The sequence below is a fragment of the Notamacropus eugenii genome, chromosome 2 (genome assembly GCF_028372415.1).
Source record: "Notamacropus eugenii isolate mMacEug1 chromosome 2, mMacEug1.pri_v2, whole genome shotgun sequence".
Classification (NCBI taxonomy): domain Eukaryota; kingdom Metazoa; phylum Chordata; class Mammalia; order Diprotodontia; family Macropodidae; genus Notamacropus; species Notamacropus eugenii.
Window position 1 is genome coordinate 380762066 of NC_092873.1, and position 68660 is coordinate 380830725.

Sequence of the window (68660 nt, forward strand, 5' to 3'; positions counted from 1 at the left end):
AAATAAGGCACAGATAGTCCCTCCTTACTCACTGCTCTTGTCAGACCATATCTGGCATATTACGTTCAAGTCTGAACTCTGGCTAGAGAGCTTTCAGAGGAGGGCATCAGGACGATGAAAGAACCTTGAGTCAATGTCATGTAAGGATTGATTGAAGAGATTGGGGATATTTGACTTGACCCCCCAGGAGGGTCTTTTTGACTATAATTGAATCTTCAATGCTTAGCACAATGCCTGGCCCATAGTAAATATTTAATAAATGCTTCTTGATTTGACTAGGGAAGGGAAGAGGTGGGGGAGTGGGGAGTAACTTGATAACTGTATCCAAGTATTTGAAATGCTATTATGTGAATAAGGGATCAGACTTGTTCTATTTGGTCCCAGAAGTTAGAAATAGGAATAGACAAAAGGCAAATTTAGATTTAACATCAGGAAATTTTTCCTAACAATTAGAGCTCTTCAAAATTGGAATGGGCTGCCTCAGGAAGTAGAGTTTCTTCTCAGGAAATCTTCAAATAAAAACTGAATGTCCATTTGTCCAATATATTATAGTGAGGATTCCTTCTGGGTTGGACTAGATAGTGGTAGTGATGCTTTCTAATGCTAAAATTCTGTGACTCTTTGATTTTTGTAGAACAGAATGGGTTTCTTCCTACTGGATTCTGCCAATCCTGTCCTAGTGAGAATCTTCAGACTTCCTAGAGTCCAAAGCGTACAGAGAATGAAAAGGCTGAAGAGATCCAGGGAGAAAGGAGGGAGCGCATTATGTGAAGCTAAAAGACATGGGATTGTTTAAGCCCGATAAGAAAAGACTGAGAGATTACTTGTCTATTTCTTATGCTACAGAAGATGGGGCTCCACTGTTCTTGCCTTTACACTGAGGACAGAACAAAGGAAATGGGTTCAAATTGAGCAGGATGTCCTTATTTATAGCAACACTTTTGTGGTAGCTCACTTACATGAACTGAGGGCAAAGTGAAGTAAGCAGAGCCAAGAAGATGACATACATTACTACATCTATGTAAATGGAAAGAAAAACAACCACAATCGGAAAATGAATGTTGTAGAACTACAAAGAGCAAGCCTGGTCTCAAAGAAGAGATGTGAGAAGACAACACTCCCCCCACCTCATGCCTTTGCAGAGGTGGGAGGTCCTGAGGCATGGGAACATTGCATATACTTTCAGATTTTGTAGATATTTGATTGATTCTTCTTTAAAAATATGATTTATTATATAGAATGGTCCTCTGGGGGAGGGAGGAGGAATTCTGTGAGAAATTTAGTGGATATAAAAATGAAAGAATCAATAAAAATTTTATTTTAAAAATAGTAGGATACTGAAATTAGCAAATACTGAAATTAGACCAGGATGAGCTTCCCAATGGCAAATTGAGTGATTTATCACACAGGAAAATTCCTTCTCTATAGAAATTTCAACTCAGAAGATGTAATTATAATTTAGGGCTAGAGAAAGTGGGGTAGAGAAATGAATGAACAAATGACTCCTTCAGAAGGTTTCCCCAAGGCTCAGCTCCCTAGTTCAGTGTCCCTTAGACATGCATCTTTGTTGTTTAACTTCAGTCTCTTCTGTTGTAGTGGTAGCTTCATTCAGTCTCTGTGGAGGTGGGCCCAGTGCCCACTATTTTGTTGTTGTTCAGTCATTTCAGTAGTACCCAACTCTTCAGGAGCCCATTTGGGGTTTTCTTGGCACAGATAGTGGAATGTTTTGTCATTTCCTTCTAGCTCATTCTACAGATGAGGAACGGAGGCAAACGGGATTAAGTGACTGGCCCAGGGTCACACTTAGTAAGTATCTGAGGCCAGATTTGAACTAAGAAAGATGAGTCTTCCTGACCCAAGGCCTGGCACTCTATCCACTGTGCCACCTAGGTGCCCATTATCCCTTCTTCCCCCCTCCTAAAAGAAAATTAGGAAATTGGGATATTGTCCCATTCAACCTTCTCTTCTCTAGACCCTTGAGGGTCCAGAGGACCTTGAGGTCCTTGAGGACCTCTATTTCCCCTCTCTGAATCCCTGGCCATTTTTTCCGGTGGCCTGTGCCAGCCAGCCCTGCATCCCACATCCCCAGCTGTTGACATTTCGTTGACATTCCCCACCAGATAAAGAAAGGGCATCTGTTATACAACAATAGGGAGAAAGGCAAAGACAATGGGAAATTGTGCTTCTGATGGGGTGGGGACAAGGAAGTAAAGGACAAACAGACAGATGGGGGTTGGGCAGAAGAGGTCAGGGTTTTGAAGCTGTTGGATGTCTGGGTCTCACCCCAAGAATCTCTTCTCCCAAGCGATGCTCAGATCGGGGCCAGGACCAGGACACAGTGTGCAAAGGTGAGAGAGTTTCTGGTTGGGAGGTCTATAAGTGAGTATGGAGATAGCAGGAACATGTTAGGTAGTTATACCCATTTGTAGTTTGTAGACAACCTTCCCTTCTCTCTCACTAATGTAAATATCATAGTGAGGCAACCTAGCTCATCTTCCTCTAGCACAGTCCAATGGGCATTCTAGAAATCTTCAGGAAAAGAGCCCCCAACTTGCCTACTCCTCAATATCAACTATCAGGATATCCTGCATCCATTTTGTCCTCCAACTGACTTGCAATCAGCCTAACAAGTGTTTACCAAGTGCCCATTATAGGCCAACAAGTCTCTCGGGTCCCCATTTCACCACCCCTCCCATCCAGGACTGGCATCTTCTCTTTGTTCCTATGGCAATATGTTCTAGCAGATGGAGTGCCAGACTGGGAAGCTGGACATCTGAGTCCCATGGCTGGCCTAGACTTATGAAATAACCTAGGATGAGTCTTGTCTGTCTCTTCAAGCCTTGGGAATGAACAAGTGTCTTTGGAGGGAGTTGGAGGGAAGATGGTAGAAATTAGCTCTGTAAGGTGCTAAGAGATCTTTGTGCTATAAAGTAGCTGGAGATCCTGGAAATGGGAGCAACTTTCGACAGGATTCTCTTTTTCTCCAACAGGACAAGAGGTTACTAATTATTGCCTTACTCTTTTTACCGTGGAGGTAGCTTCTTCTTGGTAAGGAAGCAGACCCCTGTTCCCACCCTCCTCTATGCTTAGAGATATTCAGACAAAATAATGTATGTGGGTATGCTTTGAAAAATATAAAGCACCATACTACCTATCTCTTTCATTACGCCTGGGCCAGTTTCTTTTCACCTCCAGATCCAGTTTCAGTGTTTCTTTTCACCTCCCATATCCCAGATAATGGTTTCTCTCTGTCCCCAAGATGTCTGGGGGGGTGGGGGGGGGAGGTCACTTTCCTTTCTTACTTTCCAGTTCTTATTTCTTCCCCTTCTTTCCAGCAGGAACTGTAGCCTTTCCAACAGGCTGTAGTTTTACTTCTGTAGCATGTTTGTCTCTTGTTCTTTCTTTCTGGGGAGACAGAACACAGTCAGGCCTTTTCCTTACCTCCTTAACTCCCTTCCACTGTCTCCCTGCTGTAATCTCACCTGTGAGCCTTCCTGCTACCAAATTCAGTCCCTATGGCTGTGCCCCATGGAACCCGGGTGGGCACCTCTGTCCAGAGAATGCCTGCTCAGACCTCACTATGACATACCCTCCCCCATGCCTTCTGTTTTCTAGGCTCACCCCATGATGTTTCTTTTTCATTTCCTGAAAGGATGATTGCCCTGTTATGACTTATTACAGATCACCTTCTAGCAGAGTTCCTGTCATGCCTAATCAACTGCTTCTCTCTGTTCTCTGGAGTCTCCTCTTTCGTCTAGGTGTTGCCATCTATCACAAAGGCACAGGGAACCCAGGTAAGATGACCCCAGCCTATGGAACAGGAGTGACTGGCTGGGAAGACCCTAGGTAGTGAGGCAGGGACTGAGAGAGAGATATTGGAAGGATGGAAGGCTGGGACTGATGAGATAGTGAGAGGAAGGGGTAAAGATCTGAGGGACACCTAGAGGGTGGGAATAGGAATGGGGTGGGGAGGGGGACACTGGTAGGGAGTTGGGTAGGGGCTGGGAAGGGTCATAGAAGACAGTTTGGGGCCAGGGTGTCCCTGTCAATCTGGCCCCCTTTGCCAGCACCCCACCCTGGTCCCCACTACCTCCTGCCCCCCATCCACGAGGTCATTCACTCTCGCCGCGGTGCCACGGTCACCCTACCCTGCGTTCTGGGCACCCCACCCCCCAGCTACAAGGTGCGCTGGAGCAAAGTGGAGCCTGGGGAACTACGGGAAACACTGATCCTGATTACTAACGGGCACCATACCCGGGGCTACGGGCCCCTGGGAGACCGTGCCAAGATGAGAAGGGGGCACAGGTTGGATGCCTCCTTGGTGATCACGAGTGTGGCTCTGGAGGATGAGGGGAGATACCGCTGCGAGCTCATCAATGGACTGGAAGATGAGAGTTTGGCATTGACCCTCAGGCTGGAGGGTAAGGAAGTCAGGTGTCTCTCTCTTTCTCTGACCCTTCAGCACCTCACCTCCAGGATCCCGTCAGCCCCTGTCTCTTCACCTCCAGGTGTAGTTTTCCCATACCAGCCCAGTCAGGGCCGATACCAGTTTAATTACTATGAAGCTAAGCAGGCATGTGCGGAGCAGGACGGGCGGCTGGCCACGTACCCTCAGCTCTATCAGGGTGAGCAGACTTCGGGTTACAGCCCCAAGCGGGCGGGGTCCTCTCCCTGGCTCTCCCTCTCCCGGGCCCTGAGTCACCCTGGAAGCCGCGAGAATAGATGTGGGTGTGAGGAAGGGGATGGTTGGCAAGGAGGGAAATGAGAGAAGGGGGATGGCAAAGATGCGGGGAGGGGAGTGACAATCTCTCCTTTCCTGGTCCTTCCTATAGCATGGACGGAGGGCCTGGACTGGTGTAACGCGGGTTGGCTCCTGGAGGGCTCAGTGCGTTACCCGGTGCTGACAGCTCGAGCACCCTGTGGGGGTCGGGGCCGGCCAGGGATCCGCAGCTATGGGCCCAGAGACAAGCAGCGCGATCGCTACGACGCCTTCTGTTTCACCTCCGCTCTGCAGGGTACGGGGAGCTGGGGAGAGGGGTGGAGGCGATAAAGAGGAGAGAGAGGACTGAGGCTCCTGGGGGAGGCAGAAGATAATAGGAGAGGTTTGGGCTGAGAGCAGGGCTGGAGGAAAGGAGGGACCAAGTCAATGGGGCGGGGATAAAAGAACAGGGGCGGGGTTAGAGAAAGAGGAGGGGCTTGGGATGGGGTAGCAAAGAGGGGAAGGAGACGCCAAACAGATGGGGCGGGGCTAGAGACTAGGAGGGGCCATTGGAATAGGGTGGGATTAGAAAAAAAGTGGAGCCTGAAACTAGAAAAAAGGTGGGGCCTGGGACGGGGCTAAATTAGAGACGGTGGGGCAGACAAATAAGAAGGGGCTCGCCGGTTTGGACCTATGAAAAGAAGCGGGGATGGAGCTAGAGGAAACGAGGGACCATCGAAATGGGGCGGGATTAGAGAATGAGGTGGGTTCTGGAATTATAAAAAAAGAGGGGTCTAGGATGGGGTGAGGGCTAGAGAAGAAGATGAGGAGGGGTGGCTAAAAGAGATGAGTTTAGGAGAATAAGGGCGGGATTAGAGGAAGAGGCAAGGCCTGGTCTGGGGCTGAACTAGAAAAGAGGGGGAGGGGCCAAACTACAAAAAGGAGAGAAATGGATACATGTTAACCGGGCTGGATAGGGGCATGGCCAGAACTGAGGGTAAAAGAAGGGCCTCGTAGGATTAGAGAGAGAAAGAGCAGGTGAAATTAGGGTTAGAAAACAGATGCGGGACCTGGGTAATGTGGAATGGGCTAAAGAAATGTTGGAAACGGGGAAAAGGGCATGAGACTTGGTTAGGAAGGTGACGGAAAAAGTGGCGGGCTGACGAAAGGGAGAACAAGGTGGGGGTTGGGAGTATGGGAAAAGGGCAGTTTTAAAAGGCGGGTCCATGGAGTTTTCATCCAGCGAAAGTCAGCCTCACACCCCTTACTCCCCGCCTTCTGGGCGAGGCCTGGTCTTATCTTCACCCCCTTATTCCTCCCAGGCCACGTGTTCTTCGTGCCTGGACGTCTGACGCTAGCAGAGGCTAGAGGAGCCTGCGCGAGGCGTGGGGCTGTGCTAGCCAAGGTTGGCCACCTCTATGCAGCCTGGAAATTCTCGGGCCTGGACCGCTGCGATGGAGGCTGGCTGGCGGACGGCAGTGTGCGCTTTCCCATCACCACCCCGCGGCCTCGCTGCGGGGGCCTTCCGGATCCTGGAGTCCGCAGCTTCGGTTTTCCCAGCCCGGACCAGCCGGCTTATGGGACCTACTGCTTTGCCGAGACCTAGGGGGACATCCCCTCAAAAGCCCCAGTCCAGATTGCAACCTTTCTTCCCATTGTTGGATCTCAATCCAAATGGGAAAGAGATTGAGAGTCGAGTTGGGGATGGGGTGTGTCTGCACTGTCTCTCTCCTTTCCCAGCTTCTTCTTGCTAAACCGACTGGGAGATACGAGGAAGGATTTACTGACGCACTGCAGATAGCTGTGCCAAAGTCCAGGCGGGGCCGGGGCGGGAGGCATTGTAGATGATCCAGGGCCCCTGCCCTTCCTGGATGTAGTTTGGCTAGAGGAGACCTTTGGGGTGACTGGGTGCACCTTTCCTGAGGGCTAACAGTATTTGAATGGTACTTCTCCCTGAAGAGAATGAGTCCGGCGTGAGAGAACTGAAAGAAGTCTGGTGTCCAAATATTAACTGATCTTTGTAGATTAATAAAATAACCGCGGAGACGTTCGCTTTCCAGAGAAGTTAAAAGCATTTAACTACGTCGGTTCCCATTTCTTCATCACCCTCACTCAGACGTCAGGAAAGGACCATCCCGAGGCATGTAGTGGGAGGGAGGCTGTAGTGAAAGGGGAGCAATCTGCAAAAGGGTCTGTGTGTAGGTGGATTAGATAATGCCTAACGTAGTCTTCCTGTCCTAAATCATCTGGGTTGAGCCCCAGGAAATAGAAGGAAGAAGAAAACCTGGGTGTCCTGACACTCAACTTGAGAGCTGGGCGGGGGGGGGAGGGGAGGATGAGGAAGGTCTTGCTTCTGAAATTGGGGTCAAATTGAGGGGAGAGATTTTGAGAAGGAGGAGAGACAACTGGAATTAGGAAGAACAGGGAAATACAAAGACCAAAAAAGGAGAGAGATGAGATGGACCACTGCCGGATCTGGAAGACTCAGAGAAACCAGCACCACTGCAGAGTGTGGAAGTCAGGAAAGAGCGTCTCCTTCCTTTACCAGGGAGCATGTAGGGTCCAAGACATCTGCGCCGAACCCCCTCCCCCCTTCATTTCCCCCCCACTTCTCTAGGTCTGAGGCCAGGCTTCCTTCCCCCAGACTCATTCCCCTCCCCCTCCTCCGCTGGAGCCGAGGACCCAGGCATTTTACCCCTCTATTCAGTTTCTCTCAAAGCCTCAATTCTCCCCGCGCAGCTGCTGGGTAATTGCGTGCCGGCGGCTTCCGCTTCGCACCCTCTCCGCTGCCAGCTCCCTTCCTGCTCCGTTCCCCCAGAGGTGGCGGCTGGCACAGAGTTGGCAAAGGCCCCAGGTGTCCGTGCCACGTGCAGAGCCGGGGCGAGGGAGGGGCATTGGTGTGCAGTGGCCTCGGTTTCTCCTTGGACCTTTGAGGTGAGGGGAGGTAACAGACTGGGAGTTAAGTGCCATCCTAGGGGCGGGGACGGGATCTACAATCATCCTATCCAATGCTCTTTTAATACAATTCATTTAAACTTTTATTTCCAATTCTGAATTCTTTCCCTCCCTCCAGCCCCTCGCTCACCCATTGAAAAGTCAAGAAATATGATACCCATTATACACATAAAGCCATTTAAATGGAACTGAAAAAGTGCGCACGCCCCTCTGACTAGGCAATTCTGTCTAAAGTCTAACTTTTTATCCTTCCCAGTACAATTTCATCAACCAGTCACTAAGGAGGACTGTGGGTTTTTAAAAAACCGAAGGAGAGATAGTCACTAGAAAGTCTGGCTTCCAGTCCTCCTCGGAGCGAGATGGAGATCCGTGGAGCTTAAGTGATTGGCATTCTTCAAAGCCTTGAAAGCAAGAGACTTTAGTCTAAGGAAGCTTGTTGAAAAGTCAATGGCAATAAATAATTTAAAAAGTAACCGAGAGGGAGCAAGGTAGGGCTTCAGGAAAGACTGCTGCTTTTGGAAGTCGGTTTTGTGCAACCACTTGCCGAGGAATCTAATCCCCTTCCCTGGAAAGTGCAGATATTTAGGGAATTGATTTTGCCCCTCCCTCTCTCTTAGGTAGGGCTGAGGCGGGGTGCTGTGAAAGGGGGTGCTGCATGCTAGTGGTGGAGTTGTAAGGATATGTTGATTTCTCTGTCCTTAGTGGTCAGAAATTCCCCAATGTGGTGGTAGTATGGTGGGGGTAGTTGAAGGGGAAGCCTCTGAGTGACACTAATGAGGCTAAAATAGTAACGATGCCAATCATATCACAGAAGATCTCACCTCAGAAAAGTTAGTTACCTTGCGATGCCACTGGCCAGCTGATACTATGAATGAATTCAGAATGGACCCGGGGGTAGTTACTCGGACAGCCCTGGTATTCAGGATTGTTATATCTGCCTTAGCCTCTACACCATGGCAGTGTAGATGACTTTGAGCCCCTGACCAAGAAACAGTGCGGCTCCCCCTGTTCAAATCCCAAGAAACATGGGCCAGTGGTTAAATATAAGCCGATTGTGCGATTGAATTTCACTCCCTTGGCTGCTGTTTGGCAAGGTCTAAACTGGGCCAGAGACTGGAGGTTGACCCAGCACAGAAGGGAATGAGTCCCGCTCCCCCCCCCCCCCCTTCTTCCAACCCTTCTCCTACCCAGATTTTTTTTATTTCTAGAGATCATCGTACCATTTCTCCTGCATCCACTCCAACATTCAAGTCCCAACATTTTTTTTTCTTTCCTATCATCCTGGGAGATGGCAGTTTTCTGTTCCCCTTTTTTACATCACTATTGGGAGTCTATCTAATCCTACTATCTAATCCTAATTTCTTCCACCGCTAGCCTTTCTCTGCCCTCCCTTGGGATGGATTCAGGATTAACTTTGTATGCCCCTCCTTTTTTCCTCTTCATTGACACGGTGATAATGTAGGGCTATTCTTTGCTGAATATTCCAAAGTACTTTTGAGCGAAACCTCCCGTGTCACAAAGGGAAGAAACAAAAGGGGTGAGCAGACAGTAACTGAGCAGCCCCTGGAAGAATCTAGGCGTCCATCTGTCCAGTCTTCTATCCCTGCCAGTGATCATGTCTGGTCTCCCTGGTGCTGTAAAGAAAGTCTGGGAAAGACCCAGGCTGAGGTCCTGACGGAGAAGGGAAGCAAAGATCCTGGGTCCTGGGGGATGGTAAGGGGAAAATGGTTAGTATTCTGGGCACCGCAGCATTCTGTTCCGGCCAGTGTTTCTGATCCACCCCCTGGCACCAAGGTGCCTGCCACATTCATTTATGGGAGCAGCTTGACCTAGGAGGCTTCCTCCACACTCAGTAACTGTATATAGCTTTGCTTGTTATCTATACGAGCTAGTTCACCCGATCTCCCTCAAATCATTCCCTCACGGTCCATTAGACCCTTGGGCTCCCTTTTCTGCCCGAAGAGTGCTACCCTAGATACTGCTCCTCTTCCATCTCGGAGTACTCTAAAGGTTTCATTACTTTCTTTGCTTGTCCAATCCACCTACAGTCTAACTCCCAGCCCAGCTACTGCATTGTCAGCTCCACCCTATCTCCCTACTCTTCAGGGTGAGAGAACTCAGGAATACAGAATAACCCAAACTACAGAAAGTAGGTGAAGCAGAGGTATTCGTTTCATCTCCGTGTATGATGATGTTCAGTCATTTTCAGTTGTGTTTGACTTTTTGTGACCCCATTTGGGGTTTTCTTGGCAAAGATGCTGGAGCGGTTTGCCATTTCCTTCTCCATTTTATGGATGAAGAAACTGAGGCAAACAGGGTTAAGTGACATGCTCAGAATCATACAGCTAGAGGGTGTCCGAGGTCGAATTTGAACTCAGGCCCCACTGACTCAAAGGGGCAGCTCTTTATCCACTGCGTTTTTCTCCCTCCCCTCCCACCCCCAACCATGTGCGATGGGTGGGGGTTGGGGGTGGGGATGGAACGAAAAACGGAGAGGTCTGCTTTCCAGGGATATGTTGCTCTTCCCTTGCTCCCCTTAGCCATCCTTTCCATCCTTTCGTGAATCTACGGGAAGCCCTTTCTGCAATCTAACCTCCATCCCTTCTGCTGTAGTAGCAGCCTTTTACTTCGCCTTACCCTAAGGAGCCCGCCCCTCCCCCTTTCCTCCGCCTCTCTCTCGGCCGGTCTTCTGTTCCTTGTCCCCAGAATAATGTCCTACTTCGCTTGTCCTTTCTGTCTCGCTTCTCTGGTGCTACTGGGGCCAGACTCTGAGAAAGAGCCATAACCCGTGATCTCCAAGCCCCCTAGCTGGGGCGACAGAGGCTGTTCTTGGCCGGAGCCGGCCTTGTCAGAGGGGCGGGGGGCGAGAGGAGAAGAGAGGGAGGAGGGGAGAGGAGGGAAGCCGGGGCGCCCGGGGGGAAGAAAGGGGGTTTTGTGCGGTGCTCTGGGGCCCGTCTCCGCGCCCTCTTTATAGCATCCTTTCCCTGCACTCGCCCTCCCTCTAGCTCTCACTCTTCCTCTCGCTCCGCAGTTTCCTCTGCAATCTTCTTCCTGCTGCAGGACCAGCCCCCAGGGGCGCCAAAGTTTGCGGGCTCCGCGCCCCAAGCCTCAGCGCCTCCCTGACTCCCCTCGTTCTTCTCATGAGAGGTGAGTGAGAGATCCCTTGGATGGCCGTGCCTTCTGCCTTCACCCCACGCACACAGTTTATGCTATGTTCCCTGCGTGGTCCCGGTTCGGTTCAGCTCTCTCTCCATCCCGCAATCCCCAACCAGCTAAAGCTGAGCAATGGCTACCTTTCATCTCCCTCCCCCATCCCAGTTGAGGGGAGATGCCTGGTAAAAGAAGTCCACAGCCGTGCCCCAGCAGCCCCTGCAGGAGAGACGGTACTGGGAATGGGAAAAGGGGTGGGGGTGGGGAGAGGGATTTCCAGGGGGTCCCTGTGTCCCAGGACACAGTATCCTTGATCCACCGGTAGTTTTCTGCCAGCTACTGCCCGTTCATACCGGTGTCACTGCTTGCTGGGCTCCCCTGGGTTATAGAGCATCAATTGCAGGGGTGAGTGGAAGAAGCCCTACTTATAGTATGACTAACTAACGTTACTGACAGCATAACTATCGAACAGTTACAGTCTGGGTATGAGTACCGCGGGAAGCTCTCCTAGCATTGCTATGACCGACGTGGTTCTTAGAAGTATAACCCATAGCGTTGCTGCAGGTTCTGTTAACAGTTGTTAACAAGGTGATCAAGTGTGCTACCAATGTTATTTGTAGTGCTGATACTAGTTACCAATCGTATCGACAATAATTGCATGAAGTCTAGTCCCAGTCCCAGTCCAATGTCAATTGCCAATGGCATTGCTCATAATAGGGTTGTTACCAATACATCACTGCTACTAATACCATTAATAGTGCTTTTATTAGCACTGCTAATGTACTGATAACAGAATTACTTGTACTAGTTATTAGCACCTAACAGTAAGTAGTACTTACCTAATCCTAGTTACCATGAATATGATCACTAATAATATTGGTGGCTCAGAGCTTTGGACTTGGATTCAAGACCTGTGTTCAAATCCAGCCTCAGACACTTACTGATTGTGTGACCTTGGGCAAGTGATTTAACCTCCTCCTCAAGTTTTCTCATCTGTAAGATGAAGACCTACCTCTCAGATTGTTGTAAGGACCAAATGAGATAATATCTACAAAGCACTTTGTAAACTTAGAAGTGCTATATAAATGCTAGCTATTATTATTATAAAGTTGGTCATATTTCTACTAATGATGTTACTAACAAGATTACCAATAGTGCTATGACTATTACCAATAGTATTTTTGCCTGATGTATTCATATCAGCATTGGTAAGCTAGCATTATCACTAAAAGTGGTGTCAGCAGCATTGCTCACAATACTGCCAATAACATCATATATGTGGTTATTAACAATATTAATTACCATTATGGCCAGTTGCATTAAAAGCACCAAGGCTAATGATGACATCGTTACACACAATATTGCCAACAGTGTGGCTCATTTTACTGAGATTATGATGAGTACAGTCAATTATGCTGCTAATATTAAAAGAAGTATTGTGTAGTAGTGGATAAAGAGCCAACCTTGGGGCCAGGATGACCTGGGTTCAGGGTCCATTTCTGACACTTACTGGTTAAATCTCTTAGCTTCTCAGTAGTCTAGGCAACTCTCTTAAGGTTCTAAGTTGCCAAGAAAGTGTTGACCTGCATTAGTAGATGGAGTTCCCTTATCAGGGTGTTCCCTATACCAGTGAAACCTCATCTAGTCCTTATTCTATTAATAGTATCGCTAGAACTGTGGCACAGCAGACAGAAGGTCTGCCTACCTTTGAGTCAGAAAGACCTAGGTTAAAAGTTCCACCTTCGATACAAGCCAACTGTTTGGCCATGTTTGACCATGACCATGACCATATTTAACTTCTCAGTATCCCCAAACAACTCTCTAAGACTAAGTTAGATGAGTTGCTTTAGTAAAGAGTTTCTATATTGGGAGTTCTTCACAAAGGTGAAATTACAGGTCTCACCCAATGGGAAAAAAATTACTTGCATTTCATTGGATCAGAGTATGTTCACTATTATTGCTAATCTTATTGGCATCATTATTAATGATCATATTCATACTCATGTGATCATTAATGGTATTATGAAGCATATTACCAATATTATTGCTCCTAGAATGACTGACATTACAGGCAGAGTTGACAGGAACATAATTAATTCTGGATTTATTAGCTGAAATGTAAGGGGGCTAGATGTGCATGCTGCAGTTCAGGGGAGAGCCAGGGTCCTCTGGACAGAGAGAACTGCTGAAAGTGAGATCTTAGAGGGATATTGATGACTGTGGGCAGGATGTTTAACAAGCTATGTGAATGATGTAATAGTAATGAAGATTCTTGAAACGCTGGGAGTGTCCCAGACAAGGGCATGTATAGGGGTGGGTAGGAGGGGTAGGAAAAGGGGGGAGGAAGGGAGAAGGAGAAGAGGAGGAACAAGAGAGAGGTATGGGAAGACTTCAGGGGTAATACTATTTTTTTCCCTTCTGAGATATCTAATGGAAAGGCTGAGCAGGTGGTTATGCAGGGAGGGGTCAGAGAGAAGGCTCATCACTTCACTAACTCAATGCTGAGCCTGGTTTGCTTAGGCAGAGAGGGTAGGGGCAGTTGGGATTTCTGAATGATGCAATCTTTAATTGGGAAGAGCAGTGCTGAGACTCCAATCTGAGCTTGGGGAACAGGTCATCAAATGGAGACTCCCACTTGGAGGAGCTCCCTAAGCAATTTAGGGAAATTTTGGACTCAGGAGGCATAGGGTTAGGGGAAAGATGCCGCTTGAGTGCAAAGGCTTACCCCAGTCCAGTTCTGGAAAGGGAGAGGTACCTCTCAATCTCTCTGTCAGGGTTTCTGGTCATGAGATGGGGAATCTGAGGCTGTGCCTCCTTAAGAGTGGGAAAGGGGAAATATTCCCCCACCTAGATCTTCTATCCATATATACTCAACCTCTGCTTTCCTTCAGTTCCAACATCCATTTCCCATTGACCGTCCAGGAAAGTGAAGTAGGAATAATTGGAATAGGAGTAGGGAGAGTCCAGATATATATACACCAAGAGATACACATGTGTATGGATGTATTCAGAAACATACACAGGAACAGACAGACATAGGAGCACACTCACAGATACAGAAAAACAAATAAGCATTTGCCAGCATATCCTATGGTGCTTAAAGGTTTGTAATGCACTTTCCTCACAAGTAGTTGATGTATATAGTACAAATATTGTTATCCCCATTTTATAGATAAGGAAACAGGCTCAGAGAATTAAAATGTATTTTCTTTGAGTGTACACATACCAAGTGGTAGGTCCGGAATTTGAACTCATGTCTGACTCCAAATCAAGTGACAGACATAAACATCCATACAAACACAGAAACAGACACACACTATACCCATTCTTAGGTTCTCAGCCATATAGAGACTCCTCTGTTCCCTTCATTCCAGTCATAGTTTGTGGCATGAGAATTGTGGATGTACTTGCAGCTGAGGATTGCAACGGTGTCTCGTTATGAGAGTATGTTCAAAAACCAGGAATACATTAAGTAATAAGAGGAACTGGGACAACTCTGGGGTTCTGAACAACCTCAGAGCAGCCTTCAAGGCCTTCAGTCTCCCCGGATGTTCCTCATCCAATAACATGATAGAAGACTAGTCTGCAAAACATTTTGAAATAGGGAAAAGGCTGGAGGCAGTAGTAATAGAGGAGTCTTTTTGGATTCAGCATCAAGATTGGATGAGTTGAGACAATTCCTTCCAGAAGTTGGGAGCAGAGGAGGAATCTATAAGCAGAGATGAGGCTTGGGAGTGTCTGACGCTGTAACTATAGATGAGAGACTAAGGTGCGGAGATGGCAAAGAGAATGTGATGGTGAGATCAGATCAGCTAAGTGCTTTGAAATTTCCAAACCTAAAAACGAAGGATTGTTAAAACTAGGGGAAAGGAAGGCACAGGTGCCTAAGTTCTTGTCCCTTACTTTTTCCTTCTACTGCCTTATCCTCTGCGGCAGGATATGGGCCCTACTGACTCTCACCAGTCTGGGGGACATAGAAGGGAAAGCGATGCCAGGAATGGGGGTTCCTGTGCTCCCTGGCAGTGAAAACCAGATATAGGGAGCTTTGCCAATCCCAGAGAGAAGAAGGGGACATCAGGAAAATGAAACTGGGGTGAGACTTAGTGCACAGCCAAGGGGAGGGGGGATACCCAGGCCTGGCACACTTTCCTGGCATAACTCCAAGGGGAAGAAGAAGAACTCTCCAGAGCATTCAGCTTAGGGAAAAGTGTGGAAGACAGCCTTTATCAATTTCCCTCCCCTCGCCAACCTGAAAGATTGTATGAGTTTGGGAGTATATTCAGATATCCTTGAGCCCTCATTGACTGAGAGACTCCTGTCCTCCAAGGTTAACAAGAAGCCCTAGGCTTCCAGTTTTCCTGGCCGTGTTAAACCCCAGAGGTTTCTAGGAAAATTCGTTTTGATTCAATTTGGGGGCAGTGGTAGAGGTGGGGGTAAAGATAGGGAATGAATGGGGTAGAGAGTGATGTCACTTCATCTATTAGTTCTCTGTTCTCCTGCCTCAGCCTTCCTGTACCTCCATCTTTCCAGATGATGCACTGTCCTGTTTCTATGGCAGGCTGTCCCCCACTCTTCCCTAAGCTGAGACCAAATCCTGGAGGCAGCAGCGGGATCTAGATGGTGTCTATCTCTGCCTCTCTGGAAGATGAGATCTACTAAATGTTTAAATAATCTCAGCTCCAGGGCTTGATGACATGACCACTATGAAAATCAAGGGCAAGGGGTACTTGATTACCTGGGTCCTCTTCCCCTGCCTTTCCTTCTACTCTTAGTGTATCCCTAGCTTCTTGCCCTCTCTGGAAACTAGTGTCCTTTTTGAGCTTCTGTTCTGGCCCATGAGGAGAGCCGGTTTGATTCATTCTTATACTGGCTTTGAGATCAGTAGAAGAAGGTGGTAGGCTATCTATCATGGCCACTAATCTGGGCAATAGAACATCCTAGCGTCTCTTTTTTATTTCTTAATATCTCTTTAGCAGCCCAGCCCCCTCCCTGGGGAGGGAGAATAGCCCTTTACAAAAGGTACAGCCTGGAAGAGGGGAAGTACTGGAAGGGGGCCAGGAAACCAGAGAGAGGGGCTTTGTCCCAGGCTGGTTCCTGAGCTGGGGAGATCTGGTGAGAAAGCCAGTGCCAGGGGAAAAGGAGAGGTTGTCAGAGAGGGGGAGGGGGTCAGGGATGGGGTGTTGGGAGGAAAGAGGATGGGCCATGGATTCCCCTGGAGAGAAAGAGGAGAATTCATCTTGTAAGGGGTAGGGGGAGGGAATGTTAAGAGGGAGTTTTAGGGAAATTGGCTTTGATTCAATCCCAGGGCCCTTCTTGGAGTCGGCAGCCTTGGTTACCCACATTAGGAATGAAAGGGTAAGAAAGGGCTGGGGGAGGAGAGTCCTTGGAAAGGGAGCTCAGAGGGCTGAGAGTGCAGCCTGGAGAAAGCAAAGTCAGAGGAGAAGATGGGAACAAGGAGACACAAGAGGGTGCTCATAGGATCATATGATCTCATTCTGGAAGGGACCTTCCAGTTTGGCTAGTTCAACTTTCTAATTTTATAGATAAAGCTGATGCCTTCAGAAGTGATGTGACTTACCCAAGGTCATTGGGGTAAGTAGTAGAATTGGGATTTAAATCCAAGTCTTCTGCCTCAAAATCTTGTGCTCTTTGCCTTATGATACTTTGACAATGGAGTGGAGGTATTCTTAGGAGGACGAATGAGCCAGGGGAAAAGTGATATCCAGGGTCTCTCCATCAAGGAAAATGTTGGCTCTCAAGTTAGACTTCAGGTTAGACCAGCATCCCACCTGCTTCTCCTGCCTTCCAATAGCAGCCCTGGGCATGGCACAGATGCTTCTGCTGCTCCTGACTGCCTTGGTCCAAGTCCTAACTTCCTCATCTGTGGCCTTCACAGGTGACAGCTCAGGTAACAATCGGGAAGTGTTTAGGAGACTCGGGGGTGAGGGGTTGAGAATGGGGGCGGGGATATTAGAGAAAAACTAAGGGGACTGAGTGTTACTGGTGGGGACAGGAGGAGTGTGGGGAACACTGTGGCGGGGGGAGACCAGTTATAACTTGAAAGGAATCCATCCTCTTCCTTTTCTTCCCTTCCTCCTACAGAGGATCAGGCATTCAAAGTATCCATTGGGGGTGACTCCCCACTTCGAGGGGTCCTCGGGGGCTCCATTACTATACCCTGCCACATCTCCTACCTCAGGCCACCACCCCCAACCCCTCCCCCAGGCCGAAGGGCTGTCCTGGGCTCTCCCAGAGTCAAATGGACTTTCCTGTCTGGGGGTCGGGAGGCTGAGGTGTTGGTGGCCCGTGGACTTAAGGTCAAGGTCAGTGAGGGCTACAGGTACCGGGTGGCTCTACCTGGATATCCAGCCTCAACCACTGATGTTTCACTGGTGCTGAGTGAACTGAGGTCCAATGACTCTGGCTTGTATCGTTGTGAAGTCCAGCATGGAATTGATGATGGCAGTGATGCAGTTGAGGTCAAAGTTAAAGGTGAGGAATTTGGAAGTCAAAGAGAGAGAACACCTTTCTCCCCCACTCCCATTATCCTGACTGCCTTTGTGAGTAGGTGCCTGCAAGTTGAGTAGGGGCTGAGGGGTGGGGTGGGGGCAGTGTAAGAAGAAGACATAGTCACTGCCCTCAGGAAGCTCCAAGTCTTTGGAAGAAGAGGTGGGACAAAAGACCAGGGACCGAGAAACAAAGGTAGATAAATTTTTGTCTCTAGTCCTTTCTTTAATGGAAAGGAATTTCTGTGCAAGGCTTATCCTAAATCCTTTTTGTTGTAAGATAACCTGAGTTTGGTCTTTAGTTTTTGTCTCCCAGAAGTAATGAATAATGGGGAGAAGAGGGTGGGAACAAGCATTGATTAAGCACCTACTATGTGCCAAGTGCTGTATAAAGTTTTATATGTATTATCTCATTTGATTCTTAAGTAGGGTGGGGTAGGTGGGCAGGTGATGGAGGGGTGGGCTGAACATTTGGATTGGGGGGGCCTCTCTGTCCTTTAGGGGTCGTCTTTTTGTACCGAGAGGGGTCTGCCCGCTATGCTTTCTCATTCTCCCGTGCCAAAGAGGCTTGTGCCCGTATTGGGGCTCGGATTGCTAGCCCTGAGCAGCTCTATGCTGCTTACCTGGGGGGATATGAGCAGTGTGATGCAGGATGGCTATCAGACCAGACTGTAAGGTAAGAGGATATGAGACTGGAAAGACTTGGGATAAGGGGAACCTAAGAGAAGTTGGAAGACATTGGAGTGGGGAGGAGCTTTAGAGAAACTGGGAAGTAATGGTACTCCTTTCTCTCCAGGTATCCCATCCAGACGCCCCGAGAGGCCTGTTACGGGGACATGGATGGATTCCCTGGAGTTCGTAACTATGGCATGGTGGATCCAGAGGACCTCTATGATGTTTACTGCTATGCTGAAGATCTAAATGGTGATTAGGGGTTTGTGGGTAAGGGAAAGATCCCCTTTTCAGAATCCCCAGGAAATAAGATGACTCATGCCCAGTGGAAAATTGCCATGTTAGCGCTGTATGAGGTTTTTGGGACCTATCTCGTCCCTGTCTGGACTCCAATTTCCTCATCCATAAAATAAAGGGGTTAGAAATAATGATCTTTAAGACCCCTTCTACCTATAACTATATCTTTTAACCAACTCTAGAAAGCAGGGAGATAGTCCTCAATTCCCTTCTAGCTCTAAATTCATTGATCCCATGTCACTGATGGAAAAACTGAGACCTAAGTAAGAATGATTTGCTGAGGGTTACGCATTGAGTTAAATCTCTAATGAGGACAGTCCAAAAACTGGATTTCCACCTGGAATTGGTGTCAATGGGTTCAAATCCCAACTAACTCCCTGAATCATCTCAGATGAGTCACTATACCTCTGTGAGCCTCAGTTTCGCCATCTATGAAATTACCAGAGGAAAACTGGTTGATTTTTTAAACCCCTTCTAGCTTGAAATCCTGACTTCCCTGCCCAGGCTGCTTAGTAACCTTATCTTTCCCTGTGCTTCGTAGGGGAGCTGTTTCTGGGCTCTACCCCAGACAAGCTGACCTTGGAAGAAGCACGGGCTTATTGCTGGGAACGGGGAGCAGAGATTGCCACAACGGGACAGCTTTATGCAGCTTGGGATGAAGGCCTGGACCGGTGTAGCCCTGGGTGGCTAGCAGATGGCAGTGTGCGCTACCCCATCGTCACACCCCGACAGCGCTGCGGGGGAGGCCTCCCTGGCGTCAAAACACTCTTCCTCTTCCCTAATCAGACTGGGTTTCCTAATGCGCACAGCCGGTTCAATGTCTACTGCTTCAGAGGTGAGTCTTACCTAAGTCTTGTATCTTCTGGGGGGTTGAGAGAAAGGGCTAGAGACACAGAGGCAAAGGGCCCAAGAGATCTAAGGAAGCTCACACACAAAGAAACAGAGGTACAAGAGAAAAGAAAGACTTAGAAAGGAAATATATGTATATATATAATGTGTGTATGTGTGTGTGTATCGTGAAAGAGATACAGGGAGAGACTGAGGGAAAAAAACAACAAAAAATAGGAGACAGAGGCAGAGAGAAATACAGGACAGAGATAGAATGATACAAAGAGTAAGGAGGCAAAGACAGAAAATCAGATAGAAGAACTAAAGACGGTCAGACTGACACATACCACCAACACACAAAGAAATAAAAGCAAAAAGAGGACAGAGACACATGGAGAGACACAGAGACAGAGAAACAGAATAAGAGAGCTGGAGATAGAGATAGAAATAAAAGTGGAAACACAGAGGAACACAGAGGAGGGTAGAGATGGAAATACAGATAGAGGAAGAGGAATAGGGAGGCAGACAAAAACAGGTAGAGATTAAAAGTCAGAGATAGAAAGAGAGAGAGGAGCCCACTGAGGTATTTGGAAGAGACAAGGAAAGGGTTTTTTGTTTTGGGGTGTGTGTGTGTGTGTGTGTGTGTATGTGTCTGTGTGTGTGTGTGTGTCTGTGTAACACTGAAACATACTGGTCATGTCATAAGAATGCAGCTTAGACAGAAGTACAGACTTCCAGACAATTGGAGATTTAAGACCTCAGGCAGAAGAGTGTCATTATAAACTGTTCCCCACTTTTCCTCTCCCAGATTCCAACGGCTCCAATTCCACCTGCCTCTCCTGGAGCTACTCTGGTTCCATTGCCATCACTACACACTGATTCCCTTGCCTGTTCTTCCAGAACAACTGACAAAAAATTCTTTCTCTTTCAGTTTTGCTGAGACAAGGTTGGAATCTTTCCAAAGGAATTTTCACTGGGAAATTCAAGAGAAACAAAGTACACCAACTTAAAAAAAGAATGTGTTTGCTGAATGCAGAGTGCTGTTCCTATCCTAGTCTGACGTGGCTGTCCTAGTCCTCAGCTCTCTTCTCTCTTTTCAGCCTTCTGAGCTTGATGGCATACTGTTGCTAAACAGTTACCCAGGCCCACAGCCATAGGCAGCTTTAGGCTGGCACTGTTTCTAGGGCTTGTTGGATGGAATCCTTACTGCCTCCCAGAACCTGCCCCTACCTCATTCCATCGGCCTCTGAGCAGGACTGCACTGAACACCTGCTCTGCAGCTGCATTGAACCCTTTAGGTCTTCCCTGGTCCCTGGCCTCCAGGTGAAGAAGGCCCTTCTTCATCTGGCCTCAAAGATCCCTCCATAAGGGATGAGGTTTATCTGCCCTACACCAATCTTTGTCCATCTTAGAAGTCTTCATGGCTCTTACTTCTGGAACTTCTACCTTCTTTTTGACCATTTTCCTAAATTAATAGTTTATTAGAAGTAGGAGAGTTCTTAGAATTGTTTTTTATTTTTAAAATTGTTTTCATTGTGAACTTAGTAATCATTTATTTGATATAATTTAACAAGCATTTAGTATCAGCTTACAAAGAAACGGAGGCACAAAAGAATGGAAAAGCAGAAAAAAACACATAGAGTGGAAGATACAGGGAGAGACTGAGGGAAAAAAACACAACAAAAAAAGTAAGAATACACTCTGGTGCTAAGGATACACTTGCTAGGTGCTAGGGACAAAAAGACAGAAAAGAAACAATATATACCTTCAAAAAACCTAAGTTCCAGGTCATCTAGACCATTTAAGATCTCTAATTTTATGAAGGAGGAAACTGAGGCACAGAGAGTTTGAATGACTCGCTCAAAGTCACAAAGTAGTAAGTAGCAGATTAGATTAGATAAGATTAGAGCTCATCTCTGGATGTCTAGAACATTGTCCTTTCTACTATACCAGATACCTTCTCTCTGACCTGTTAGGTTTTCCTGAAACATCCTTATTAGTTGGTTGATAAGCTGGACCCACCCTTTGATGAAGCTTGTCTTCATTTCCTATTGTTCTAGTCTCCCATTAGACCAAGTCTTCATGATGGTCTCTGTGGAAACCCTAGTTTTTCCCTATATGAAATTGGCCCCCTCTAAAAGTATATGCAGACTCTCAATTTCTTCCTATTTCCAAGTACCTGCCCTGTTTTGGACAATCCCAAAAGTTTCCTGCCTGAGGGGAGAAGCTTATGGGTCTCAGATCATTTGTAAGAGTAGAAATGACTAATATACTGTGAGTCCAAAAAGGAATACTGTATTTGATAGTCCCGATTCCCAGTCCTGCCCATTCTTCCATTCTCTTTTATTACTTATAACTTAAGTGCCCTTAGGATTATTCAGATGTCTTCCAGAATCCAGATATTTTTTTTCAAAGAGTCATGTCATTTTAGAGTTGAGGGTAGAGGCTAGAGATTCTCCAATGACTGAGTCTTTTTTTATAACATCTTTTACAAGTAATCTTCCAGCCTCCATCTGAGCACTTTTAAAGAATAGTTTATTCCCATTTTGGGAAGTCCTTTCCATTGTTAGGTAGCCTTGATTGCTAGAAGGTTCTTCCTGTTAAAGCAAAATCTGCCACAATCTGGAGACATAAAGAATCAGTGTAATCCTTCTTCTTGAGAGTTCTTAAAATATTTAAAGACTGAAATAATGGTTTCCTTAAAGCTTCACTTCCTCCAGATAAAAATTGCTGTTTTCTTTACCAATCTCTTATATGATTGCCCATCACCAGCTTAGTCAGCCTTCTCTGGACTTGCTCAGGTTGTCAGCGTCCTTCCTAAAATATGGTGCCTGGAATGGGAAAGCAACAGGAATTATGAAAAACTGTGAAAATGATGGAGGTGAAAGAGTTAAGGACCCCTGTCATACTGGATTTGAGGAGTTTAGTGTGTAGGTAGGAGGCAAGTCTCTGACCTCTGGATAAAATGTCTGAAGTATTCCAACCAGAGAATAGATCCAATATGACCAAAGTCAAAGAGAAGGAAGTGTAATAGTCCCAGGGTAAAGAGTTCTGTGGGGAAGCAGTAATGAAAATTCTCTTAGTTTCCTTCTGGCCTGTCTATAGTCTAGATCTGGGCAAAGGAGAATTAGAGGAAACCATAGGGGTCACCTTCTCCATCTTCCATCTGATGAAGGAAAATGCACCTGCCCTTATGGAATCCTCAGTTGTAATAATGGAAAGTCTCTGTCTTCAAGGGCTACTGGGTTTAAAAGGGGAGGCATATTTCTTGTTCTTGCTGGGCCTTCAACCTGATACTTCAGCCTGTACCCTTAGGACCCAGACATAAACCCAGGGACAGAAATGAGGGCAGATGATTCTATACTGGAAGGATGGGGGAGAATTTTCAGGAGTGGAGTCTTGATTGAGAGGGATCAATTAAAGAAATATCCTTTGAGGAAGATGAGCATGGAGCAGAGTTGAGGAGGGGAGGGATGGATGGTTTGGGCAAGGAGGGGAGAAAGTTGTCACAAGGTTGAAGGAACAACTATGTGAAGGTGAAATGCAGGGAGGGGAAAGAACAAGACCTAGATGAAGCTGGCAGGGGAGGGAGATACCAAGTTTGGAGTGAAGCTATAAGCAGGTGGTGCGGAGACATGCTGTTCCTGTCTCGCCTGGCTGGACAGAGAAATGGCCTAAGAGTCGGGATGAGGGCAAGGCAGGGATGATGAAGTCTTTCTTTTCTTAGCTTTTTTTTTTTTTTTCCAATTTCACTTCATTGGTTTTCTCCTTCCCTCTGTTCCCTACTGAGTCTGAAATGCCTCATATCCAACCCCTTTTTCCAACGAGGGGAGTCCTGAAGAACAGTAGGGGCAGGTATGTTATCATTCAACTCCCAGAATCACTATATCCTCTCCACTTCCTCTATACCCAACTGTACTCACTCTCTTCTCCTCAGCCCATTCCATGGGGGAGGAAAAATTTTGCTTTTCCAGATCCTTAAGAAAGTCTGTTTCTACCTTCCTTCCCCAACTCTGAGATTGCCTCTAGTTCTGACTTTTGGAAAGTCCATTCTATGATCTTACCACCATCTTTTCTGCTGTAATGACAGCCTATTTTGTCTCAATAAATTCTTTCTGTAGATATGGATTAGTATTATTATTAGTATTATCTTCCTTCATTTGAGAGGAGAGGACATGACTTGTCCAAGATGATACAGTCATGATTTGAATCTAAGTTCTCTAATTCCTAATTGAGGACCCTCTCCACTTCATCAAAGCTGTCTGATTTACTAACTCATGTGTTCACTTCACATACAGTACAGTAGGATTACATCAGAGAAAATAACCTTTGGGCACTGCCTTGTTTCAACTCAATTCAATATTCATATTTGATATTCATTAAGTGTCTTATCTGGGCAAGTCACTAGCTGTGCCCTGGGGATACCAGGGGCCCAGGATAGCTAAGGATGGAGAAAATCCCTATCTAGCCCCACCCATTCAAACCCAGATGTGCCATATGATGATCTTCCTCACTCTCCTTTCAACTACAGACCCTGCTCAATCCTCTGTCTCCCCGAGGAATCCCTATCCAGCCTCAGATGGGCTGGAGACCATTGTCACAGTGACAGAGACCCTTCAGGAACTTCAGCTACTTCAGGAGGCCACACAAAGTGAGTCTCGAGGAGCCATCTACTCTGTCCCCATTTCAGAGGACAGCAGGGGAATTAGCTCCACCCCAGAGGACCCTGAAGAGGCCCCCAAGATATTCCTAGGTAAATCTTTCTTTATGCCCTGCAAGTTGCAGTGGGATGAAAGGGTAAAGGTGGTGTAGAGACTAGAGCTTTCATCAATAGGGTGCTCTTGAGGTACACCCATCCCTACCACTCCATCTGTGCCATGCAAGCCCTCCTTTGGTCAAGTCTAAGACTGGATGACATCTCTTCTGTTTCCCAACTCAGAAATGAGAGGAAATTTACTTTTCCAGCATCTCTACCTGCCCTCCTCAGCCTCTATCCCTCCTGCTGATAAGATGTTATTCTTGGGCAGAGACAAAGAGCTTATATGAGTCCAGTTTGGAAGGGCCTGAGGATTCTTAACCTAAGAAGATATTGTCTGAGAAAGAGGGGATTCCCTTCTTTGGCACCTTTTCCTTCTCCCACTCCCCTACCCTAGAAAGTGCTGAATTGAAAAAAGGAAGAGAAAGTCATATTTACTCATGTACCAGTTGCCTCCTCATCACCTCACCTCAACTTCAAGGTTCCCCAACCCTCTTTAATCTTCTTCAGTGTCTCCCAGCTCCTCCCCTCTCCTCCAGGGTCCAACAGTTCCCTCCACTCTATTGTCCACCCCACCCTCCCCATTCTTCCCCTCTCCCCAGAGACCCTTCAGTTTCCTGATTCTTCTCAGGTGCTGCCCCACCTAGTGTCTCCAAAGCCCCTCTCCCCTGGTGATCCACAATTCTCTCTTCCCTAATCCACACAGCTCTCCCTGGATACCTGAGAATTCCTTGGGTCTCGCTTTCCTTTTTAGTCAGTGGGCCCTAGAATGCTGTCCATGGTCCTGATATTACTTTTATTTGTTCAGAGGATGGAGACCAATCTGTTACCCCGCCCATGCAGTCTTCTGAGGAGGAGGAGCAGGAGGAAGATGAGAAGGTAATAGAAGAAGAGGATGAGGAGGGGCAAGAGGAGGGAGAAAAGGAGAAGGAAGTGGAAGATGAAGCTCCTTCTCCGGTACAAAGTGAGATCCGGGAAGTAGCCATAGAGAATGGCTCACACTCCACTGAGCCTCCCCATGAGGAAAAGCTGTCTGAGGCTCCTCTGGTGGCCCAGGTATCTGTGCATGATAGTGCTATGCCCTCTCCTGGGGAGGAGCCAGAGGGGCCCAGGCATCCACGAGTCAGGGAGCAGTCCATTGAGACCTTACCCACCCTTGGGATTGTGACTCAAGGGGAAGGGAGCCAAGCATCTCCTCCACCCACTACACCTGTCAGTACTGAGGAAGAAGATGAGGAAGAGGTTGGGGCACCGGAGCTGTCTGGGGGCACTCCTCCCTGGGTCCCTCATGGAGAAAGTGATGAAGTGGGGAGCTCTGAAGAGGCACCTGGTCTGTCTCCAGCAACTGGGACACTTCCAGGAGTGGAGGGGAAGGAGGGGGCAGGAGACAGGGTGGCCCCCCCTGAAGAATCTCCGGGAAGGACAGCACCTGTGGAGACCTCCGTCAGGGCCCAGCCAGCGCTACCCACTGAGAGCGCAGGCCTGGGAGCTGTGGGGGCTGCAGCCCCTTCACCAGGTAATCCAACCCACTACTCTGCCTCCCTCCTCCTTCTGCTGCTCTGGACTGCTGTCTTCTAACCTGCCCCTTGTCCCATCCCATCTCCACTCTCCCAGACAGTACTAAGCTCTTCTGTGACTATTTCCACCACCACCACTCATTCTCCAGTCTCCCTCTGTAATCCCCCTTCCATTACCATTGCCATGGTCTCCTGTGATCCCTTCCACCTGCCCCTGGACCTATGACTCCTCTTCTATCCCCACCCTTCCTCTCTGACATCCTTATCTTATCCCAAGAGCACCATGCCTCTTTTCCATGCCTCCCCATGTAATTCTCCTCTTCCCCACTCCAGGCTTGGTGCACTTCCTTCTACTCCCTTTGTGGCTCCCTCCTGTCTCCCTCTGAGACTGTGTCATTTCTCGAGGTCCCCAATAGCTTACCCCCTCTGACTTCCTCCGCATTTCCCCTCTGGAATCCTCCTCTTGCCCAGCACCTCATTCTGTAATTGTAACCACCCCTCCTAGTCTGTAACTTCTATTCCTGCCCCTCAGCCATCCCCTGAATTTAGTATCCTTTCTCCTCCAGTCTCCCAGGTTTTTGCCTTTACTCCTGTCTTTCATTTCTCACTCTCTGTGTCCTCCCACTCCCTTTCTTTCAATCACATGTCCCATTCTGGATGATATCAGGGAAGCCTTTGGATTGGAGCCCCTTCTCTCAGTCCCAGGGAACAAACCCCTTCCCCAGGAGCCTTAATTGACACTACTTCTGTGAAGTATTTTTATGACTGTTTCATGGAAAACAAGCCTCGGAAATAAATATCAATTAAAATCAATTTATAACCAAACTCCGGGTCCCTCTGTCTCCATTTCCCCCAGTCTGCCTCTCCTCTTTCTCTGAAGAATTATTTCTATCTTGTCTCTGTCTATCTTTTTGCCTGTCACTTTTTGTCTGTCTTTGACTCTGTCTCTGTCTGTCCCACTATCTTCTATCTCTCCCTTTGTACCCTTTGTCTGCTTCTCTGTTTCTGTCTTTTCCTTTATTCTCTGCCTTTTTCTGTCTGTCACTCTACCTCTGTCTCTCTCCATTTCTGCTTTTTTGTCCCCTCTGCTCTGTGAAGTATTTTATTTTTCTGTCTTCTTTTTTGGCTCTGGTTCCATTTATCTCAGTGGCTGACTTTGATTCCCTATTTTCTCTGTGTTTCTCCTTTTATCTCATCAGCCTCTTTGCCTTTGCCCCCAGTTCATGCTGTGCTCTCATTTTCTTCACCAGAATTCCATTCCTAGCTCACCCCAGGCCATGTCTACACTAACTGTCTCTCACTTGGTGCTCTGAAGTCCCAATTCTGACCTTTTCCATTTTCCAAGAGTATTTATTACCAGTCTGGGAATGTGTGGTGAGGGGAAAGAAGCAAAGGAACATACTCCTTCCCTCCCAGTTGGGAGAAATCAATAAAGATTGGCAGATGACATGGGAGTGGGGGGTAGGGAGATTTCTATTTCCCAATGACTTAAGTCATTCCAGTGTAGATATAAACATGAACTAGAGAGTTCTTTCCCTTTGAAGGGATAATTTTACAGGAGAGACCTTCTCCTGGGCCACTGGAGAGAGTCAACATTAGCATGCTAACCATAGCAGGGCCTCCCATTTTCTCCTTAGTATCAGTGTTGTATCTTAGCCGTATTATGGTATCCATAATCAGCATTTCATTCCCCTCCTGGATTTCCTATCTATACTACCTCAGTTTCCATTACTAATAACCTTCCTCTCACAATTTGGTGAATTTATGCCCTCTTTATAGCCCATAACAAACTCAAAGCACTCATTTGGCTTATGTAGGTACAAGGTGTATGTGGAGAGCCCTTGAGGGAGAGAGAACTGAAGCTGTTGGAGGAGGAGAGATTTGGGGAATTGGAAAGAAAGGAAAGGGAGAACATACCCTACCACCCAAATACACAGGATGTCAGAAATTCAGGATGAAAGCTCATTATGTCAGTTATCCTGCTTCCTGGTCTCTTCAAAAGTACAGGGGTGGAGTTGGGGTGGGAATGGATTGGCATGCCTTTCCTATTTTAGATCCGGGAATTCATCCCAATTCTAGGCTTTCTCCCCATTTCTCTTCATGAGTATCATCATTTTTTGGGAGGGAAGAGGACATAGAAATGTCCCCTTGAACTTTTCCTATTCTCCCTGTCCATGTTGTGTGAAAGAGTTGCTACTATTGCTGCAAGAGAGATGATAATTAAGTAGCCAGGAGCATTCCTCTACTCTCAGGAATTTGGATTGCCAGGAAGAGGGGAGTAGGAAAGATGGAAAAGAGATGTTTTTCGTCTTTCTGCTGGACAAGGGACAGAATAAAAGGGGAGGAAGAAGATGATGTGGGACCAGATCACTTGGGAGATGAAGAATGTTCTCCTAGAAATGGGGGTGGAGAACAGACTGAGTCATCTGAAAGTTCTTTGTAGGAAAGGATGCTATGTTGGAGTATTGCTATAGTAAGCAAGGGTCCTCTCTTCACAACCTTGCCTGATGTGATGTTTAAGGAGTTCATATAAAAAATGACCGTCCCCTCCAGGGGGCAGCACAGATGATATTGGGAGAAACCAATATGGTTGCATTAATAGAGGGGGAATAGAGAGGTATAAGTCTGAATCAGCTGACTCTTTCTTCCAAAATTAGCCTTGTCATTCCAGGAAAGTTATTTGAACCAATTCTGCCCTCTCTTCTTCCCCAGCCACTTTGTAATCCTGCTATAGAACTAATTAATGCATTAGGGGACATTTTCTCTATATACACACTCACCATGGAGATGGTAGGGTCCTGCTGATCCTTAACTCTGTGAACTGGAATTCCCTTGTAGAGGATATTATAGTTCCACTTTGCAATGTAGACTTGGAACTTTAAGAAGTGACTGAGACTGCAACAGGTGAGATGGATGATGTTTAAAAGATCATAAATTTAGAACTAGCATGGATAAGAGAGATTATCTAGGACAACCCTTCTATTTACAGTTGAGGAAAGTGAGGCTCAAAGAGGGAAAGAATTTGCCCAAGGTCACACATTCTCCAGTGGTCTAGAGAGATGATCTGACGCAATGGAAAGATTTCTGTATAGGAGATTGGGTTCTAACCCCAACTCAGATCCACTAGCAACGTGCCCTTGAGAATGTCTCTTGGTATCTCACATATTTATAACACTTCAGAATTTTAAAAAAAACCACACTTTCTTCATAATAGCTGACATAGATAGGGATTTTCACCATTTTACAAATGAGGAAACAGGCTCAGAGATGATCTGAATCTTGCCCAAGGTCACACTGCTAGAATGTGCCAAAGCTGGAACTTAAATCTTTTCTTTAAGTTTAGGACCCCAGCTTCCTCTTTCGCAAAATGGTTTTAAGGATAATTATAATACCTTCCTCACTGGGTTACAAATACTTTGTAAACCTCTATTCATTCTAGAAAATGTGAACTAGATATCATCGATATCATTTTTACTGAGCTTCCCTGCAGGCAGGCAGCCAGCCAGGGGGGACAAGTCTACCTGAGCACAGATCCCTGAACCACTGGACAGTAGGAATCACCTTTTGCCTATCTCTATGACCAGGAACCACTTGCTCTACCTGTCTGCCACATCCTTGCCTTGGTTATCCTATTCATCATCTTTGATTACTCCCTGGTTTCTCACACATCTTTTGTGAACAAAGGTGCTTTGAGACCTTCCAAAAAATAAGCTCTGTTCACTTGTGTTTTGGTCATTCAGTCCTTCTCACCTTGTATTTCTGTCTTGAGAACCTTTTATTAGTAGATAACTGGCATAGAGTTTGGTGAGGGGGAGGCAAAGGGTGGGAAAGATCCAGAAGAAGGAAGAGGACTGGCTTTTGCCCTTAAGAAGTCAACAGTTTGATGAGGAAGAAAGTTCCCAGTCTCTGGGAAAAGCCAGAATCTCTATCCTCTGGAAGCTCCTACTTTGATGGGGGAGCCGGAATCCTCTGCCACTTTACACCAGGTACAGAGATTAGAACAGATGGTTACGTCAGTAAGCATTCTAGATATCTCCTTGAGGGAGAGATGGAGCTGGAAGGGGATGGTAATGATGGTTGGGAAGGCTTGGAATAGTGTTGGGAAGGTGGGGAACTAAAAGAAAAGGAAGAAATACAGAATCTTATGTAACAGAAGACTTAGAGAAAGAGCTGTGATGTGGAACGAGATCAAGGGCAAGTTCATCCAGCAGGAGTGAATAATATGAGGAGTCCTGGAAAACAAAGGGTCAACAATATTGAGCAGGGAAGGGATGGAATGGAAATTATGTCTGAGAATTCCTGGATTTGAATTCCTGCTTCCAGTGGCCTCCAGAACAGTCTGTAAGCAGATAAAGGGGGAATTCAGATTTCTCTTCTGAAGCTTTGACTGCTGCCTTCTTCCTGCCTTCAGTCACCTGGCATTTACCACATGGAACTCGAGGCTTGGTGGGATTTGTGAATTGTAATATCTGGGAACCAAACTTGGATGACCAGGGGAATCTGCAGGGCTTTCTATCTGGCCACTTCTAGAAAGTTAGTATGTTGGGAGGAGTACATGCCCTCTTCCTGTGACTTCTGTTCATTGCCTGGTCCTTTTCTCAGTGGGAATGGGAGGACAGACTTGGGGTCTGGGTTGGAATGAACCCTATCCAAGCCTAGTATTGGTTGAGGGATTGGGATCTGGGAGGTGGTGAGACAGGGAGAAAGATGAGAGCTCTGAACAGGGAGAAGGTTTGGCTATGGTTAAGACCCTACTCTGGAATGGATCTCACATGTGTTTTGAGATCTCCCACAGATGCCTGAACTCCTAGGCCACAATTGCCATGTCTCATGCCTCTGCCCCCTTGCAGGTGATTGTGTCCCCAGCCCCTGTCACAATGGGGGGACATGCTACGAGGAGGGTGATGGCGTCCACTGCCTATGTCTGCCCGGCTATGGGGGGAACTTGTGCGAGATTGGTGAGTGGAGATGGGAGGGGACAAGAGAAATAAGGGCTCAGGCAATTCAACTACTGAGGGTCTACTGAGGACCAAATCCACATCCCCCTCTCTCAGCCTGCATTCTAAGTTTCTAGAAGGATAAGGCATAGGAGGATAAATCCTGAGATCCCTAAGATCCAGAGTTTTTATTCCTACTGATCCAGACCTCAAATTCCTACAATATAAGAACAGAGAGGCTTGTCCCGTCTTGGAAGTTAGGGGAAGATAAGTCAAGGAACAAGGCTAGAAAGAGAAAGGACCTGGGAGCCTCAAAGTGCATCCTGTACCCCCTTTCCTCTCTGGTACCTCTGACCCCTGCCTTCCTAGTCCTTGGGCTCTGTAACTTTGTCACTGCCTCAATTTTCATCACTTCACCAAATATCTGTACCCCTAACACAGGGGTGGAGAACCTCAAGCCTTGAAGCCACATGTGGCCTTCTGGGTCCTTGGGAGCAGGCTTTTGACTGAATCCAAGTTTTATAGAACAAATACTTTTATTAAGGGGATTTGTTCTGTGAAGTTTGGATTCAGTCAAAGGGCCACACTTGAGGACCTAGAGGGCCACATATGGCTTTAAGATTGTAGGTTCCCCATTCCTGCCCTAACCCCTACTACAGTGCTTAAGTAAGCACTTAATAAATGCTGTTGTCTTCAGTTATATTAAATTGGTTAATTGGCTATGTGCCCTATGGCCCAAGCAGCTAGGCACTGAGGATACAAAAGTGAAAAACAAAATGCTCCCTGCTGTTAGGGAGCTTATGGTACATTAGTATATACACATAAGTATAATACAAGGTACAGTGTGATGAATATCAGTCAGTAAACATTTACAATGCATCTGCTATGTACCAGGCACATTGCTAAGCAGTAGGTATACAAAAGGAAGCAAAAGACAGTTCCTGGCCTCAAGGAGTTTACAATCTAATTGGATTAAAAAATAAAGAGAAATCCAGAAAAAAAAGTGCTCTAAGAAAATTTTAGGAGGGAAAACCTGTTAAGCAGCCTTACCTACTTCTCTATCTCTCTCACCGTTCCTGCTGAGAAAGGGAAAGAGCTTGAGTTTTGAGAATGCTTTTATACCTCCCCAGAAAATAAGGGAAAGATTTTGTGGAGGAGATGGTTGCTAAAGTGAGCCTTCCTGGCCAGCAGCAATAACCTCCCAGTAGAGTCAAGGTGCCTCTCCACCCCCTTCCCTTCCATCTGACCTCACTCCCCTTTCTGCCTCAGGACTCCGATCCTGCAGCTCTGGCTGGGATGCCTTCCAGGGCTCTTGCTACAAGCATTTTTCAACTCGAAGGAGTTGGGAAGAAGCTGAAACCCAATGCCGGCTTCATGGAGCCCATTTAACCAGCATCAGCACACCTGAGGAGCAGAATTTCATCAATAGTAAACTGGGCCCCTGTGGGCAGGGATGAAGGGGATCTGGGTGGACTTTGGGGAGCCACTGGTGATATTAATGCATTAAACAAATGCTCCTGTGGCTGATGTGGTGCAAGACCCTTGTGCTTTCCAAGGTGCTGAAAATGGAAATATGGTCCTTCCTGAACCCCCATTGACCAGGTTGGACCAGGACTGCTGTACCCTTATATACACTGAGTCTGGCCACAATATTGTGCCATAGCGCCAGGGGTCAGTCCTGACTTACAGCTATTTATCATGTTGAAACAAACCAAAAATACACCTATTCCTGATGGCCAAAATTTTGATAGCAAAAAAACTCCTGACATTTACAGTGTTTTCAGTGTGTTGCCTGTGGACACACAACCTGTAATATGTATATGAGTTGTGATTTGCACCTAATGTTCTCCTGTTTCACATTGTGATAGTGAAAATATACCAATATTGGAATATAGAAGTAATAGCCATATTAGTAGGGTGGAAAATGCTCAGAATTTAGTCACAGGACATGATTTCATTTCTATCTCTGCTACTTAGAACTTGATTGTCCTACATCCATATTTTGAGTAACTGACCATGTTTTTCTGGTTACCTCATTGAATCACTCCCTAGTGGTCTTCCAGTTCCTCTCCTCCTCCCCCATTCTCTTTCCCCAAGTGAACCAGAAACTCTCTATTTTTTTATCATTCTGCATATTTGTACTTCTTCCCCTCCTCCCTGTGTTTTGGTTGTCAGAGTTTGCTTCCTGGTCTCTAAACCTTGTTCCCTCTAAGGCCACATTCTAGAAGAGAAAAAGTCCATATCCAGGATACCTATGCTATTGCCAAGTTCTTCATCCCTCACTAGAACAATATTTCCATTTTTTTTCTCTTGGAGAACAGGCTACCAGGATGAGAAATTAGGTGTTTTCAGGTTATGATATGGTGTTACATGAAGTGGAAAGAAAACTGAATTTTGAGTCTGAAAACTTAGTTCAAACCCAAGTTCTGCCATCTACTACCAGCACATCGGGTCAAGTTACAACCTCTCAGTGCCTCATTTTACCAGTCTGTAAAATGGAGAGGTTGACTCTCTAATGCCTTCTATCCTCAAAACCTATGATTATATGAACAGCTTTCCTACAGCTTAGAAGATGTACAGGAAAGGAAAAAGATACTCTGTCTTCTAAGCCACAGGAAAGCAGCTCATAACATAATAGATCTCGACCTGGGAAAAGGACCTTCTATATTCAGTCCCCAGAGTTTATTGAATGCAGCAATTTTGGCCTCTTCTGTTATCTAGTCTTCCTTGTCTTACTCTTATGTTCCAGTTTGTCCTGCAGAACTCCTGATTTTGTTTAAAAATTTCCTTTTTTTCTAGGGTCAATTCCCTACCTCCTTCTCTTTCATGCTCTGGATAGTTTTATAACCTCATTTCTGCATCCCTGATTGCCAAACTTCAAGCACTATCATTTCCTCATTTGCCTTTGGCTGGGTCCCACTCCCACAAAGGGAAGAATGAGAAAAGGGTAGCAGGGGGGATTGAGAATAGATTTCAGAAAGAACTTCCATAATGGTAAAGGTAGTATGTTATTCTAACAGGGAAAGGGTGCCCTCTGCTGGTCTAGAACCCCATCGCAGGCTTCATTCTTAACATCTCTATCCCTGTCTCCTCTTCTCCAGACCGATACAGAGAATACCAATGGATTGGGTTGAATGACAGAACCATTGAGGGAGATTTCCTGTGGTCAGATGGAGTTCCCTTGGTGAGAGGAGACTCAAGTCCTCACGTACACATATGGGTTTCTTCTCAGCCTTTTCTTCCCTTAGTGTCTCCCTCAGGCTTCTACCCTTCTCCTTTGTCCTCCAGTCCCTAGCTCTCTCCTTCTATGCTACCCCCAAAGCCCCTGGTCCTCTCTCCTAGTGTCTTCCCAGATACCACTTCCTCCCCCAGTGCCCCTAAGCCCTGTTCTTTTCTCTCAGTGTCCCCCCAGCTCTTCTCGCTACCATGTTCCCAGCTCCTGCCCTCTCCCAGGGCTCCCAAACTCTTACCTTTATTCCAAAGGTCCCTCAGCTCCCACCCTCTTACCTCAGCTCTTACCCTTCTTCAGTGTCCCACAGATGTCTTCCTTCCTTCTTCCCTTCCTTAGCTTTATGAGAACTGGAACCCAGGGCAGCCAGACAGCTACTTCCTATCTGGAGAAAATTGTGTGGTCATGGTCTGGCATGACCAGGGACAGTGGAGTGATGTTCCCTGCAACTACCACCTATCCTACACCTGCAAGATGGGGCTGGGTGAGGAGAGACCAGGAGGGGAATGCGGAGAGGGGGGAGAAACCATGGGCAAGAGGGTCAAGGGGTTAGGAGGCACCAGAGGAGAAGGGCAGGGAGGTGGGAGACCCTGGGGAAGAGAAGTAGAGGGTTGAAAGATACTGAGGGAGAGATGAAGGGAGATGAGACAGACTGGAGTGGGGTAGGGGCTTGAAGATACTGGGGTGAGGGCCTGGAGCTGGGGACAGTGGGATGATTGATTGCCAAGTAGGTAGCTGTAAAATAGGCACCATGGTACTTACAGATGCTGTACTAACCTTGTGGTTGGGGCACTGGTTATACTGAACTGGCAATGCTGACACAGGAAGGGAAAATCAAAAGGTTATCATTCAGTGTGATTTGGGTTCCACTTGGAGCCAAAAGGCCTGGAGTATGTGTCTGGATGATATTACTGCTGTCCTTGTTGTGGCTGTGGGAGCTACCACTAATCCCAGCTAGGACTCCTCCTCCCTGACTGCCTCTCACAATCTCCTCCTCCTAGTGTCCTGTGGACCACCCCCAGAGCTACCCTTGGCCCTGGTCTTTGGCCGGCCAAGGTCCCGATATGAAGTGGATGATGTGCTTCGTTATCACTGCCGGGAAGGGCTGGCCCAGCGCAACTCTCCCATGATCCGGTGCCTTGAGGATGGCCAGTGGGAGCCCCCTCAGATTTCCTGTGTGTCTAAACGACCTGTTAGTGCTTGAATCTAGAGGGGTTTGGGAGGAAATAGGGTATCTAGCTGGGCCAGAACAACCAAGTGGAGGTTATATATAGGGGCCAGAGATCACAAAACAATCAACTGGGGCTGTTTAGCTTCAATAAGGGGAGACTGATGGAGAATGTCATGGTCATTTCCAAGTATGTAAAGAGCTCCTGAAGAACAATAGTAAAAACAAAGCTAGTAGATTCCTCATTACTTAAGGCCTCGTATGACCACTTGTCATGATGTGGCAGAAGAGATTCATGGGCAGGTACATGGGACAATAACTTAGAGAGCTTCTGAGGTCCCTTCTAGTTCTAGGAATCTGGGTATCTCTGAGCTTCAGTCAGGCTGGGAGGACCAAAGGTGGGGAGGAAAGATCCCCACAAAAAGGTGCTTCTCCCCCTCAGGCTCGAGCTCAGCTCCGGAGGATGGCCCTGAAGGAGCGACATTCGGCTAGGAGAGCTGGAGGCTGCCGGGCAACAGGTGGACACTGCTAACCTCTGCACCAGACCCCAGGACACCCAGGCCCCTCCTCTCTTCTTCTCTTTCTCTCTCCCTCCCTTTCTCTTGTCAGGGCAGGACCTCGAACGTGGGCTCATTGACTTACCTCCCCCCAACTCAACACTTCCACCTTTATAAACAGCCCCTTGGCTGGTGCTTTTCTTAGTACTCCCCCTTGGGGTCACAGGATGCGACATTGTAATGGGGGTGGCCTTGGTGCAGGGAGTAACATAAAGAATAGGGACCAGCAAGACTTGACCAGAAGTCCTGGGGGACCAGAAACAGCCTCATTGCCCCTGTCAGGCTGCTTAGGGAAAGGTGCCCATCTTGGGTCCTTCCTGATGCAAGGCCACTGGGATTTCCCTGCTCCTGCTGGGGCTCAGCTTCCCTAGTTACAGCTACTTTCCAAGTGCCTCTGTCAGCTCCCCTCCCTGGCCCTTCCTCTCCACTTTCATAGGGAATGCTGTGCCTGTGAGGGCCTGGTCCTCCTTTACTCTTAAAGGACAAGACCTGGCTATGTATAAAGTGGGATCCACGGGGATGGATCGGCTTCTGGCATGGTGGTCCAATGTCTAAGTGCCATCAAGAGGAAAAGAGTTAATAAAACTATTTGACATTGAGATTGATATCAGGGCATGTGTTTAGGGGTGAGGATGAAACAGAAAAGGGAGTTTCTAATAACTGATTAATAATAACAATAGCCAGTCTTAATATAGCACGTCAAAGTTTGCATAAGATATTTCACCTCATGTGACCTTACAATCCTGAGGCAGATGCCATTATTACTCCCATTCCACAGATGAGAAAACTGAGCTACAAAGAGGTTTAGTGACTTGTGTCTAAGTCAAGACTTGAACTCAGGTCTCCCTGACTCCCATTCTCACAGTCTGCGCATTCTGTCACCTAGCAGTTGACACTTAGGGAAAAAAATTGACTTTTGTTTTTAAAGTGGCAGAGGATGGAGCAGGCCCCAGGTTGTCAAAGAATGACAAAGGCCAAGCCTGGTGGTGACTGTTGTAGAATAAGAGTAATTAACTGATGATGATGATGATGATGATATTTTCATGGATTCTTCATCTCACTAAAGTGGGTACTTTTTCCTCAGATCTCTTCTCATCTAATTGTTATCCCCGTTGTCCCATAAATTCTTCATAGAGTACCTACTGTATGTGCCAGAGGCCTTCCTCTACTCCTTGGAGCAATCTGTGGGTACCAGGACTGCATCTGAGCTATCTACCCCTTACCCTGGTTACCTCACCCTTGATAGTTTCCTTTAAAATCATAATTGGTAACATGATGTGACCTGTTTCTAGCCCCCATGAGCCTCTCCATTGCCCTTTCCATCATCCACCATTCTGGTTCTTTAGAGATGATACTGTTCTATGATTCATAGCTCAAGAGAAGACAGAATATCAGTGCAGAAAAAAATGGGTTTTTGTGTCAGGGAACAGCTTGAAATCATTACAAACACATCCCAGTTTTCCAAACTGTAATGGAATTTCCCATTCTGCTCTCCTCTTTGCCCTCAATTCTGGGCCCAGGCCATTGTCAATCTACAGTGCCTGTCCATCAAAATACAGGTATCATTGGATTGACTCAGTGGGTTACCTATCCAGTTTCATGCCATAATCTGGGCATTCTTCATCTATTTAGTTTTGTCCTGTGTGATTGCTAGACTGACCTCTTTGGTGTAACTGTGGATCCAGGCTTGGCACAATCAGCATGATACTATCCTCAAACCAGAAGCGTCTGAGAGATCTCACCATCTATAGGGAATCCTTCTTTTATTTGGGCTATGTTCTAGACATCCTCCAGGATAGTGACCAAAACTTTCAGTGAACTTACATCTTCCCATTGTATACCTCAGTTGATACTAAGAATGAGAGGATTGTTGAACAAAGTTCTCGCTGTTATTGCCTCTATCAAGAATAATCTTGGATGACCTTGATGTATAATGAATAAGACTGCGTTTTGTTCTATTGAGTGTACTTTTGTGTAATGAACAACGAATCTATCGGATTTTGTAGTCTCTGCACCTCTTAGTCACTTGTGTGACTGTGAAGATGTGGTCTGCCTTAGAAAATCATTTAGAAAAACCTATCAGTTTCTTTCTCATATTTTCATCAATGACACCCTAACATATGTAAATCATTCCCACCGAGATTTTGAAGAGATAATAAAGATAGATTTATAGTTGCTGATATCTCCTTAGCAAACTTTAAAAAAAATACCATTCATTATTTTTCCATTCTTTTACTATGTAAATTCTTTGACTACTAAGGACTGTTTCTGTCTTTTCATCTACTACTTCACTTGCTAAGTTGTTAGACTCCAGATGTGCTGACTAGTTCCATTATTACCGATGATGCAAATAGAGAGTGGCAAATGTTTCATTTTACCCCTATTTCTAAATGAATTTCACAACTAGCTTATTGAAGCCTCATTTTCCCCAAGTGCTGGTTTTTTGGTTGTTGTTTTGTGCCATTTTCTAAGTCATCAGTACTCACAATTCTACTGCCATCAATCTCTGATATATTTTGCAAATAGAGCTAACTTAATCTGTGTTACCTCCATGTCTCTCCCTTCATAGCAAGGAGATCATATTTGTTGGCTAACGTGGCTTCCAGGCTGTTTTAATCTCATTGGGGTAAATGTTTTACGCTGATTAAATCTCCCTAAGAAATGGTGGTAGACTCATTGTCTTTATTTTCATCTATCCTATTTTTCATAACTTCTTCAAAAAGAAGAATAGGTTGACATGTAGTGTCTTTCACTTTTCGATTGTTATCTTTGCTCTAATTAATTGGTGATCTGAATAATACAAACAGAAAGCTGCTTTTGAAATGACCTTGCCATGTTGATATTTGATTTTTTCCTCCTTTTTGTCCACTTTCACATTGAAATGACTGAGAACGAAATTTACTTATCTCTTAAGTTTGTCGGAGGATCTTATGATATCCTCTGCAATAGATACGTTAGTACATAAACTGCCATTATCTTTACAGTGGCCTTTCTGCAATTGTTTGTGGGGATCATTTCTAAACGAGGGGACTGAGTATCTCATGAAATGATATTTTCACTTGGGTACAGGATAAAAAATTCCAGTAATTCCATTGTTGACTTCTGTGAAAGAATCGGTGAACTGTGCTTCCATTTGGCCACAACTCCCTCATAAATACATTTTCTGGTTTAGTCTATAGTGGCAATGTCAATGGTGATGCCATTTCCCCAGAGATTTATCAAGTCATTGGGTAAAGATCTCTCCCTTCGTGTTGTTATTCAGTTGTATTTGATTCTTCATGACCCCACTTAGGGTTTTCTTGACAGAGATACTGGAGTGGTTTGCCATTTCCTTCTCCAGCTCATTTTACAGATAAGGAAACTAAGGAAAACAGGGTCAAGTGACTTGCTCAGGGTCACGTAGCTAATAAGTGTCTGAGGACAGATTTGAACTCAGTTTTCCTGGCTCCAGTCCTGAACACTATCCACTGAAACACCTAGCTGCCATACTAGTACTGGTACTAGTTCTACTACTAGTTACTATTTTGCAGTCATACAAGGCTTCATGGTTCTTACACATGGTTCTTATCTCCATTATCTAGTTTAATCTTCACAGTAATATTGCGAAGTAGGTAGATGAAGTGTCATCGTCCCCATTTTACAGATGGGGAAACTGAGTTCTAGAGAGGCAAAATAACTTGCACAGTCTGGAAGTAGTAAAGGCAGTATTTAAACCTTGTTTTCCTGTTTCCAATTCCTTTGTTTCTTTCTATTATGTTGTAGAAGGAGCTGGGTGGAGGAATATGTCAGAATCCTGAAGGCCTAAATCATCCTCTATAGACTCAAGGGAGTCACGAGAAGCCCAGGGTGGGAGGCAGGGGAGAAAGGTTGGAAGCTGAGGGATGGAAAAGAACTGTCTGAAGTGATTGTGTCTCTTAACTCTGAGCCTCAGGAAGGGGATTGGTCCTGGAGAAAAAGAATGGAAATTAGCTATAAGGACAGCTTCTGCCATCAGAGGTGGCAGAAAATTAAGCATGGGATTGGGATTGAGAGACAAATATTCACCTCCACCCCTGCTATTTCTGAGCTTTGGGATGGGTTGTCCTGCATGGAAGTAGGGGCAAGGATGGAGTTGATCCCAGGAGTCAGGGACCTATTCTGGATATGGGTGGGCTGTGTGCTTCGGAGTGGTCAACAGAGGGTGCTGTGGGTCCGGATCAATTCTAACTAGAAGTATTTTCTCTAGGGTCAGTTTCAAGCCCTTTAGCTGAGGAGTAGGAGGCTTCGGCCAGGGGAAGGGGAGGATGTGGGGGGGTTGGGAGGGAGGACTATATGAGCTGACACTTCCTGTCCGGCATGAACTGGCTAAAGGGCTGTGATTCAGCGAAGGCTAAACTGATGAGGTCATCCCAAGATCCGGAGTGAGAGTGATTGTTTATGAGTTTATGACTCCAAGTTGCAGCTCACTTGCATTAGATATGCAGATAAATACAGATCTACAACATCACACACAAATAGCACACATAAGGAAAGCACACATAATATATTATATACATACATATAAACACATGCTATATTGTATATATGTACATATTTTTCAGTTTTTTCAGTCCTGTCAGACTCTTCATGACCCTATTTGGATTTGCTTTTTTTTTTTTTTTTTGGCAAAGATACTGGAATAGTTTTGTCATTTCCTTCTCCAGTGTGTGCCCATTTTGCAGATGAGGAACTGAGGCAAATAAAGATTAAGTAACTTGACCAGGGTCACACAGCCAGTAAGTACATGAGGTCACTTTGAACTGAGATATTCCTGGCTCCAAGTCGGGTGATCTATTCAGTGCACCACCTTGCTGCCCCTAAAACCCAACATACATATGCAGAAAAAAACACACAAACATCCACACTCTTATACATATACATCATTCCTTTTTGCCAGGAAAGTAGTCATCCCTGGAAAGTGAAACCAAAATACAGGTGAAGACAGACAAAGAGGTACAGATATGGAAAGAGAGAGAGACATATGGAAACTGAGACATAGAAAGAGATAGGCAGAAGTAAAGTTAATCAGACTGAGAAACTGAGAGACAGGTTCAGATGATGATATGGGGGGGGTAGGCAGGAACAACTGGGTGAGCCAGGGGCAGGGTAAAATCTGCCTTCTCTCAGCTCTGGCCAGCAGGGCCCCTAATCTCCAGTGTTTGATCCATGCATGTGCGTGCACACACCCATACACACACACACACACACACACACGCACGCACACACAGAAACCAAATCTCAGTCTGGTGGGTCTCTGGAGGGGCTGACCCTGGAATCTCAGCTGCTCCCTTACCAGCCCTCACTTTCCTCCCGTGTTTGCAGCCCAAATCTCAGGAGTCTCTCTGGGGTCTCTCTCCTCTTCCCTCTCTGATAGTCATGGAGACTCCAGCACCCCTTTCCCCAGCAGAGCCCATAAAGAGTAGGGGAGCTATCTGCTAAAAAGACCACAAGGAGGAGGAAGATCATGGCACCATGGATGGCAAATTGATCCTGCATTAACAGGACTCAGGAGGTACCTGTTCTGTTGCCTCTCAGACAGCCTTTTGCCCAGAGATTCTTAACCTGGGGTCTGTGAACTTGGTTTGTCAAATGATAATTATATTTCACCATGATTAGTTTCCTTTGAAATATGGTGTATTTTAATTTTGTGCATTTAAAAACATTATTCTGGAAAGGGGGTCATGGACTTCATCAGTTTGCCAAAGGGATCTTTGATTATGAGGAAACACCAAGAGCTTCTGGGTTCCAGAGAAGAGAATACTGAGGTGGAGTTAAGGGAAAGCATTCAGAGCTCCCAAGGGGAGAGGAGGGGTTTGAGAGTCTTTTGAGTTTCTCATTCTCCTAAGACCAGCAGAGACGACTCCCCAGGAATTAACATCCTGCAGATCTGGGAACTTGAGGCAAAAGGGGGAGAAGGAAGAAAGCACAGGGGCCAATTCAGTAATTAAGCTGATGGTAGCCCTATTCCCACAGTGCACCTAATAGGTGTTTAATACATACTGATCAGGTCTCTGTAGGGCAAAGATTGCAGTTCAGCCCTGGGGGGTGGGAGAACTGGCCACCTGCAGGGGGTGCAGAGTGGGGAAACAGTCCTTGGATATGATTGGGAAATTGGGAGCTTCCTCTAGGCTTTGTCTGGGTTTCCTTAGGGAAGCAGGGCACTTGGCCTGGATGGTGACTCAGTTCCATGCATAGAAACATGATCTCTGTCACAAACTGCCCCAAATGCCTATCTTAGAGGACAGATGGGGCATTAACCCTTTATTAGCTACTATTCAGCGGCACAGATGCTGGGATACAGCACAGAGGGACTGGGATAAGGGCCAGAGAAGGTGACCATTGTGCCTCAGGCTCTGAAGTGGGATTCTTTCTTTCTTTCTTTCTTTCTTAGGCAGTCTGGGTTAAGTGACTTGCCCAGGGTCACAGCTAGTTAATGTCTGAGGTCAGACTTGAACTCAGGTCCTCCTGACTCCCAGGCTGATGCTTTATCCACTGTGCCACCTAGCTGTCCCAGGTGGGGTTCTTATAGACTCTTAGAGATAGAAGACATCTTAATAAATCATCCAATCCAATTCCTCCCTCCCCACCCCACTTCCAAATACCAGTCCACTCTACAAAGACTTCCATATTGAATAGCCCAGAGGCACTTCTAACTCCCAACCCTAACTCCTGCTAGATATGAAGTACTAGAATCTCAGAAGAATTCCAACTGCTGGTGATTCAAAAGGCAGTGGGGAGAGGCATGACAGAGATCAAGTTGCCAACAATGACTGACATGACAGAAGTGCCATAAGGGGCATCATCAAGTACTTAGACAGCTAGGTGGATGAAGCACTGGACCGGGAATCATAAAGAGCCAAGTCGAAATCCTGACTCACATACTCACTAGCTGACATGACCCTGAGCAAGTCACTTAACCTGTTTTAGTTTCCTCATCTACAAAATAGGAGTAATAATAGCATCTACTGACCAGGGTTGTTACGAGAATCAAATGAGACCATATTTATCAAGCTCTTTGTAAACCTAAAGCTCTATATAATTGTTAGTTTTTAGTAGTAATACATCTGCTTAGAAAAGGAGGTGGCTGTGTATTTATTGAGATTGAGGCATGACAAAGGGACCTCCCAATGTTTATAATGTTAATCTGGAAATATTTGAAAATTTTATTATTTTCTATGGATTGTAAATTCTGTGGAGAATTAATGGACATGAATAAGAATCTAACTATGTGAAAAGGCACGAAGAGTTACAATCTGTATGGTTAGAGGGGGCCATGATGGATCACAGGTCCAGTCTGGGCAAATGTAATACCTTCATCATCCACTATTCCCTGAGAGAGGACCCCAAAACTCCATAGGATCTAGAGATGCTAGAGATCCAGTCTCCTCATTTTACAAATGAACCTGAGGCTGAGAAAGGGCAAGGGACTTGTTATACAGCTAAGGAGCAGAAAGGAGGACTCAGTTAAGCCCAAGGTTTCTGACTCCATCCAATGCCTTTTATTTATTTGTTTTTGAGGTAATTGGGGTTAAGTGACTTGCCCAGAGTCACACAGTAAGTGTCTGAAGTCAGATTTGAATTCAGGTTCTCCTGATTCCAGGGTTGGTGCTCTATCCTATCTGGCCACATCCAGTGTTTTTTAACCTACCCTTTGCTACATCTCAAGAAGAGAGAAGAAGAAGAAGATCGCTCCTGGACTTTATGTTTAGGCAAGGCAGAATGAGAGGAGTATGGAGATTAGACAAGGATAAAGCCTTGTAGCCTGATCACAGGACTATCCCTGATGCATTCGGTGAGAGATCAGAAACCTTTGAGAAGCTTTAAAATGGAGATACATAGGCAGCTGGATGATAGACATCTTTACAACTGTGAACCCAACAGCTTGGGATTAAATCTCAGATTTATTCTTGGGCAGTGTATTCGTGGACATCAGCTGTTCAGGGTGATGGGGAGGATATGGCATAGAGATGGATGACTGAATATTTGGGGCTGCCTGTCATCTGACCTCGGGCAGGGGCAGGGCTGAGGGATAAATTACTGACATTGCTGGGGCCCCCCAAGGCCACTCCTATATCTGGCCCTACATCTATCCCTGTGTCTGCCCTTTTACAATCTTCCTTTACTGTTTCCCAAATAGTAGCCATCGATCGCTTCTTCTCATGGGGGAGAATAGGGTTCGATGCAGTTGCCTAATAGGAAGGCAAGTACATTTGGTGAGAAACCTTTCAGATTCCCTTGGGAGTATGGTAAGGTCTATGAACCCCCCTCAGAATAATGTTTTTAACTACATTGGGTCACAAAGGAGACCAATTATATTGAAATACAGTTATCAAAATATTTTTTACCTCATGTAGTGGAATGCCTCATGTAGTGGAAAGAGAAGTAGATATGGAGGCCAAAGAATTGAGTTCAAATCCTTTCTTTTCTGTTTCCTAGCTGTGTGACCTTGGGTAAGTCATTATACTTCCCTATGCCTCCGTTTTGCCATCTATAAAGTGGTGATAATATTTGTACTACCTATTTCAACATGGTGGCGAGAAAAGCACTTAGTAAATGTTTTAAGGTTGTATATAAATATGCGTTTTTATTTCTCTTTTCCTAAGATCTGGAAGACAGAGGCAGGAAACAGGAGACAGGAGAATGAAAGCCTGTGGGAGATAAAGTCAGAGCAAGGGATCCAAAACTAGGAGATCGATTTGGCAGGGAGTGCCCAGAAAGATGGAGAGTTCGAGAGATACTCTACCACCCAGCCTCTCCCTAAATTGTCCCAGTGGCTATGATACGCCCCACTCCCCACCCCTTATCTCCTGCTCTTTGTATGCCAAGGAGTGAATTTCCCTCTCCCCCTCACTGGAGCCTTTGTCTGATATGCTGAGATGCCTGTGGGTCTGCCCCCAGTAGGGGAGAGAATGGAGCCTTTTGTCTGGCCCCCAGCAGTGTGACACAGCCCTATAGGTCACCACCACCCTCCCCAAGACTTCCAAAAATGCTCAGCCTCTCAGAGCCTGTGGGGGTGGAGAGGGCTCCCCAAGTGTTGGACCCAGGCACATGTGAACACTTCAGTTCTCATTCAAGACCCTATTCTCTCCATGGAGAGTCATTTCTGGGTCTAACCTTCATTCTGTCCTCTACAGTGACTGCTGGTTTCCTAAGAACATTGCCAGAGGGGTAAGCTAGAGTAAGGACTGAGTTCAAATGGGGAGAGGGTATTTAAAAAGAGAAGTGGAGGGGAGAGAGGGAGATATATGAAAAAAATGTTTTCATGGGAACTTGTCTATAGGTAAAAAATGTTGGACTAAATTGAGAAAGGAAAAGAATTGTAGCAAATAAGAACTAGAAGGAATCTTGTCACTATAATTCAGACTCTTCACTTCATAGATCAGGGAAACTGAGGCTCAGAGAAAGCAAATGACTTTCCCAAGGTAACGCAGCAAGTTCATGGTGGAGTTGAAACTGGAACCCAGATTTTCTGATTCTAAATCTGGTTCATTTTCCATTTCAACACTCAACCTATCAAAAATGATCAGGGAGGATCTAGGCTGAAGGACAGAGAAAATAGAAGAAAGAAGGAGAGAGAGAGAGAGAGGAAAGCAGGAGAGAGACAGAGACAAAGAGAAAAGAGTACAAAGAAATAGGGAAGAGATGCTTATTCTAGCTCTTGAAAAGTCCACTGTTTCATGATTCTTTGAAAATGGAAGATAACTGGAAAAAAAAGGGGAGAGGGAAGAGGAATGAGGTGTGGAGGAAGTGGAGCAGTAGGAAGGAGAAAGAGAAGGCTGAGATCTGGAGCTTTGTCTCTCTATTCTCCGCCTCCTAAATCCTTCCCCTCCAGTCCTCCCACAATCTCATACACAAGGCTAGGGACAGGAGGTCAAATAAGACACCAGGTCCAAGGAGCCCTGGGATCTAGTGTATATCTCTATATAAAAATCCCCTGGTAAAATTCTCCCCGGGGCACCTCCCAAGGAGCTCCCTCTGTCACCACAGAGCCCTGGCTTCTAGCCTCTGGGAGGGGAATGGAGAGTATGGTGACACCAAGATGATGGGGAAGGTGGGAGGGGAGGGGGTTCCTCGAGAGAGGCCTGGCTGCCATTTGTCTGGGTTTATTTCTGGAGCCAAGGCTGAGTCATAGAAGAGGAGCATGGGCCTAGCTGAGGAATGGAGGAGGGGGCTGGGACCTCTGGAGGGAAGACTGAAGTGAGAAAAGACAGTGTCTGGAAATAAGAGGTTCTGAAGGAGGCTCGTGTGGGGCCAGGAAGCAATGGCATTCATGTGCATGGAGGGAAGGAGGGGGCTTGGCCTTTCAGAGGAAGAGAGCAAGTCTCTGTCACTAGGCAAAGAAAGTAGCAGATTGGGAGCCCAGAAATCTAGGTACTGGGGACAACTCCACCACTAATAACTGTGCGACCTTGCTCCAGTTACTTGCCACAGTCTGTCAAACTAGGTTGGGCCTGATGACCTCAAAGGTACTCACTAAGAGGCTCTAATATTCTACCATTCTCTGAGGTCAGCTTACAAGAGGGACTTCCCTTGTGAAGCCCACTAGAATGGGGAGAGAGGCGAGGGCTCTGGTGTTCTCACACTGAGATCTTTATAGGATGGAAGCAAGGAGGGCTGCCTAGTTTAGGGAGTTTTCAGACTGAGAGAGAGAGCACTGAATTTACCCCTGGCTTCTTTTTACCAGTGCCCAAGCCCTTGTTACAAATTCCAGTAGTTTCCTTCCTAAAGTCACCCTGTCCTTTTTCCAGACAACTTTGGGGACTTCATCCTTTTAGGAGCAAAGGATTTAGGGCTAAAAGGGGATTTGAAGGTCAGCTCATTTTACGGAGGAAGAAACTGAGGTTTGGAGAGGGTAAGATTTACCTAGGGTCACACAACTATTAAGTGTCTGAGGTGGAATTTGAACCCAGGCCTTCATGACGCTTAAGTCCAGTGCCCTCTCCACTATATCACACTACCTAATCAGCAGCTAGGCTGAATAGTGAATAAGGTTGGACCTGGAGTCAGAAAGATCTACTAAAATCTAGCCTTAGACACTTATTGGCTGTATGACCCAGAACAAGGCACTTCATCCTTTTTGGCTTGTTTCCTCAACTGTAAAATGGAGATAATAACACCTACCTCCCAAGGTTGTTGTGAGGATCAAATGAGATCAGATTATATTTGTAAAGTAAACATAAAATACATGCCTGGCACATAGTAGGTTGTTTAATAAATTCTTGTTTCCTTCCTTCCTCCCTCCCTCCCTTCCTTCCTTCTTTCCTTCCTTCTTTCCTTCCTTCTTTCCTTCCTTCTTTCCTTCCTTCTTTCCTTCCTTTCTTCCTTCCTTCCTTCCTTCCTTCCTTCCTTCCTTCCTTCCTTCCTTCCTTCCTTCCTTCCTTCCTTCCTTCCTTCCTTCCTTCCTTCCTTCCTTCCTTCATCTAGGTGGTAGGGAACAGGACCATATGGACAGCTAGATGGCACAGTGAATAGAGCTGGACCTGGAGTCAGGAAGACCTGAGTTCTAATGTGGCCCTAGACACTTCCTACTTGTGTGACCCTGGGCAAGTCACTTAATTCTGTTTGCCTCAGTTTCCTCACCTGTCAAATGGGCTGCGGAAGGAAATGGTAAACCACTCCAGTATCTCTGCCAAGAAAAATCCCATCCATCCAAATGGGATCGAAAAGAGACCAATTAACTAAACGGTAACAAAGCAGAATCACAGAATCAAATCTACATCTCTGACTTCCCAACTACTGTTCTATCACATAAACCACACTGCCTTTTCTTCCACTCTTCCCAGAAACAGACTCATTTAACCTAGTGGTAGCTAGTGCCCTGGGGCACTTCCATGGGACTCATATAAGAAAAAGTTTGGCATGGTAGAAAGCACCCAGTTTGGAATCCTTAATTTCAATCTGGACTCTTCTCTTCACATAAATGACCTTGAGCAAATCACTTAAACTTTGTAGACCTCAGTTTTCTCTTTTATTGACTATACAATTTGCAAGGTCCCTTCCAGCTCAAATCCTATTGGCAGGAATGTGACACCAGCTCTGATTGGCTTTGCGAGCCAAGGGTTAAATTTCTGATGTGAGCATTTATACCTTAGAAATCAGCAAATGCTATAAATCAGAGCTTGGCTTATTGTTGTGGCAACTGTCTAGACTTGAAAAAGTGATCGAGAAATGTAACTGATGCAGATTAAACTTACAAGTGTATCATGTGCACTTTTTTTTTGAGATCTGGTTGTTAAACATTTAACTAATGCTAATGCATAACCTAGTCCAAGAGCACCTGGGTCTTCTTACCAACCTATACCTCATCCCCAAGGGATCTGTTTTTCTTCGCCAGAATTTCCCAGCTTATCCTGCATCGACATCCCTCCATCCTTCCCACGCATGGGGTCATGGCCTCCTGCAAGCCTAACCTCAGAATGATGTAATGAGTGGACGAAATAATTGGAGGTTTGGAGTCGAGCAAGCTGGATTGAAATCCTGATTCATTTATTAGCTGTATGCTCCTCAGCAAGTCAAAGGATTTAAAGCTGGAAGGACCATTAGATGTCATCCACAAATGTCCATTTTAAGGAAACTGAGACTCAGAGAGAAGAGACTTCCCCAAGGTCACCCAGGTAATAAGTGGGGGAGCTCAAAGTCCCTTCTCTCCAAGTTTAGTTTCCTCATATGTTAAATGGGTCTTATACTATTGAGTCTCAAAATGTGATCTAGGACAATGAGGGTGCTGATGATCTCCCCTTTTATTGCAGTGCCCTCCCTGCTACGGGACAAGGAAGTGCTTCTGTGTGTAGAGCACAGGGCCCTGGAGTCAGGAAGATCTGAGTTCAAATCCAGCCTCAGACACTTACTAGCTGTGTTACCCTGGGCAAAACTCTGTTTCCCTCAGTTTCCTCATCTGTAAAATGAGCTAGAGAAGAAAACGGCAAATCACTTCAGTATCTCTGCCAAGAAAACCCCGAATGGGATCACAAAGAGTCAAACACAACTCAACAACAATAAAAACCCCTCTCTCTACTGTGAAACCTTGAGAATGGGGGTGGGGTGGGGATGTCATCCTTCCCGCCAGAGAGGAAGAACAAGAATGGGAAACAGAGTCAGGAGCCCACTCAGAAGTCTTGTCCCAAGGCCCAAAGCACTCCATGGGCCTGGTTTTCTGTCCTTTGCTTTGGGCGGCTCCTTAGGGCTGGGGAGCATATGTGTGTGGGGGGAGGGGATACATTCCTGCTGTAATTAAATCACATACTTCCCTTCTGGGGGCTGACAAAGAAAGATGACAGCAGGAGGCCGAGGTGGGGGGTGGGGGAGCATGTGGAGAGCAACAGTTGGTTCCCCAGGGAGTGGCCTGCAGAGTGGCAGCAGGACAGGGCAGGGCAGGGGAGAAGGGCCTGTTAGGGTCCAGAGACAAGAAAAGAAGACTGAAGGCAATAATGATGGAGCTCTGAGGCTCTGAAAGGGGAGGGGGAAGGGGGGGGTCTTTCTTCATAGGGAGAAAGCTGAGTGGGAAGAGAGGGGAGCTAAGCTCCATTTCTACATCAAGCTAACGAGAAACTTCAGTGGGAGGGCCTAGGGTTAGACCGCAGAAAGGACCTCCCTTGGAGGGACCAGCTATGGAGGGGACCCTCCCCCTCCAGACAAAGGGGCTAGAGGCCAGCCAAGCAGAAGCTGGACAGCTGGGGTGGCCCCTTTAAGAGGCCAAATTCCCTTTTCCTTGGCTGGAACCCAGGTCACCAAAGCTTTTGTTTCCTCTGAGCTGGTTTGGGGGGTTGGGGGGAGGAGATGTCTCACAAAAGCTTCAGGGCCCTGACCTCACCCTCTGGCGCCTCTGCTTGCTGAGCCTTATAAGGAAATCCCCCGCCTCAGTCTCCCCCCACCCCAAGAGGCTAAATCTGTCCTGGAAGAAGCTCTGAGAATAGCGACTCACTTGCCCTTGGCCTATTCTGCCCTCCCTTTTCCAGAGTCTCATCCCACAAAGTCTTAACTATTGTCTAATCCATCATCCTTTTCACTTTAAAGATTGTGTGTGTGTGTTTGTGTGTGTGTGTGTATGTGTCTCCCTCTCTCCCTCCCTCTCCCCTCTCCTCTTCTCTCTCTCTCTCACTCTCTCTCTCTGTCTCTCTCCATCTTTCTCTGTCTGTCTCTCTCTCCCTCTCTCCCTCTCCTCTCTCTTTGTCTCTGTCTCTGTCTCTCTCTCTTTCTCTGTCTCTCTCCCCCCTCCTCCCTCCCTTCCTCTGTTGAGCCTCTGTCTCTGTCTGTCTCTGTGTCTGTCTCTATCTCTCTCTCTTCTTTCACCTCTCAAGAAAGACCCCCAAAGTACTAATCATGCATCCCTCCTGTTGCTAACATCTCATCTCCCTCTCCCTCCATTTCAGAGGCCCCTCCCCCTACAATACATGCATAGACATAGTAACAATGATCAGAATTGGTCCTCCTGGCTGATAAAGGCTGAATAGGAGCATTGACTCAGAAAGGCCAGCTGTATGGAGAAAACGTCCTTACAACTAGAGCTGTCTCAGTGTGGAGGGGGCTGTCTGAAAGAGGGCCTGGATGAAGTTTCCAAGCAAATCTAAGTGATCATTTGTTGAGTACTGAGGATGGTCCTCTGACTGATGTCCCTCTTAACTCTGATGTCCCAGGGTTCTGTGATCCAGCTCTTTCCGCATAGTAGCCCTGTGAGTTAGGCTGTAAAAGTATTATTTAATCCCAATTTTGCGAAGGAGAAAAGTGAGGCTCAGAGACATTTCTGTACCTGGTTCATAGCAATTGTTAAATAAGTGCTTAGTTATTGATCATAAATAGAGGTATTTAGAGCTCATAGGAGGCTTAATATTTTTGAAGGGGTTCCATTTGTGAACCTGGTGTTTTTTTACTGAAATAAGTTCAAGTTCATGAACTTGGTTTTAAAAATTTTTTTTGATAATTGTATTTCAATAAAATTGTTTTCCTTTGTAATCCTTTGTTTTCATTTTGTGAATTTCAAAATCTTATTCTGGATTGAGGCCCATAGGTTTTACCAGATAGCCCAAGGTGTCCAGGATACACACAAAAAAGTTAAACAACCCTGCTTCTAACGAAAGTCTCTCATTTTCCAGAGGGAGGAACTGAAGTTCAGAGACCAGAGTGACTTGTCAAATATCATGTAGCTAGAAAACATCAAGTCAGCACTCCAATTCAAGTCTTATAACTGCAAGATCATTGCTTTTTTCCTACACCACATTTTCTGTAATTTGTATCACAGACAGGGAAGTCCTCATCTATCCATTCATTTATTCTCTCATGCATTCATTCCCTCAACAAACTTTTTTTATATGAATTTATATTTATATGAACACCAACGCTATAAAGGGCACTAAGAAATATAAATGGGAAAAGACAATATTTTCATTGACCTCAAAGTTTAGTAAGAATCAGTAGACAGTACTCCCTATTCTAATCTCCATCCCTCCTATGGCTTCAGAGGATCAACCCAGGAAACCTTGGTTTCTCTTGCAGGGGGATATGAGCAGTTGTCACCCCTCAGAGATACAAGTGAATATACAGATACATAGGCACAGGGACAGACAGTTGGGCTGCATTGTCCCAATCTCCTTGTCCTCAATCTACTAGTACCAGGAGTGGCGGGGGAAGGGGGGCACTATACACAGGGTGCCTCTGTCTTTGAGGAGGGAGTTGACCCAGCTCTGCCCGGATGCCCAAAGGCCTGGCAGATGGGGTATAGTCAGAAGGGACCTTATTACATTCTGGGAAAGGAAGGGACACTCCCAAAGCCTGGAGCTAGTTTAAGGGGAGAGGCTAGAATCCTGCATCCCAGGGCATCCCAGGAGAAAGAAGACATAGAGAGGCAGAGATAGAGAGACAGAGGCAAAATGGTACGGACAGAGAGAAAGGTACAGGGCCTAAGACAAGAATAGACAATTCAATGCAACAAGTGCTTATTAAGTCTCTAGGATCAAAAACGCCATAGTCTCTGTCCTCAGGTCCCTTGCTCTGTGCCTGTACAGGCCTGGTTGTTGGCTTTTCGGCCAGCATCAGGGCCCCATCAGTCACATGGTTAGCATAAGACGAGTTAGAATATGATAGCAGCAAAAGAGAGATCTATACATTCTTGAAAAATCAGAGGAGAAAGGGAAGATCTGGGAAGACTTGAAGAAAGAAGGTGGTACTTGACCTGGGCTTTGAAAAAAAGAGAAGGATTTTAACAGGCAGAGATGTAGAGGGAGTGCATTCCAGGAATGGGGAAAGCCTCCACTAATGCATGGAGCTGGGAGATGCCAATATGAAAAGGGGGAACAGCTGGTCTAATTTGACTGGAATGTAGAGTGTGTGATTGTAGAGAAATGTGAAACAAGGCTGGAAAGATTAGGTTGGAGTCAGATCATGGAGGGCATTAAATGTCAGATGTAGGAATTAATGTTTTATCCTCTAAACAATAGGATAAAAATGAAGACTTATGAGCAGGCGGGACTTATTTTTGGCAGCCATGCAAAGAAAGGACTGGAAGGCAGGAAAGAATGGAAGCAGGGAGACCAGTCAGAAAGCTATCACAATAACTCAGGTGAGAGATGATGAAGACCTGAACCTGGGTGGACAGAAGGGGGTGAATATAGTATATGTCATAGGTACAGCCAAAAAACCCTAGAGTCTAGACAACCAATTAGATGTGGGGATATGAGGGAAAATGAGAAGTCCAAGATGTCCAAAGTTTTTAGTCTGGTCGATCTTAGAAGGAGAGTTCCAAAGCAGCTAAGAGGCACAGTGTATAGAATGACTGTCCTGGAGTCAGGAAAACTCATCTTCCTGAGTTCGAATCTGGCCTCAGACATTTACTAGCTATGGAATCCTGGGCAGGTCACTTAACCCTGTTTGCCTCAATTATTTTCATCTGTAAAATGAGCTGAAGAAGTAAATGGCAAACCACCTCAGTATCTTTGCCAAGAGAATCCCAAATGGGGTCATGAAGAGTCAGACATGACTGAGAAACGCCTGAACAATAAATCAAAGATAAAAATGGGGAAGTTGAGGGAAGGGGGAATGGGTTTAGGTGGTGCAATGATGACTCCAGTTTTGAATCTGTTGCGTTTGAATTGCTGATGGGACAGCAAATGATGTCTAAGGAGGGTTGGAGATTCTGAGCTGAAGGTCAGTGGTGGAGATTAGGGCTAGATATAAAGATTTGTGGATGATCTGTATAGAGATGATAATTGAACCTTTGGTAGAGGCTGAGATTATGAAGGGAATAGAAAAGAGACTGAGCCAGATAGAGATTGAAACAGGGGGAGAGAGAGAAAGACAGAGACAGAAAGAGATAGGTACAAAGACTAAGACCGAGAGGGAGACAAAATAACAGAAATAAAGAGGTGGGGGAATGAAGGCAGAAAGTGGGAGACAGGGGCAGAAACACCAAAATACTGAGACAGACACTTGAAGATCCAGGAGAACAGGGACCCCAGCTAATTACCCCAGCTCCTAGCATGGTTCTCTGTACACCTAAAAAATGCTTTTGGAGAGAATAAAAAGAAACCATAGTGCATAGAAACAGAGCTAAATCTCCAAATTCCCACATCTCTCCTCTTTTCCCTTCTCCTCCTCTTCTCACCCTAACTCCCAAACCCTGGAGAAGGTTGCTCTGGCTGTCCTCAGGGGCCCCTAGGGAAGTAGGGAGTGAAAGGAAGGGAAGGAAGGCTTCTCCCCCGTCGGCCTATGACTTTGGTGAGACTGGGATGGAGGAGAGTGATTTCATCAGGGAAGGTCCCCTGGGACAATAGCCTATGACTCCTAGTCAGACCTCAGAGCTCCCTAGTAAGGGTGTGTGCGTCTCTCTCTCAGGGACATCTCTGAATAGAACAGATTTATTCAGTGTTCTTCAGGGGTGCAGAGCCTGGGGCTATCACCCACCCTCCCCACCCCCTCCTTCCACACACTATCCCTGCAGCTGAGAGATATTTAAAGGCATCTTTCCCCACCCCACCCCCACCCTCCATGCCTCCATAGGTCTTCCTATCCCAGGGTGCCCTAGGCAAAGCCCAGAAACTGCTTCTATTTGGGGACTGTGACTTCAAAGCCTCTTGGACCCTTCCTTATCCCGGAAGCTCCTGTTCCTGTCCATCCCCCAGCAGGCCCCACCCGGGCACAGGGGCTTCTTCTCAAAGTCTCAAACAAGAGCATTAGATTTAGAGCTGAAATAAAAAGGATATCTAGTTCAGCCCCCTTGCTGAGGAAACTGAGGCCCAGAGAGGTTATGAAGTGCTCCAGAAAATAAATGAGGGAGCTGAGACCCAAGCCTAATCCCTCTGACTCCAAATCCAGCATTCTTTCTACAAAACCATGGGCTGACTAGGAAGTTCTACCCAGCCACCGCAGTAGCAGACATCCTCACAATATAAAAACTTACCTCCCTCCCACCCTGACTTCAACCTTGTCCCTTCCCCTAAAACCTGGAGATCTCCTCTCCTCGAACCCTTTGCTGCTCCTGCTCTCTGCTGCTTTCTCTCGAGTCTGACCTCCTCCTCTCATAACAGACTTTTTAAAGCCTGGGATTTAATCAACTCCAACCCCCACAGTGTCCAGAGGAGGAAATCTTGAGGTCCAGAACAAGTAAGTGTCTGGGTCAGTTTCACACAAGTCACAGCAGAGTGAGAATTCAAATCCTCACTTAACAGCTGAAGAAACAGACACAGAAAGATCAAGTAGCCCCCTTACCAGCTAACAACAGGACTAGAACAAGAATCCAGGTTCACTGCTTCCCCACTGTGATTACACAAGCTCGAAGTTACATAATACTTTTCTCCCTGCAGTCCTGGGTAGTATGTACATCATCCCCATTTTACAGATGAGAAAGCTGAGGCTAGGAGTAGTGAGGGAGCTTAATGCCACCAGTAATCAGCAGAATAGAGACTAGAACCTGGCTGTCCTGACTAAATCTAGGGAACTTTCTGTGATCCAAGGGCTGCCTCTACACAAAGTTTCTTCCTTCACCCCTTCCTGACCTTGACTGAGTACAGAGGATGTTGAAGGTCTGGCTGAGACAACTGTTTGTATTTCAGAGCTGGGGGCTTATTATCTGGGCTGGACCAGAGTGGGCCTGCGGGGAGATAGGAAGGGGGTGAGCTCTTTTGCCTTGGCTCTTTAGTCTAATCACTATAATTGGGCAGCAGTGGGAAGAGATGATGATTATTTTGGTGCCTTTTTCAGTGCCCCTCATCAAGGAAGTTGATGTCACTGGCGCCCCACCTCGACCCACTGGCCTCTCATGTCTGATTGTCTGGTCTGAGATGCCCACCATCCTCAGGCCACTTTCCCCAGACCTCCCACATTAAGTTCTCTACTCCAATCTACTCTGTCCTTTCTCCTGCTGAAACCTCACACCCCTACATTCCCTAGCCTAAGTAGTCCACTCTCCATTTCCTATCTCCTCCTTCTACCCCTTCTCCCAGCTTTACACTTCCCTCTGCTAGGAAGTTTTCCTGGACTATACATACAGCCCCTGGCTCCCTTAACTTCTCTTTATGTGTATTTAGAGCTACCACCAGCTGTGAATCTGTCCTGTCTTCCCATGAAACTGAGAGCTTGGGAGTAGGCTTAAAACAGGTAAGGTCTGGTGAGAACAAAATCACGAGGGCCCCCTTCCACTGAGGACCTATGCTATCCATGATCAGTGGATTTGAGCTGGAAAGGACATAAAAGATCATCTATCTAGGGAAAGTGAGATCCAGAACTCTTTCCACTCTATTGCATTTCCTTTCATTTTCTATAAGGCAATCTAATGCAAAATGACTTTTATGGGACCCTCAAACCTGGGGACCCAGGGACCACACCCCTTTGACCATAAAATGAATCTACCTCTGCCGGAGGGACCCCTAGTCCACAGCCTCATCTAAGTGAACACTTTTCTCATCCCCAGGAAGGCTTGAGCCCCTCCTTTAAATTAGTCCCCAGTCCTTTCAGTCAGCCTCTAAGCAGCACTAAGAACCCCATCCAGGGTAGGAATTAGGGTGGAGGGAGGAACAGAAAAGTCAGGACACAATGATGGGAGTGGGAGTGGCTGTGATCACTTTATTCACAAAACCAACCTAGATACCATAGGGGTAGAAGGGCTAAGGATTCAGACTGAGCATATTAGAATGCTTGGTGGTCCCTCCTCTCTTGTACTGGGTTAGCAACAAAAGGACATCCCCCACCGCCCAGTGCCAGATTGAATAGAAGTAGAGCCTCATACACTGTCACTGCCAGCTCAAAAAAGTTAGAGCTCTATCCCTTAACTTTTCCCCCATGACTCTTCCACTCCCACTGCAATCAAATGGGAATGCCCCTCATCTCCCCAAATTGAGAAAGAGAATTGGGTGGGGGGAGTGAGGGGATGACCACAGTGAAGGTCCCAGGGAGGTCTGTGGTGACCAAAATCTGGTCTAAATCTCAGAGAGGAGATGGAAGAAAGTACTCCTAAACCATTTTTCCAAGAGAGGGAGGAAGGGACTGAATTGCTTTCTCCAGAGTCTTCATTGTGGGGAAACCCTTTTTCTCCAACCCACCTCCTGACCCTACAGGTAAAAACACTGAAGTTAGGTCATGAGTCATGTCAAGACTAAGACTTCCAAGTTTGAGGGGAATGTGGGGTGGGGGGTTACCATTTCCTCTGTCCCTTGCCCCCTCCCCAGAGCTAGAAGAGAGAAAAGAGATCTGTTTCTACTCATCCCCTGAGGACCAAGAATCTCCATCCTCTTCCTTGCTCTGAGTGAACTTCAGAAATGGTCTCTGCTCCAGGATGAGGGGACCTCCACTCCATTGGGTATGAGAGGAGAGCTCCTCCCCAGGGGCTTTCCCATCACCTCCTTCTCGCTCCAGGTCCCACAGCTTCCTCTGATCTGCTTCCTCAAGTTTCCCCAACCCATTCAATATTTCTCCCCGGATGTCATCTGGTTGGTCCAAGCTGGGACCTCCACCATTGAGACTAGCTCCAGACTTCCTGACATTGTCGTCCACTCTGCAAGGTATCTCTATCAGGTCACCGTCTGAGGCTTGGTCTTCCTTATCCAAGGAGGTCAGGTCACTCACTCCTAAAAGGTCTTGATTTTGTGGCAGGGGGGCCTCCAGCTCCTTCTCCAGATCTGAGCGCTCCCTATTGTCAGTTATGTGACAATGCTCTTCTTCGGAGTCAGATTGTCTATCGCTGTCTAGGGCCTTTGTTCTGCCTGAGGGTTCCATCTCTTTCTCAATTTCCAGAACTACAGGTGAGGGATGTTCTGCTCCCTCCCTCTCTCCAACATCTGAGGGGGCATCAGCATTTCTGTCCCTTTCTTCCTTGGGTTTTTCTTCCTGATGGTAGCTCACTGGACTTCCCAAAGATGGACCCAACTTCCAGTGCCTAATCCCCTCACTTCTCCTGTCACCACCACTGTCATCGTTGTCGTCATCATCATCGTCATCATCCTCTTCATCCTCTGCACTTTCTTCTTCATCTGCAAACCCATCAGACTCTCCATCCCGATCCCAGGTAGGAGGGTCTAGCACCAATTCCGACCCATGCCCCATAGTGTCCACTAGTCCCCCAGGGCCCCTGGGTAAGAGGGAAGCATCAGCAGCAAGATCCTCAAACTCTTCAGATATTTCAGAGTCAGGAGCCCCCTCCTCCTCCTCCTCCTCCTCCTCCCCCTCATAAGGCTGAGCCTTACTGACCTCAGCATGCTTGGGAGGGGGGTCCCAGGTATCAGTATGCTCCTCTTGAGGAGAGGGATGCTCCTTTCCAATAATCCCCCAGCTAGGTGACTCTGGGTCCCTAGAGTAAAGGCCCAAGGGTGTGGAGTCTGGGAGAGTCTCACTCAGATCATCCTCCTCACTCTCCTCCACCTCCTCTTGAAAGGCTGCTGAGCTGTCTTGGACATCAACCTTCCCCGTTTCCCTGACTAGCTCTTCACTGGCCCTTGTTCCTTCTTCTGTTTCCCAGCTTTCCCATAACTCTTGGTTGCTCTCAGCCCTACAAGAGGACACCAGAGGGTCTTTGGGAAATGAGATGGAGGGCAGTGGCATTTGCTCTGATTCTCCCTCCACTTGGGGGCTCTGAAGATCTTCTGAGACCCCTCCCTCTTGTTTTGTTTCTTCTTGGGGTCCTCCCTGGCCCATGAAATGAGACTGAGTGGTAGTGCTCTGGTCAACAGCAGTGCTGTCGATTGTGGTTTCTGCAGAGAAAGTGTCTGAAGGGGGTCTGGGGTGCTCCCCCATTCCTAAAGATTTCCCCTGCTCTGGTTCTTCCAATATCTCTGGGGCCTCAAAATGGGGATGACTTCCATTCTCCATAAGCAGCTTGTTGGACTGCTGGTTCAGTTCATCTGTTTCCTGAACACCTTTTCTAGTCTCTCTCTCCAACTCCTCCACTGAACTCTCTAAAATCACTTCCTTGTAGTGTGGCTCTGATAGTCCCTCTTCCCAGTTCCCTGATTGTGATTCCTCCCTTTCCAGGTGCTCTGGATTTCTTACCTCTTCTCCCTCTAGTCCAGCAATGGATCCATTATCCCCTGGAGCTACTCCATCACTTTCCCTGAAGGCTCCATTCTCCCTGAACTCCATATGGAGGTCCTTGGTCATCCCCTCCTCGATTGTTTCCTTTGTTGGGAATTCCTGCTCCTCCGATTCCTGGCTCCCCAGCTCCTCTTCTCCAGCATGCCAGGATTCAGCAGGGCCACCATACTTCCATCCTGTCCCCTCTACAACCTCCCAGTTCCTTTCAAGGCCACTTTGTTCTCCTGGTTTCAGCTTTGCAGTTTCCTCATGATCCTTTCCAATCTCACATGGACCTTTCTCATCTCCCCTACTGGAGTGATCTTGGCCCATCCTAGCCACATCCTCTGGCTTTTGAAGAGCTAGACTTTCCTCTTCCAGAGACTGCAGTGTTTCCTGGCTCTCCTTCCTCCCCAAGTCTCCTTTTCCCTCTTCTAGAATCTCCTGGTTTTCCTCCATCTCTAAGATACCCTCATCTGGAGTTCTTAATGTCTCCTGCATTTCCCTTTCTGGCAAACCTAATATTTCTTGCATCACCTCCCACTCTTGGTTTCCTTCTTCTGAAAAACACACTATTTCCTGAATTTCCTCTTTCAGAGGCTTCAGTATTTCCTGGTTTTCTTCTTCAGGAGGTCCTAGGTCTCTTATAGGGCTCACTATCTCCTGGATGTCTTCTGGAGATCCTCGAGTCTCCTGCTTCTCCTTCCTGTCTTGGACTCCTTCTTCCAGAGCACTCACTGTCTCCTGTTTGTTCTCTTCTGGAGAACGTAGTGAGTCCTGGTTCTCCTCTCTCTCCAGCTTCCCTTCTTTTGGAGAGCTCAATATCTTTCCATTCTCCTTTCCTAGAGACCTCAGTGTCTCCTTTTCTGGAGATTTCAGTATCTCCTGCTTCTCCTCTCCTGGAAAACTTAATAGCTTTTGGTTCTCATCACACAGCAGATTCTCCTGGAGCTCTTCAACTGAAAGAATCTGTGTCTCCTGGACCTCCTCACCTGGAAGAATCTGGGCCTCCAGGGAGTCCTCACTTGGAAGCTTCTGGGTCTCGTGGATCTCCTCACCTGGAAGAATCTGGGCCTCCAGGGAGTCCTCACTTGGAAGCTTCTGGGTCTCGTGGATCTCCTCACCTGGAAGAATCTGGGCCTCCAGGGAGTCCTCACTTGGAAGCTTCTGGGTCTCCCGGATTTCCTCACGTGAAAGAATCTGGGCCTCCAGGGAGTCCTCACTTGGAAGCTTCTGGGTCTCCTGGATCTCCTCACGTGAAAGAATCTGGGCCTCCAGGGAGTCCTCACTTGGAAGCTTCTGGGTCTCCTGGATCTCCTCACCTGGAAGAATCTGGGCCTCCAGGGAGTCCTCACTTGGAAGCTTCTGGATCTCCCGGATTTCCTCACGTGAAAGAATCTGGGCCTCCAGGGAGTCCTCACTTGGAAGCTTCTGGGTCTCCTGGATCTCCTCACGTGAAAGAATCTGGGCCTCCAGGGAGTCCTCACTTGGAAGCTTCTGGGTCTCCTGGATCTCCTCACCTGGAAGAATCTGGGCCTCCAGGGAGTCTTCACTTGGAAGCTTCTGGGTCTCCTGGATCTCCTCACCTGGAAGAATCTGGGCCTCCAGGGAGTCCTCGCTTGGCAGCTTCTGGATCTCCTGGATCTCCTCACCTGGAAGAATCTGGGCCTCCAGGGAGTCCTCGCTTGGAAGCTTCTGGGTCTCCTGGATTTCCTCACGTGAAAGAATCTGGGCCTCCAGGGAGTCTTCACTTGGAAGCTTCTGGGTCTCCTGGATTTCCCCACCTGGAAGAATCTGGGTCTCCTGGGAGTCCTCACTTGGCAGCTTCTGAGTCTCCTGGGTCTCCTCACCTTGTAGATTCAGAGTCTCCTTGATCTCTCCACCCATAATCCCAAGTGTCTCCTGAAACTTCTCCTTGGAAATCTCAGGTGTTTCCTGGATCTCACCTGGCAGCTTCAGGATTTCCTGGATTTCCTCTCTGTCTAGGGCCTCTCCTTCCAAATTCTCTGTGATTGTCTCTTTCACTTCTTCTTCCTTCTGTGCCACCCCCTGGATTTCTTTTTCCTCCTTCTTTTGGTATTTACTAGGCTCTGGAGCTGGGGGCTGGGGACTACTGAGGCCACTGAGCTCCTCTCTCTTTTCCTCCCCAGCTTTGACCTTCAGGGGGTCAACACCAGAGTCAGTTGCTAAGACAATTTTCCCCTCCTCAACTCGTTCCATTAGCTCATCTGGACAGGGAAAGCTGGGGACCTGTTGTTTCTCAATCCCTGGTTCTTCAGACCCCAGGCTACTGCCCATTCCAATGCCTACCTTCGCTTTGGCCCATGGGAGCTTTGGAGCAGTCAGGTGCTCACTATCCTTTGGCTTGGGTCCATCAAAAGATGGCCCCTGGAGAAGGTAGGCAGGTACCACCTGGGCTTGGAGTTCCCTCCTAGTGCCTGAGTGGTGAGCTTGGGAAATGTGTGGGATGGGAGTGCTGGCCAAGGTGGGTGTCTGGGTGGGGACGAATCCTTGACTCTTCAGAAACGTAGGCATTGGGGTCCTAGGTGTATCCACCATGGGAAGGGGTGTGGGGCTCAGGACAGGAGGCCGGGGTCCTGGACGTCGGATCTCAGGTGTCACAGGGGTACACAACTCCACCTTGGGGTCTAAAAGGATAGAGGGGATAGGGGAAGAGTCAGTATGTGAACTTGGGGGAACACCCCCCTTATTTACAACATTCCTACTGAACTTCTCCTCCTACATTCCCCACCACCACATTCCTGAATCCCTTTCCATCATCAAGATCTGGCCTCAAATATCTTCCCTTGATTGAAGGGGATTCCTTTGGAGTGGAATTTATTCTCAAATTTGGGTTTCAATTGGGGCAAGAAGTCTAAGCTGGGCAAAACAAGGCTCACCATGTACCAGCAAGAGGAATAAGAGTTGGGGAATGGTGTCAGGGTAGTGAAGGAGCCTTCCCCTTGATGGGTGGAGGTCAAGGCAAGGGGGTAAATTGAGTAAGAGCCAGAGGCACTATCTCCTTACCAGGGAAGATGACAGTGACCTTTGAGTCTATATTGGATGTATGCAGCCGGGAACTCTCAGCCTCCAGGAGGGTCCTAGAAACAAAAGAAAATGTCCTGGGTCACTCCGATTGTCTGATAAATTAAACCAATCCAGTATGGTAAAATGACTTCCCTCTGCCCCAACATGACAGGTTCATTCACCAAATGAGAGATCCAAACACAAACACATATCCACAGACAAAGATTACAGCACTACAGACACGCAAATGTGGCAGTCACTCACTAAAATACTTCCACACATTTATGCCATCATGCAAAGTCACACAGCCACATAGAGACAAACTCACACATCACAATCACACATGCATACACACGTTGCTTTGGAGACTGTGTGTCTCTCCCACTCTGGAATCTATTCCCTCATGCCCATGACCTCATCCTCTCCCTGTGGAGGCTGGGGGGCACTATTCTCATGCTAATCAGCTGCCATTGTCCAGGCAGCCATCTGGAGGGTCTGGGAAGGGGGGCTTCCTTGGGGAAGCAGGAATTCTCAAGCCGTTCCCATGGGATGAGCTCCCCCATCTTGCCATGTAGAATGAAGGGGAGCTGTGCTCAGACAATAGTAAATGAATTCAGAATTCTAAACCTTTCTGCACCACACCCCTACAAAGAACCCAAGTTATAATTCCTCAGGGCCTCCTCTCCTCTTTCCTCTCAGTAGTTGGACTGGGGGTCAAGGTTCTTGTGTTGGGATCTCCAAGCGCTCTGAAACTCAGGTCACTTTAAAGATAGGAATCATGTCCATCCCCCCATCTCTGAGTAGGACATGCTTCCTACCTACCTCCCCCCATCACCAATGGAAAATGGGAAGATAATGTCTTACAAGTCAATTAAATAAGCATTCTTATATGCCTTTTCTCCCTGTCTCCAAGGAAGCAAAAACCATTGATATTTCTCTGACCATGAAGTCCTTCCTTTTGTCTAACCTCCTCTTTCTGACAATGTTCATTCCTCCCCAACCTTCTTTCCTCCGGGTCCTGATCAACGCCCCCATCCTTGTGATCCTTCTCATGTGCACACTCTTGCTGTCCCTCTCCCATCTCACCCCATCTAACATTGTATCCTTGTGCCTTTCCGACCTAGCCCAGGATTCAGGACTTTCCTGGGGGCTTAGGACAAAGATCAGAAGGGAGATGAGCTTGTTAAGCCAACAGCATAAGCCCTCTCCCATCTTCCTGCATAAAACTAAGGAGGCAGGTTTAATGAAAACTAGGCAATGGCACCAGAAGACAAAAACATCCTAGACCTCAGCTCTTTGCCTCTATGTATCGAACTCATCTGGAACCCAGGTCTGATGCAATAAGGATGTGAAGGGATGTGTGGGAAGAGAGATGTAGAACTTATGGGGAAAGCTGATGTAGTAGTTCTCTCTCTGGAGCTGAAAAGGGGCTGTAAAAGAAAGAAGGGACCTTAGAGATATAGTTCAAAACCTTTGTCCTGCATATGACCATACTGAGACTCAGAGGAAGGGAAGAGACTTAAAGTTTAAGATCACATGGTAAGTTAATGGCAGGTCTGGGATTTGAACCCAGCTGTTTTGACTCCTAGTTCAAGGATTCTTGTTTTCTGAACCATGATGTTCTAGGGAAGAAGGGTTCTGGGAAAGGGACCTCACCTATACGTGGCCACTTCTAGGCTAAGGGACATTTTCAGGTGCATCAGCTGTTGTCGATCTTCCAGGACCTGAGCAATTTGGTTGTGGAGATCCTGTTTCTCCTGCTCCAGGGCCTCCACAGCCAGCTGCAAAATAAGGAACAGAAAAATCAGCATCTCCCTTCCATTCTTCTTAAAGGATAGGAAGGTCTTCCCATCCCTCCTGTTCCAATAACAGCTTATTCCTTCTTGTTCAGTTCTCTGGGGAGATGACCCTTACATATGCCTTTCCTGAGGAAAATTTCCCTTTGGAGTCCCAGAGGCAAGAACTGCATCCTCTCTTTTTTGGGGGGAGGGAGAAGGATTATTCAACAATGTTCTCAAAGGGTATGTATCGCATGGCTCAGCCCTGTGAGGATGCTCAGCCCTCCAACATTGAACACCAAAGCAAATAGATAAAGGAGAAGAGAGGAGAAAGTTAAAACAGAAATAGAAGAGGAAAAAAGGAAAATCAAAAGAGGGAAACTACTACCTGAGAACTTGAACAATTTCCTACCCTCTATTTTTCACCCTCCCCACACCCAATTTTGGGTCCTTTTCTTTCATTCCAAGCTTTAGTTCTCTCTCCCCTCCCCGCCTCCACATTTCCTGAAATCCTCCTTCCTCAAATGAGAAGGGAAGAGGAGAGGGGGCAGCCAGTCCTTCTCTAAAACCCTGGCCCCCCACTCCCTATTCAGGTCCAAACTGGGAGGTTGTTTTCACAGCTGTCAGTCACAGCTGTGTGTGAGACCAGGGACAGCTGTCTCTGCTCTTCTGGAATGTGGAGCTCCCTCCTGGGAGCAGTGAAATGAGACAGAAAGGGGCTGGAAATCTGGATGCCTGGGTCCCCTGACCCCTTCCCTGAGCTCTGTTAAACCCATTGGGAATCTTTTGTTGGCTCCATAAAAGCTGCCCAAGTAGGGAAGAATTCAAAATTGCTGTGGACCAAGGAGAGAAGGGTGCCGGAGGTATAGGTGTGTGGTGGAGGTTGGGGAATAAAGTGTTGATGATGCTTCTGCAAAACTGTTTGGAAATATAAGGGTTAGCATTCTCTGTCTCTCTGTCGCTCTGTTGCTGTCTCTCTTTGTCTCTGTCTCTCTGTCTCTCTCTTTCTCTGTGTGTGTGTGTGCGCGGGTGTGTGTGCGCGTATGAAAATTATCAGCCCATTCTCTTCATCCTACCAGGGAATTCTTGAGGAAAACTTGGGGATACCCCAAAGAACATCTTTGGGTGTTGGAGTTGGGGATTCTAGGTGCCCTATATTTAGAATGTGATCCTTTTCTGGCATTGGGAATGTCTCCAATGACAGAGGGAACGTGGACTTTGCTCCTCTGGCCAGGTCCCTATAGACAGGATAATTCCGCTTTCCTTTCGAACTCTCCACACTTTGGAGAGACTAGGGAGCTTGATCTCTTCAATCCAAAGCAGATTCCACCAGAACTTGGTCAGTAACAGTAGGAAGACATGTCAGGGCTGGAAGACACTGAGTAAGAGAGGCTGGGACAAGGGGAGACGGAGCAATCAATGGGCAGGAGCTGGGAAAGAGGAAGAGGGGTTCGGAGACAGGAGCAGAGGGGCAGGGGAATGGCGCTCACCTGGAACTTCTCCCCTGACTCCTGTTGCTGCTGCCATTGTCCTTCCAGCCTCTGCTCCAGCATCTCTCGACGGCCCTGGAGGGCTGCCCTCTCTACGTCCAGCCGCTGCACTTCTCGTTGTCCCTCTCGGGTCCCTTGCATTGCCTGGCCCAGCCTCTCCCGGGCCTGTCCCAGGGAGGCTTCCATGCAGGCAACGCGGGCCTGGTAACCTTCCACTGCGCCCCTCCACGCCTCCCCGAAAGTGCGGGCTAAGTCCTGCACGTCGGGGGCAGGGGCATTATCTGGAGCCCTGCGAAAGGTCTCCAGGGCAGAGGCGGAGCGTGCCACCTGGGCGCTTATTCCCGCCCGCTCCTGCTCATGGGCAGCCACCAAGGCCTCGAGCTCCTTCTCCAGCTCGGCTGCCTGGTTCCCCAGACACACCCCCGCCCACTTCTCGGCCTCCAGCACCCGGCGGCTCTCAGCCATCTGCTCCTTAGCCCGCTCCCGGGCTAATCGCTGCTGCTGGCATCGGCTTGCCACCCCCTCTACCTCCTCCAGAAGATTGTCCCTGGCCACTTCAGCAGCATGCTTCTCGCTCCAGCGCTGGTCCAGCAGGGCCCGCAGAGAGTTCAGTTCCTCCTCAGCTTGGCTTCTCCAGGATGGCTCCCCAGGTAGCTCCCGGAGACTCCCTATCTCCAGCCGAAGCCTCTCGTTTTGCTCCTCCAGGGACTTCACCCGGGACAAATAGGCTTCCAGCCTCCGATTGAGCTCCCACATCTGAACAGACTCCTCTCTCATGCAGCCCTCCATCATCCTAAATGCCACCCCGGAGGGAGAAGGGCACCGAGTGAGAGGAGAAAGGGGCGGGTCTCCGAGCACCTCGGAGAGCCGGGAGGAGAAGCAGGGTGAGAGGGCTAGGAAGAGAGCGGGGGAGCTTCCGGAGAGACTTGGAGAGGAGAGAAGAGCGAGTCCCGCTATTCATACTCCCGCCGGCTGGGAAAAGGGGGCGGAGACAGGGAAGACTTAACCCCTTGACAACCAAAAGCTGTGCCCAACGTTTGCATTGGGCATCTCTTTTAGGCAGTTCTGTACAGGGTGGGGATATTCCGAGAAGGTACAGTCCCTGTCCTGGGGAGCCACCAGCCTGATTGGAGAAAGGATTTAAAAAGGACTTGATAGTTGGTGTCTTCAAGCAGTGGGAGTTCTGTCATGTGGAAGAGGGCATACATATTCTGCTTGGTTCCAGAAGGCAGAAGCAAGATTTCCATGAGTGGAAATCCGCAAACAGGAAAGTTTATTCTCGATGTCAGAAAATACTTCCTGTCCAAAAGTGGATCTAGTTTCCACTTAAGGTAGTGAGTTCTCCATCTTCATAGGTCTCCTAGCAGAGGCTAGATGACAAGCATTCACAGTTAGAAATGTTTTTCTAAGGGATTCCTGTCCAGGAATGAACTGAATGAACAAAAATGAACTCTTTGCCCCCTTCCAGCTTCAATGTTCCGTAATTCTATGCTTAAGGGACAAAGATACAGACACAGAGAAAGAGACAAGGAGAGAAAATCCAGCTCCACAGAGTTCTAGGTAGCTAGGTAGGGAGAATGAGAAAGCAGAACAGAAAGTGATAATTTAGGGAGGCTTCTTGGAATAGAAAAATATGAAAAAGGGTTGAGAAAGAGTAAGGAATGGACACAGCAGAAAGTTGTCATCCAGCATTTACTAAGTGTTTACTGTGTTCCAGACACTGTGCTAAATTCTGGGAGTTTAAAGAAAGAATATATGGAAAATAATTTATGAAAAGACTCCGAGAAGACAGGAGAAGATGAGATATAAGGGCCGGGTCAGGGTAAGGACCAGCAGCTATAACTAGAGTCTAGGAAACAGGGCCAGAGACATTGTGGGAGACTCTCTTTCACACAGTCAACCTGTCTCATCTTCCCCATCAACTTGGAGTCCTGCATCAGGGACTGGTGGAGGGTTAGGACTTGGGGTGCCAAGGGCCTGCAGAACTTCTTGGTGCTACTTGACTCTCATTCCTCCTGTCATTTTCTCTAACCTGTGGAGGACAAAGTCCTTTTAAGTATCTGGTTTTTTCTTCTAGAAAACATTCTAGTCTTCAGTCTACCTGGAAGGGAGACTAAAATTCTCGAGAAGAGAGCGCCCTCTGGTGGCTAAATAGGCTAGTTAAGAAAACAATAGATAAGTTTGTGATGCAGATGAAGAAGTCTAACCACCTCTCTGGGTTTGGAGAGGGCAGGTTTCAAAGGAATAACAGGTGCAAAGTACAGACTAAGATACATTTTGTCATAACAAATGTGGCAATTTGTTTTGCTTGACTATACATGTTTGTATGGGGGGGAAAGTGACCATTCCACCTTTGCATTTAGGAGGCCTGAGCTGACAAGCTCAGCATAGCCAGTTTTGTTTGTAAGACCTTAGAAAAGATGGTTTCAGAAATCTCAGAGATAGGATAGGTAGGATCCCATCGCCTGAGAATTTAAAAGGGAAGATGACTGAAAAGTGGGAAATTGGAGGAGGAGGAGAAAGGAAGAAAAAAGAAAAGAAAAAGGAAAGCTATTCTGATCATAAAAATACAAATGATCTTTTGGAAGAAAAATATGTAAATAGGTAAAAATAAAGGCTGATTTTTGTTGTTATTTTTGTTAAGTTGCTGAAAGAGTTCTCCAAAAGTTTTAGACTTCAAAAAATATAGAGAAAAGAAGGGAGGAAGAGGTCATGGAAAGATCCTGAAGGGACTTTAAAGACTATCTCATCCCACATCCAGTTTTAAGAAGAAACTGAGGCCAAGAGAAGGCAATTGTGTGACCTTGGAGCTAGTTGCCAGTGGCATAGCTAGGCTTGAATGATTATACAGTGTAATGCTCTTTCTAGTTATTCACTGCTTGAGCAACCAAGAATGAACATAAAAACGTTGATCACTGACCTGTCAGAATTGTATCAGCAAGGCTAAAGCCCAGCTATGAGCACTGCCAAAAATTCTAGGGAAAATAAAAGGAGCTTTTGAAGATAAAGTTAAAATAAGAAGACAATCAGTCAAGGGATGGTCACAGAGCTTGATTCTCTGTAGATCTCAATACAAGTCTTTTCTGTACTCTTTCCTATCTTTCCAGTCTTCATTCCACCTTAACCAAGCCAACCACTTACTCTTCCTTCCAGTGACACTGACTTTGACATTTATTCTTCAAGCAAGGCACTCTATCTCCTGACTCTTGACTATTACCCTGGCTATTCCCTGATCATCTTGTCTTCAAGTCCCAGCTAAAAGCCCTTAGAGGAAGCTTTTCCCTGTCCTCCTTAATTCTGGTGCCTCCCCTCTGTTGATGATGTTCGATTTAACCTGTATATATTTTGCTTGTACATCATTGTTTGCATGCTGTCCCCATTCTCCACCCTGCCCCCTTAATAAGAGTAAGCTCCCTTGTGAACCTGAATGTTTGTAAGGGAAGGCTAGTGGAATCACTAAACTAAATCAACTGAAGTTATATTCTAACGTGTTATCTTTGTTAACTATGAGCTAATCTCAGTTGTTTCTATGGTGCTAAAGGACTGCAAGTGCTGTCATCCCCCTCTGAATTTCAGCTTCCTGGGTAAAACCAAGTTACCCTGTCCAGTTACAGCCCTGGCCAACATTTATACTTTAAAATTTGCAAAGCACTTTACATTTATTATATCATTTGGGCCTTACAAATAAGGGTTTCTATTTAAGTTCACAGTTTCTGATAATGATCTTAAAAGTTCTTACTATTTTTCTCCCTAAATGATTCTTAGAGATTAACTTCCCACCCCAACACTGATCCTTCTAGGGCACACAAAACTTGCTCATGGGCGAAATCCTTCTTATTATCTAATTTTGGTCTCTCCTAAGCAGCTTTCTCTCTCCCTCCCCCTCTCTCTCTCTCTCTCTCTCTCTCTCTCTCTCTCTCTCTCTCTCTCTCTCTCTCTCTTTCTCTCTCTCTCTCTCTCTCCTTTTTCTCCCTTCTCTTTCTTCCCAGGAGAGGTCAGTGCTTCTCTCCAAAGTCTGTGTTGCATTGCTTTTTCACCAGAGACCTTGTCAAGGCAACATTTCACTGCTTTCAACAGGTGGCAGGGTCCATTCCTCAATGTCATTGTCCTTTACTCCTAAAAGACTCCATGTGGAGTTTTTTTGTACTCCTCTATCTCTGTTTCCCTTCTCCCCAAAAGTCCGCTATTCTCCATTAGAAAGTGTTCATTATGTCTTTTGCCAAAAATTGCTTTCAGACAGCTGGACTATGCATTGAGAAAGGGCAGCTAGGTGGCAAAGTGCATAGAATCACCAGCCCTGGAGTCAGTGGGTCCTGGGTTCAAATTTGTCCTCATACACCTGGACAAAATCACTTAACCCTGTTTGTATCAGTTTCCTCATCTCTAAAATGAGCTGGAGAAGGACAATGGCAAATCACTCCAGTACCTTTGCCAAAAATAAAACCCAAATAGGGTCATGTATAGTTGGACACAACTGAAATGACTCAGCAACATCACACATTGAAAAAAGATCAAAGTATTCCTGCTCTCTCGTTTCTCCAAGCAAGAGTACCCTGTTAAGTTTAACCAATAAGTTTCAGATGATTTA

The 68660-nt window shown here is 46.8% G+C and overlaps 3 protein-coding genes and 2 long non-coding RNA genes across 13 annotated transcripts; 2 read left to right on the forward strand and 3 right to left on the reverse strand.

Annotated features, from left to right (window-relative positions):
• Positions 1-1295: 1295 nt before the first annotated feature.
• Positions 1296-7614, reverse strand: LOC140528930 (uncharacterized). 5 transcript variants are annotated; one of them, XR_011975351.1, is made up of 3 exons: positions 7395-7614; positions 3303-3405; positions 1296-2373 (listed from the first exon to the last, which is right to left on the reverse strand). It is a non-coding gene; the product is annotated as an uncharacterized lncRNA (long non-coding RNA). The 5 variants fall into 5 exon arrangements; XR_011975349.1 differs by having other exon boundaries at positions 3152-3405; XR_011975350.1 differs by having other exon boundaries at positions 1296-3401.
• Positions 2253-6763, forward strand: HAPLN2 (hyaluronan and proteoglycan link protein 2). Of its 3 annotated transcripts, XM_072647264.1 has the most exons (7): positions 2253-2348; positions 2991-3048; positions 3682-3794; positions 4068-4421; positions 4509-4625; positions 4833-5015; positions 6022-6763. In XM_072647264.1, the coding sequence occupies exons 3-7, from the start codon at positions 3707-3709 to the stop codon at positions 6303-6305; spliced, it is 1026 nt and encodes a 341-aa protein (XP_072503365.1). In that variant the 5' UTR covers positions 2253-2348; positions 2991-3048; positions 3682-3706; the 3' UTR covers positions 6306-6763. The 3 variants fall into 3 exon arrangements, 2 of the variants coding, with proteins under 2 accessions (XP_072503365.1, XP_072503364.1); XM_072647263.1 differs by lacking the exons at positions 2253-2348; positions 2991-3048 and having other exon boundaries at positions 3446-3794; XR_011975346.1 differs by lacking the exons at positions 2253-2348; positions 2991-3048; positions 3682-3794; ... (1 more) ...; positions 4509-4625; positions 4833-5015 and adding an exon at positions 5326-5462 and having other exon boundaries at positions 6022-6146.
• Positions 7615-10615: 3001 nt separating the features above from the next.
• BCAN (brevican) lies at positions 10616-37935 on the forward strand. 3 transcript variants are annotated; one of them, XM_072647267.1, is made up of 14 exons: positions 10616-10801; positions 16617-16712; positions 16907-17296; positions 17812-17986; positions 18107-18234; positions 18821-19114; positions 23639-23860; positions 24672-25379; positions 30231-30338; positions 31587-31745; positions 33419-33501; positions 33886-34030; positions 34548-34738; positions 35157-37935. In XM_072647267.1, the coding sequence occupies exons 1-14, from the start codon at positions 10795-10797 to the stop codon at positions 35244-35246; spliced, it is 2796 nt and encodes a 931-aa protein (XP_072503368.1). In that variant the 5' UTR covers positions 10616-10794; the 3' UTR covers positions 35247-37935. The 3 variants fall into 3 exon arrangements, with proteins under 3 accessions (XP_072503368.1, XP_072503366.1, XP_072503367.1); XM_072647265.1 differs by lacking the exon at positions 10616-10801 and having other exon boundaries at positions 16133-16712; XM_072647266.1 differs by lacking the exon at positions 10616-10801 and having other exon boundaries at positions 16133-16712; positions 34548-34721.
• Positions 20611-34604, reverse strand: LOC140528933 (uncharacterized). The gene is made up of 3 exons (XR_011975352.1): positions 34324-34604; positions 33825-33931; positions 20611-21938 (listed from the first exon to the last, which is right to left on the reverse strand). It is a non-coding gene; the product is annotated as an uncharacterized lncRNA (long non-coding RNA).
• A 17377-nt stretch (positions 37936-55312) lies between the features above and the next one.
• Positions 55313-65011, reverse strand: NES (nestin). The gene is made up of 4 exons (XM_072647268.1): positions 64073-65011; positions 62461-62585; positions 60805-60878; positions 55313-60425 (listed from the first exon to the last, which is right to left on the reverse strand). The coding sequence occupies exons 1-4, from the start codon at positions 64862-64864 to the stop codon at positions 55969-55971; spliced, it is 5448 nt and encodes a 1815-aa protein (XP_072503369.1). The 5' UTR covers positions 64865-65011; the 3' UTR covers positions 55313-55968.
• Between the last annotated feature and the right edge of the window lie 3649 nt (positions 65012-68660).

What these genes read in the sequence shown, in the direction of transcription:
- NES (XM_072647268.1), bottom strand. Translation starts at nt 64,864, where the DNA reads ATGATGGAGGGCTGCATGAGAGAGGAGTCTGTTCAGATGTGGGAGCTC. An exon ending in CTAGAAGTGGCCACGTATAG is followed by an intron (nt 60,879 to 62,460) that starts GTGAGGTCCCTT and finishes TTTTGTTTCTAG; the next exon opens with GACCCTCCTGGAGGCTGAGA. An exon ending in GGTCACTGTCATCTTCCCTG is followed by an intron (nt 60,426 to 60,804) that starts GTAAGGAGATAG and finishes CTATCCTTTTAG; the next exon opens with ACCCCAAGGTGGAGTTGTGT.
- HAPLN2 (XM_072647263.1), top strand. Translation starts at nt 3,668, where the DNA reads ATGACTTATTACAGATCACCTTCTAGCAGAGTTCCTGTCATGCCTAAT. An exon ending in CAAAGGCACAGGGAACCCAG is followed by an intron (nt 3,795 to 4,067) that starts GTAAGATGACCC and finishes CCCCTTTGCCAG; the next exon opens with CACCCCACCCTGGTCCCCAC. An exon ending in TTTCACCTCCGCTCTGCAGG is followed by an intron (nt 5,016 to 6,021) that starts GTACGGGGAGCT and finishes TATTCCTCCCAG; the next exon opens with GCCACGTGTTCTTCGTGCCT.
- BCAN (XM_072647265.1), top strand. Translation starts at nt 16,550, where the DNA reads ATGTTGGCTCTCAAGTTAGACTTCAGGTTAGACCAGCATCCCACCTGC. An exon ending in CAATGTCTACTGCTTCAGAG is followed by an intron (nt 19,115 to 23,638) that starts GTGAGTCTTACC and finishes TTTCAACTACAG; the next exon opens with ACCCTGCTCAATCCTCTGTC. An exon ending in GGGGAACTTGTGCGAGATTG is followed by an intron (nt 30,339 to 31,586) that starts GTGAGTGGAGAT and finishes TTTCTGCCTCAG; the next exon opens with GACTCCGATCCTGCAGCTCT.